This window comes from Pelophylax lessonae, assembly GCF_965119305.1.
Source record: "Pelophylax lessonae genome assembly, chromosome: 11".
NCBI lineage: Eukaryota > Metazoa > Chordata > Amphibia > Anura > Ranidae > Pelophylax > Pelophylax lessonae.
In genome coordinates, this window is record NC_138778.1 from 22,338,925 (window position 1) to 22,411,013 (window position 72,089).

Consider the following 72,089-nt stretch of genomic DNA (forward strand, 5'->3'; position numbering starts at 1 on the left):
AGCACTGACCTCACCCCTACTGAACACCTTTGGAATGAGTTGGAACAATGATTGTAAGCCAGGTCTTCTCATCTAACATATTTACCTGACCTCAAAAAGGGCACAAATTTCACACAGATACTGATATTAATGGCGGTGGATGGGGGGGACTCTATTTTAACTTTATTTTAATGGCTATGAGGGGAACAACTCTGTGTTCATTGCCATGGAAGTAGAATAGATGTCCAACAGGCTCATATAATGGAGCACCGCTACAATGTATTAAAGCAAAATTGACATTAACAAAGAAAAAATAACAATTTAAGTCACCGGCGCGCCGCTAAATGATATTTACGGCCCACTTTGTTCTGGTGGTAAACACAGAAACTGGGGATTCCCCTCAAGAATCAATATCTTACATGATAGTCTAGAATGGATTGAAAAGGAAGACTGTCACAGTAATTGGGCTGATTTTCTATGTTACTTCTTTTGTAAATATGTAACAATGGGTTTTATGTACTCCTTACTCATTTACATATTGGGAGGGGGGTGTATTGGATATTTGGGGCCATCCTATTATAGACAAAGAGAGAGCCGCTCAGGTGTTAGTTCAACGGGTGGTGCTGGTCAGATCCGCCGTCCAAGCTATGAAGAATCCAAAAAAGTAGACCGCACTCAGGAAAGTAAGATGAAAACAATCAAAACTCCTTTATTCTTCTTCGGTGTAGCAGACAGACAGTACAATGCACATAACAGACGTGCCCGGTTAACGCGTTTCACGAATTAAATCGCTTACTCATAACCATACTGTTATGTTATGGGTATGGTTATGGTTATGAGTAAGCGATTTAATTCGTGAAACGCGTTAACCGGGCACGTCTGTTATGTGCATTGTACTGTCTGTCTGCTACACCGAAGAAGAATAAAGGAGTTTTGATTGTTTTCATCTTACTTTCCTGAGTGCGGTCTACTTTTTTGGATTCGCCATCCTATTATAACCACTTGAAGACCAGGAATTTTTCTGGCACTTTTTGTATACATGTGAAAATCATTTTTGTTTTTATAGAAAATACTTAGAACCCCCAAACATTATTATTTTTTTTATTTTTTATTTTTTTAATAAATTGGTGGGTTTTTTAATTCTTTTATGCCACACAGTATTTGCCCAGCAGTTTTTAAAATGCAATTTTTGGGGGAAAATTACACTTTTTTAAATTTTAATGGAAAAAAAAAAAAAAAGATCTATCTATATATATATATATATATATATATATATATATATATTTGATAATTTTTTTACCTTAAAAATTCTTAAGGCACCAGATCACTTTAAAATTGAATTATATATATATATAAAACCTGTAAAATCTAAAAGTTGATGTAAAGCCCCGTACACACGTACCGATTGTCGGCCGAACGATCGGCCGTCTTTTGTCCGTTGCTGTCCTGTCTGCTGAAAACTGTAAAAGACTGCACATGAATTTTGTTGGCCAACAACAGCCGACTGCAGAAGTGATGTCATGTGATGGTTAACTTTCCGTGTGTTTTTTCTTTTCCTAGCATGCCCAGTCGTGCTAATCGGCTGTTTGTCAGCCGAATTCTGTACTGACTGGCGAACAATCGGCCGTTCTGTTGTCGGCGTACAAAAATTTTAATGCCTGCACGACAGATTCTGTTCGGCCGAAAATGCGCTGTCGGCTGTTGGAAGCATCATACTAACAAGCCGACAATCGGCCGATCGTTCGGCGGCCGAATATTTACGGCCGACAATCGGTACGTGTGTACGGGGCTATACGCCGAGTAAATAGATACCAAACATGTCAGGCTATAATTATGTACGCCTGCGCAGCCGCGACATACGGCCTAAATATTACTATTCATAGGCGACGCTTTAAAAGCCTTTACAGGTTACCATTTTATATCTACAGAGGAGGTCTAGTGCTGGAATTACTCCACACGATCTGACGTTTGGGGTAAAGTCTCACATGTGTGGGACAATCGCTGGTTGCGTACATGAGTGACTGACGCACGCATTTGTCTCTGTACGCTAGCACGGGGGGGGGGGGGAGCGGCAGCACTTTACTTTTTTTTTTTTTTTTAATTATTAATTAATTTATTTATTTTACACTGCTGCTTTCAATTTTTTTTTAATTATTAATTTATTTTTTTCACACTGTTGCTTTCAATTATTTTTTTTAATTATTAATTTATTTTTTTTTTTTAAACTGTTGCTTTCTCTTTTGTTTTTATTTTTTTATTTTTTTTTTTAATTATTATTATTTATTTTTTTTACACTTAATTTCAATTTATTTTTTAATCACTTTTATTGCTGTCATAAGGAATGTAAACATCCTTGTGACAGGTACTCTTTAATGAGGGATCAGGAGTCAAAAAGACCGCAAATCCCTCCCTTTGCACTTAAAAGCATTCAAAACGCCAAGATCGGCATTTTTGTATACTTTCGATTTTTAAAAAATGCCACGGATGACAGCCAGGTAACCTGGAAGTGTTATCATGTCGCTGCTTCCGGGTTACTATAGCAGAGACCCGATCAAAGCTGATCCCGAGGGTCTCCAACTAGCCAGCGGCTGGTAGCTCGGGTCTCCCAGTGGGACTGGAGAGCCCAAGAGAGCAGCGGAAGGTGGCGGGAGAGGGAAACGTCCCTTCCCACTGCTTGTAATAGCAATCCAGCTGCTAGTTAGCTGCTCTGGTTGCTATTACAAGAGAGCCAACAATCAGTTCTAAATATCGGTACCGGAGTGACGCCTGCAGCTGCATGTCATCCCGCTACAACCACATGAAGACCAATGACGAATCAGGTTACGTGATGTGGCGGCAAGTGGTTAACGGGGGCTTCCAGATTCTGATAAGACCCCAGGTGCACCATAACAACCAATAACTGTGCGGTTGCTGGAGTCCTAGCAACCCATGACATCATCAGTTCTAGCATGCAGGCAGCTGCTTCACAAAGTGACCGAGCATTTAATGGCAGTAGTGAAACTGTCAGTGAATGAATGCTTTCCGGCTGCAGCCACAAAATGCAAACATGTAAAGTTCATTTACTTCCTGGACTAAAATGCCGGCCTAAAGATGACACGAGTATATAAATCCTGGTGCCTGTGCAGTTCATGGCTGTGTGCGTACATCAGCGTCTGACACAGATCAGCCCCTGCTGCAGCCTCTCACCTTGCTAAAAAGTTACAATGTACAGTCTGATCACTGGGGGAGGGGAGACTGAGGAAATGCTTCCTGTTCCTTCTACAAAGTTACAATGTACAGTCTGATCACTGGGGGAGAGGAGACTGAGGAAATGCTTCCTCTTCCTTCTAAAAAGTTACAATGTACAGTTTGATCACTGGGGGAGGGGGAGGGGGAGACTATGGAAATGCTTCCTTATCTGTCTACAAAGTTACAATGTACAGTCTGATCACTGGGGGAGGGTAGACTGAGGAAATGCTTCCCCCTCCTTCTACAAAGTTACAATGTACAGTCTGATCACTGGGGAAGGGGGGACTGATGAAATGCTTCCTCCTCCTTCTACAAAGTTACAATGTACAGTCTAATCACTGGGGGAGGGGAGACTGAGGAAATGCTTCCTGTTCCTTCTACAAAGTTACAATGTACAGTCTGATCACTGGGGGAGGGGGGGGACTGAGGAAATGCTTCCTCCTCCTTCTACAAAGTTACAATGAACAGTCTGATCACTGGGGGGAGGGGAGACTGAGGAAATGCTTCCTCCTCCTTCCACAAAGTTACAATGTACAGTCTGATCACTGGGAGGGGGGGGGGGAGACTGAGGAAATGCTTCCTCCTCCTTCTACAAAGTTACAATGTACAGTCTGATCACTGGGGGAGGGGAGACTGAGGAAATGCTTCCTCCTCCTTCTACAAAGTTACAATGTACAGTCTGATCACTGGGGGAGGGGAGACTGAGGAAATGTTTCCACCTGCCTGCAGCAGAGGGGTGGCATCATCCCAGCCTAGGCACAGTCACTGAAGTGTGGAACTGTAATGATAAAAGGTGGATTTTGTTGGATTGATGATCCGGTTGGTGAAGTTTCGGGAAGGTATTTTCGCAGATTTGTGAAGCTCTTCATATTTATCTGCTTGACTAGCGTTGGCCTTCGGCTGGAATCCTTTGTAGGATTTTGACACCCCACATGTGAGATCTGCCAGAAACTTTCCATCCATCTTTATAAAAGTTCAATTTACCTAAAGCACCTGCTACCCCTCCCCCTCCTCCGGGGGAAATATCTCCTTTCCAGCATCTGGTAGTTTTATTGCGCACAGTGACGGTTCCTGCATTGAGGGGAGGTTCCCGCACTTCTCAAAACTCATTTGATTTGTATCACCCAGAAATCCATCAACGAGGGAAGACAAGAAAGACACGCAATTATTTCTGCCCTGTAAATCTTGTCTGAGGACGGAAAAAAAAAGCCAAAAACTCAAATAGTTTCCATCCCCCGGCTGCGTAGAAGTCATTATTCGCATCCGCGGCTGAACCGACACAGAATCCGGAGTAAGGTGCAATCGGAGTGTAGAACCCTCCTAGGTAGGTTCTAGTGAGAGAGAATAGTTTTTGGCTCTGTCTGCCTATCAAAGGGGCTGCAGGTAAATCGATAATAAATGATTAAACCATATGATCGATTGAACCGCCATCCAATAACACTAAGTACGGTCACCAATCCTCACAATCATAGGATGAAAGAGAGAAGAAGCTCCAATAGTGCATTAAAAGAGTAAACCATTTATTAAAAAAAGAAAGCAATTGCACTCACAATAAACTGGGCAAGAATCAGGCTTTCGAACAGAAAGTGGTGTTGCGGAGTTCCTGCGGGCTTCGTTTCACTTCGCCCGGCTTCTAGGAGGGATACCGGCCGCCCTCCAACCAGAACCGAGAAGCGTGATGTTGTCAACGCCATAGACCACGCCCTACATGTTTCGTCATACGTGACATAGTCCCAGACCAACCCCCAGACGACGTCTCATATGACGAAACATGTAGGGTCAACATCACGCTTCTAGCATGCACAGGAGTGACGTCACATGGCCCCCCGGCCAGTCACACAGCCAGAGTTGGCGGACCCGGAAGGAAGACAGATGAAGATATATGTGGCCTCCCGCGGTGACAACGAGTGCTTTGTTTGCAGGTCAGTTTCACATAACTGTGATGCATACTAGCACATTATGCCTTTACTTTGCAGGTAAGAAAAAAAAAATGCAGTGCTTTACCACTTCTGGACCAGAAGGTTTTACCCCCCTTAATGTCCAGGCAATTTTTTGCGATGCGGCACTGCGTTACTTTAACTGACAATTGGGCGGTCGTGCAACGCTGTACCTAAATAAAATTGATGTCCTTCTTTTTTTCCCACAAATAACGCTTTCTTTTGGTGGCATTTGATCACCTCCTGTGGGTTTTTATTTTTTGCACTAAAAAGGGCGACAATTTTGAAAAAAAAAAAAAACAATATTTTTTTTTCTGCTATAAAACACATCCAATAAAAAAAATAAAAAATAAAAATTAATTTTTTTCATCAGTTTAGGCCAATTTGTTTTCTGCTACATATTTTAGGTAAAAAAAAAATCCCAATAAGCGTATATTGATTGGTTTGTGCAAAAGTTATCGCGTCTACAAACTAGGGGGAAGATTTATGACATTTTTATTTATTTATTTTACTAGTAATTCCGGCGATCTGCGGCTTTTTAGCGGGACAGCAACATTGCGGTGGACAGATCGAACCCCTAACTGACATTTTTTACACTTTTGGGGGGACCAGTGTCATTACTACAGTAATCAGTGCTAAAAATATGCACTGTTACTGTACTGACACTTGCAGGGAAATGGTTAACACCAGGGGTGATCAAAGGGTTAAGTGTGTCTAGGGGGTACTTTCTAATTGTATGGTTGATGGGCTCAGTGATGGCGAACCTTGGCACCCCAGATGTTTTGGAACTACATTTCCCATGATGCTCATGCAGTATGCAGTGTAGTTGAGCGTCATGGGAAATGTAATTCCAAAACATCTGGGGTGCCAAGGTTCGCCATCACTGCCACTAGATAGACACAGAGATCCGTGTTCCTAAATAGTGTTCCTAAATAGCAGGAACACAAGATCGCTGTGTTCATCTGTGAGAGAACGGCGGTCTGCCTTGTTTACACCGGACCTGCTGATTGGCTTCCCCTCTAGCCAATCAGCGCACATGTGTGCCTCCGGTGGCGCATGTGCGCTCCCACTGGCTATTGCATGAAATGACGAACAGGTACGTTGTTTCGCACAATAGAGCCGACTTGCCACATCTTCCACTGTGTTCATCTGTGAGAGAATGGCGGTTTGCCTTGTTTACATCGGCAGACCGCTGTTCTGTCTCTCTGGGGAGCGATCGCGGGTGGCTGGCGGACATCGCGCCCGCCGGACTGATTGGCTTTCCCTCTAGTCAACCAGCGTGCATGCGCGCCTCCAGTGGCGCGTGTGCCCCCACTGGCTATAGCACAGAACGAGGTACAGGTACGTCGTTTCGCACAATAGAGTCGACTTGCCACAGTATAAATACTGCTGGTGGTCAGCAAGTGGTTAAAGCGGAGTTCCAGCCTAACCGCACACTCACCTGTCCCACGGTCCAGCGATGCGCTGTCTTCTCCCTCTCTGCTCCGCGGCGCCGGCATCACTGACAGTTTGCGGCTTCACAGCCGGGTACGCACTGCGCATGCGCGAGTTGCGCTACGCGTCGTGATTGGCCCGCAATCTTTTGGGACCTCTGACATGTCCCAGAAGATTGCAGGGAGGGAGGGAGAGAGGAGAACTTCCGCTCAGGGCGCCGCAGCGCTCCGAGCGGAAGTGGGAGCAGGTACCTGTCAAAACTAGGTACCCGCTCCCCCTCCCCCCAAAAATGACATGCCAAATGTGGCATGTCAGGGGGTTAGGACTATTTAAAGCGGAAGTTCCACTTTTGGGTGGAACTCCGCTTTAAGGTGAAAAACCTTGAGGCTTTACAACCACTTAAAGCTTTAGGCCCCTTTCACACTTGTGCGACTTGTCATGCGATTTGGGACTGCAAATCGCATGACAAGTCGTTCTCCATTATTTCCAAAGAGTACCAATTCATATCTGTGCGACTTGAAGTCGCACCGACTTCAAAGTAGTCCCTGCACTACTTTGGCACGATTTTGAAGCGTTTTAAGGCCAAAGACATTCCAGCCCAGTCAAACTCGCATCAAAATGGCGTCAAAGTCGCGGCAACAAAGTCGCGGCAAAATTGCGCGAATTTGAAGTCGCACAAGTGTGAAAGGGGCCTTACCTCATTTACTAAGTCCTGAAGCAACTGCTGACTTCTATCAGTGTCTGGTTAAAGCTTGTAAGAGGAGTTTTCATTCTGCTCTGACTGTCCTATGGGGCTGAAGGACCTCTGACCCTCTGTCTGGACAGTGCTGATTGGCCCTGTGCTGATCACATACACCCTCCCCCAAATAAAAAACAAAAAAACTCTCTAGTAATACCAAACTGAGCATGCACAGTCTATTTGCCTTTAACCACTCTCCAACCGCTCACGTTGCTGCTACTGCAGCAGAGTGGCTCGGCTGGGTCTGGCGACGTACGTCGCCAGATACCTCCCTCTCTCGGCGGCGCACGCGCGCTGCCGGAGGCTCACTCCCGCTGTGTTTAGACACAGCGGGAGTCGGGCCAGGTGAGGAGAGGCGGTGATCACCGTCTCTCCTCCCCGATCGTCTAGTTTACACAAGCGGGCGGATTTCCTCTGTGACAGGCAGGGACAGATCACAGGATTCAGCATAGCTGAACCTACGATCTGTGTCTGTGTCACACAACCCCCTCCCCACACACGTCAGTAAGCATGAGGCACACATTTAACCCCTTGATGACCAACAGTGTTAACCCCTTCCCTGCCAGTGTCATTGTTACAGTAACAGTGCATATTTTTAGCACTGATTACTGTAGTAATGTCACTGGTCCCCCCAAAAGTGTCAAAATGTCAGTTAGGGGTCCGATCTGTTTACCGCAATGTCGCAGTCCCACAAAAAAATCGCAGATCACCGCCATTACTAGTAAAAAAAATAAACAATAAAAATGACAAATCTTTCCCGTAGTTAGTAGACGCGATAACTTTTGGCGCAAACCAATCAAAATACGCTTATTGTGATTTTTTTTTACCAAAAATATGTAGCAGAAAACAAATTGGCCTAAAATGTTAATAAATTTTGATTTGTAATTTTTTTTTTTGGGGGGGGGGGGGGGATGTTATATCAGAATGGGAAAAATATTGTTGTTTTTTTTTTCAAAATTGTAAAATTTAAAAAAATGAAAAATCGCACAGGTGATCAAATACCACCAAAAAAAGCTCTATTTGTGGGGGGGAAAAAGGACATCAATTTAATTTGGGTACAGCGTCGCACGACCGTGCAATTGTCCGTTAAATTAACGCAGTGCCGAATCGCAAAATATGGCCTGGTCAGGAATGGGGTAAAATCTTCCGGTCTTAAAGTGGTTAAAAATACGCTCGTTGAGAATTTTTTTTGTCAAAGACATGTAGCTAAATACATTTTGACAAAAATGTAATATATTGGATATTTTTTAACTGTGAAAGTAGAAAATGTCAATTTTTCGCAACATTTTCGCTCTTTTTTTATTAATATCGCAAAAAGTGAAAAGCGCAGAGGTGATCAAATACCACCAAAAGAAAGCTCTGTTTGTGGGAAAAAAAGGACGTAAATTTCGTTTGGGTACAGCGTTGCATGACGGGGCAATTGTCAGTTAAAGTCGCGCAGTGCCAAGTTGAAAAAAGTGGCCTGGACGTTAAGCAGGAAAATCCTCCGGTCTTAAAGTGGTTAATAAATCAACCCGTTTTCTATACTGCGCTCAGCTGTGGCTGTGCAATGATATGCGGGGTTCCTCCTTAGGAATAACGTTCAATACTCAGAGATATAAGAATGGTCTTCCGTGGTGGGAGGTTGTGTCTTTGCTATTTTGGTTCTCAGACCTTTATGAATTATATATGGAATGTATTTATAGATGTCAGTAAGGGAACAGATCATTAGGGATCATTCTGTATCAGCTACTGTACAGGTGTCAAACACAAGGCCCACGAGCCGCATGCGGCCTGTCAGGCCATTTCATATGGCCCTCACGCCTCTCCTGCAGCTACGGCACCCTCCTAGTCTCACTCAATCCTGTCTCAGCAGTCGGCAGCAGAGAGGATGACAGAACTCCTCCACCAGATCCTGCTCTTGTCTGTGCAGCCGCGAAGGCGCTCGCCTCTTCCACCTTCCTCCCTATCTCATGAGTCGGCAGCAGAGGGGACAATACGTTCTACAGTTGCCCGGGGGCCCCACCTGTCCATCGACCCAGCCAAGCATTAGCCCCGATTCCAGTGTGCATCTTACCTCCGAACCTAGCAGGTGCCAAGCGCCTGTTGTCAGGCCACTTGGGCCATGGAGGGGGAGCCCACAACTGCAGGAATGCCTGTCCGCCTCCACAGGAACAGGCACACACAGGAGTCTCACTCTCGTCCGTGTGTGTGCTCACCGGACCCAGCTGCCGAACTTGGAAGCTGTCATTAGCCTGGCACTGCTGTACCAATAAATATCGCCTTATCGATAATTTGCATTTTTATTCTCATGGGTAATTGTGTAGGCAGGGCCCCAGCGCACTGCATTGCCCGGGGCCCTTTAATGCTCTTAAGATGGCATTGACTGCAAGCACAATCCCAAAATTCAGTGCGTTCTCCAAGTGAGTCACCGGGCTCTACTGAGAGACTAGACTTCTTCCTGGCTCTCTCCAGCAAGGGGCCTCCCCTGAGTCTCCCCCTTTGGCACAGCTTCCTTCAGACCAGGCAGGACAGCTTCAGAACCACTTCAGCACACATTAGGCCCCAAACTAAGCTATTGGACCTAACAGTAAAGCTCTGTCCAGCAAGACATCCCTAGGTCTCAACCCAGGGAAAGAGCACATTTCTTGTCCCACCTATTTATATCCTTACCCAGCATGCACCAGTGGCATAAACCTCCTATTGGATTGGCTGAAGAAAATATAAAAAAATCTTAACTTAGTTTTGTTTGTGAAATCCCTTACTATGACCAGTGATACCAGTGACATCTACTGACGATTGTGAGAAATCTCAAACTGGCTGAAGTTATTGTGAAGTCTCCTTTTGTTTTCTGTAAAAATAAAAAACATGTATATACCTGCTCTGTGCAGTTATTTTGCACAGAGGAGCCCAGATCCTTCTCTTCTCGGGTCCCTCTTCGGTGCTCCTTGGCCCTCCCTCCTGTTGAGTGCCCCCACAGCAAGTAGCTTGCTATGGGGGCATCCAGTCAGAGCCGCAGCAGCCTGTGTCCATTTAGACACATAGCTGCAGCCTGGTCCCACCCCCTTTCTCTGCTCATTGGCTCGCTTACTTTGATTGACAGCAACGTGAGCCAATGGCACGGTGCTACTGTCTCAGCCAATGAGGAGGGGAGTCCCAGACAGCCGAGACAACAATATTTCCATCATTTCCATATGAGGGACATTTCAGGGAAACAGTGCCCTGAAACCAGTGACCAGCAAAAAGATGGTGCATCTAAACCTAATAGTGGGAGGAGGAGGGTACATGGAAGGCAGTAAGGAGCACTATGGTACATGGAAGGCAGGAAGGATCACTATGGTACATCAAAGGCAGGAAGGAAGGATCAATGTGACACATGGAAGGCAGGAAGGATCACTATGGCACATCGAAGCCAGAAATAACAGCTGTGGTACATGGAAGGCAGAAAGGATCACTAGGGCACATGGAAGGCAGGAAGGATCACTATGACACATGGAAGGAAGAAAGGGAGGATCACTATATTATGTGAAAGGCAGGATTAGATGGAAGGAAGAGAGAGAGGGGAGAGTTCAGTGATTCACTCACCCAGAGGTTCGGGCAGCTACATTAGAAGCACTTGCCCACACAACCCCTTCACAGGCACAGCGTTGGCTACATGCCTGGGGGTGTGGGCGGGCAAAGGGAGACATGGGGAGGAGGTGGAGCAAACCTAGCCTGGTTGTACAGTGGGCTGATGAGCGAGTGAGTGGGTGGGGGCATGGGGTTTGGCGAGTCTCAGCCTTGACGGGCGTGCACCTGCCTGGTAGATTCGTGAAGTCAACTTTTTCTGGAACTTGAAATCCCGGGACGGTCCCGGCAAATCTGGGATGGTTGCAAGGTATGCTCTATGGCTGTCTTTTATAACACAATAGATTGTATTCAATCCCCATCGTTTTACTGTTTTGATTTAAATGGTGGAGTTCCTTGTCCACTATTTCCACAAATAATTGAATATTTGGATAACCTGCAAGAGATGGAGAACTTATGTTGTCTTTATGTTTCAGATTTGTGAAGGAGCCTTCTATGTCTCAGTTGTCTCATTTTCTTTCTGGTCAAACTTTCCTCTAATTTTAACTGAATTATAATTCTACCCTCATTCTTACCCCTACCATGTCCTTTTGTCAATGCCAGCTTTCTTGCAAATAAATTTAGATATTTAATCTAATAGAAATAAAATGAAGTTAGATGTTGGACCAAAAGTGAGTCCCTTTTCCAAAATATTTATTAAGACTCTTTGATGATAGATTACAGATTTTTATTTTATTTAAATCTTTGGAATTTATTTCTGGGTTAGATTATTATTTATTATTATACAGGATTTCTTTAGCACCAACAGTTTGCGCAGGACTTTACAACATGAGGGCAGACAGTACAGTTACAATACAATTCAATACAGGAGGAATCAGAGGGCCTGGCTCATTAGAGCTTACAATCTAAAAGATATTTCCTGAATTTCATAGGACAGAATTTTAATTGTTTTTTGGTCATCTCCCAACCCCCCTTATCATGTACCTGCGTATTTCATTGATCTCTTTTCTTAGGTCCCTCTTGTAGGGTTGCCCTACCCGGAAAGACAACAAAAAGTGGGTGCACCAGCCTGGCACATAACCTTTAACACTATTTAGAAATTCATAAAAGCAAATATTATATTCACAACCAAATCCGTATACAAACTCATTTAAAGGATTCAAAGTCACAAATGTCAAATCGGTAGCACTTGTTTCCCAACATGGGAAGGAGCCTTCCAGGTCCAAAATGGCTGACGCATTTCTAGTAGTGACCTCTCTTCTTCAGAACCCTTCCTCTGAGGATAAAAAAGGGTCACCCCTTGAAACTAATGAGTAGGGGCCACCCCTTGAAACTCACAAACAAATCACAAAACACAAGTGTATCAATAGATTCAAAGTCGCAAGTGTGACGGTGGCGGGTATCAGACCCCTGGCCTTCTCATCCAACTCGTGACCAAGGACCAGGTAATCTCACACCCTGCCATCACTTGCGTAACAATGCCACTCTCAGCTGCACACCACAATCTAGATGCCCGCAGGCTGAGAGTGATTGTCACCGGGTTAATTAAGCAATTAACCCTTTCTCTGCCACCACCGCTACGTTTGAGCCCAGCGGACGCTCGTAATTTTAGAAATACCAATTTTGACTTTAGAATAACCATCTGTAACACGCGCTGTCACCGCAGACAGGAATGTCCAGAGGGTTTATTCTAGACAGTAGCGCTCTTCAAGAGGCAGGTTCTTTGGTTAGCTTGCGTTAAGAGCTTAGAGACAAAATTAACACTTTCCAAAATAAGGTTTAATAATAAAAAGGTTAAAACCGGTGCAAATAAAAATATTTACAGACAAATGGGTTACAAAGAAACAGAGACACAATTCAGCAATTTAGAAAAATAAGATAAAGAATTAGAAATAAGAATACTTGCAGTCAACGTCCGTGTATTATCAGAGTTTCAGAAGCTGAGCATGTGTGATCGGTTCTCCAATTTAGTAGATGTTTCTTTCCTTGATGTTACATGAGAACTGAGAAACACATCAGCTTCTCTCTTTTTCTCTGACCCGCAGGGGGTGTCACCAGAGGTCCTTGACCAATAAACACTGGGGCCATGGGCGGCCCTGAGGCTCAGAAAATGCAGAGGAACCTCCCGCTTAGACAGATTTATAACAGAATTCATATCTTAAAATATGTAAGGGTTACATTCTTTAAATGGCGAGTTCCTCGCTCCGCATGTGATTTGCTTTCAAACGATATCAAACATGAATATTTTTATCATACAAAGGAATATCTTATCGCTCTTTTCTATTCCATGTGCGATAGGATGACCATGCATGGTCTCGTTTCGTTCAGTATTTTATTTGGCATTCAAATATATACTTTTTGTTAATGTGTCATGTTCCTGTCTGCATTTATGAATTGGGTATAAATTGTTAGATGTATGTGTTACATTTCTAATTAACAGTTTGGCTGTGGAATACAACACAGCCTGGTCAGCCGTAGTGGACATCTGCCAGGATGTGCTTGAGATAGGGTTTTCTTTGAAGCTCTGCATACTAACGTTAATTAGGGTGTGTGTATTAGTGGCCTTTTGGTCTCAAACTTTCATGGCTGAGCTCTGAAACCAAAATGGTTGCTTGCGACAGCTTTAGGATACCCAGTGCACGATACCATTACAACAAGCGCCAAATCTATAGCACTTGTTCCCTAACACGGGAAGAAGCCATCCAGGTCCAATATGGCTTTCAAGATGTGACCTGTCTTCATCAGAGCCCTTCATCAGAAAGGGCTCTAATGAAGAGGGGCCATCCCTTGAAAAGCTTTAACCATACGGGACCTGGATGGCCTCTTAGGACTGAGGGTGTACCAATATGCACAGCACTGAAAAGACAACAAAAAGAAGGCTCACCAGGCACCTGGTACATTACCTTTAACACTATTGATTAATTCATAAAAGAAAATATTATTCTCACAAACAAATCAGTTCACACACGCATGAATAGGTTCAAAGTCACAAGTGCCGAACCTGTAGCCATGATGTCAAGCGTGTGTGGCGGCAACCAGGTGAGGAGTACAAAGACAAGTGTGTCTTGCCTACAATCAAGCATGGTGGTGGGAGTGTCATGGTCTGGGGCTGCATGAGTGCTGCCCGCACTAGGGAGCTACAGTTTATTGAGGGAACCATGAATGCCAACATGTACTGTGACATACTGAAGCAGACAATGATCCCCTCCCTTCGGACACTGGGCTGCAGGGCAGTATTCAAACATGATAATGACCCCAAACACACCCTGAAGATGACCACTGCCTTGCTAAAGAAGCTGAGGGTAAAGGTAATGGATTGGCCAAGCATGTCTCCAGACCTGCTGGATTGGCCCATATCTGCCCATATCTTTTGGGAGTGCCCTCAGATTAGTAGCTACTCGCAGTAAGAGACCCAGTGTATATCTACCCTAACTACTATACAGGTCCCTGTAAAAGTTGGTGTTTGCCTCTTGGGGTTAGTTGACTCTCTGGCCGTTAGCAGGGCGATGTGTACTCTCTTGGGTCTCTTGTTATTTTATGCCAGGAAGGCGATATTGCTCAAGTGGAAATCAGACACAGCCCCTAATCTGCCCTTCTGGAAGCATTTAATCAATAAGATTGTACCCTATACAAAGCTACTTATTTGTCCCAGGGTTGCCATAGGAAATTTGAGAAGGTCTGGCACTTGTGGACAGATTCGGAGTGTACAACAGATGATCAGGAGTCCACAGACTTAATTCATTCCCCCTAATAAGGTTTAGTTTATGATATGAACTAATTTATTCCTCTGCAGGGACATTTGTTCGGGTAGGATTCTAAACACGGGTTAATATTCTTCTGATGCATTATCCTGATGGTTGAGAAGGAACTGGAATCTCCTTATAATTCATCAACCCTTTAAGTGAATTAATAAGAGAATGACAGAACGAGTTGTATGGAAGGTATGTTGTTTCTTTCCCCTTTCTTTTTTTTTTTTTTTGGGTTCTATAATAGGAGGTGTTATTAGTAGTTCTATGTTTTATGTTTTAGCCAGGGAATGCCTAAAAGGCTATGTTTTTTACCTATACAATCAATTTTTCAATAAAAATAAATAAAAAAAAAAAAAAAAAATGCAAAGTCCATCAAACTGGTGTTTACAGTGTCCTTCCCTCTGCAACACCGAGGCAACACATCTTCTCCTGGTGGCAGACTATTATTGCTGGAGCCTTAGCAAAGCTTGCCTACAGTGCCTGTAAGAACTCTTAAAGGGATCTTTCACACACCCCTCTCTCCGAAGAGACAATGAACCACTACCCTTTTCTCACAAGTTAGCAACTCACACAAACTTTCCTTCAGCGTTACTCTGGCCAACTGACCCAAAGGAATCTTCGCAAGTGTCCTTTAAATAAAGTATCTTCGCGAAGTGTCCTTTCTCGATACTTCCTTTAGCAACAGTGATGGCCCATGGCACTTCACAAAGTGTCCTTTTAGCAAGGTATCTCCTTGAACTAGGGGTTTAACAGGAGAAGTCCTCTGTGGCAGAAGTTCTTTTCTTCCAGGTGATGAAACTATAGCCATTTCGATGGTCCCCATCTTTTTTTTGCAAGGATAGAACGGAAAGGGGATTTGGAAGGAGGGCTCCCAGTCATAACAGCAACATGTCAACAAAGAACTCTTTGGGCTCACTAACCCCTTTGTAACTCAGACTCTTGAATTGGATCAAAAGCTTGGCATACCTCAGTAGTAGTAGTCAGGGTGAGGTATACAAACCATCTTGCCCTCCGGATTTAAAATAGTGATGGCCCAAGCTTGGTTTTTCTTATCTGGAACTTCCCCCCGATCAATGTATATTGACTGCACCAGATTCCAGTTTTCCTTGATGGACAGGAAGGTGTCCCACAACTGAGGCCTGGATGGATTCCGATATGGCTTGGGGACTTATAGGAAGTCCCAAACAGCTTCTTCTTACCAAGCCTCCCTCTTGCTCTCAATTTCCTCCATTATCTCCCAGGGAGCATATGTGGCATGTTAAGGATTCCAGTGACGGGCAAGAATACCATAAATACATATAAACCTTTAAATGCATGGATGTGGACTATATTATCATTAATTTGTACCACATATGTGGCTTGATTCACAATTTTATATTATGAAGTTACGCAAAGAGTGTTTTGTTAACATATTTGTAGCTGGCAATATTTTTCTTATATTCAAATGATATCACTTTGCATTTTCACTATTTTTATATGATTTTTTATTTTATTTTGATTATAGGGTTTTGGAAAAGCAGCACTTTTAATAATTGTTTAGACACACATACATCTGCCTCTTCTGTCTTGACTTGTGCTCCGGTTGCACTTTTACGTTCACAAGTCAACCAAACTCCCCCACTGCTGCTGGAAACCGTACGGCTGTTACCGAATGCATGGCATACGTTTTCTTCTACAGCACATGTACCGACAAAACCCCTGACGTGCCAATCCCCATGTCTTGGGTCACTGCTTTCTCGACCATAACTTGAAAGTACACTTGCACTGATTACTGTAAAGTAGACATTTTATTTTCTCTCACAGTGCAGCACATCCTTTCTCCACCAACACTCCAGCACTTTACTTGAGAAGACATAGCGTTTCTTGAGTAAATAATGTATCCAGTCATTGCAGGTAGCAACCACTGCTGTAAATTCCGGAGGACACCCCCAAATGTAGCACTGTCCCAGTAGGGCTTGCTGTGTCATGACTTCTTGGATCTCCTCTGATTACCTGCACACATTCACTAGGGAACAGTTCACTCATCCATTTCTTACTCCCAGTTGCTCATTACTCAAAAAAAAGTCCAGGGGAGTTGGGTTTTTGGCATTTATTGTGGAACTTGGATGGAAGAAGTGAATAGTGAGATACTTCAACTTGAACAATTCACAGTAGATAAGGAAAACTCACTTGGCTTCACCAGGTTTTTTGTGGAAGCAGACACACTGTTTTACCCATACTGCCACTTGTATGAAAGAATTAAGTCCTCCTGATCTTTCTAGCAGCAGACTTGATGCAACTACATTATCTTCAGGACACTCTCTAGCATCCCCTTGACTGACACCTATTCACTGACTCGTCTAGCAGAAGGGGTAGTGTAGGCAGAATCAGACCCTTTCCAGTGTCTCCCTTCCAGTCAGTTCTGCAGGACCTCTGGGTTCAGCTCCTCTCTGACTCTCAGGCCCTCAGGTCGACCACATGAGGCCGCATGGCAGCTTCTACAGAGGAGGGACAGCCAACCCCTCAATCCGGGACCCTGCTCTGTAGCTGAGAGACCCCAAGTACATGTGCCCTTGGCATTTATACAGTATCCCAGAATGCACCAAGGCACTTTTCTCTGTCAATCAACAGGGCTGTACTAAATGCCTATGTACTCATTTGTCAGGTTTCCCCCTACTGTCCAATATGCCTCCCTATTGAACCAGTGTGAAACACTTCAGACAAGCTGAGCTGTACCTGAGCACCATGAGCTGACCTCATTAGCAGATCCTGCTCTCTGGTAGGCAGAGAGCAATATAAATTTACCTGGCAATCTCTCTGGTAAGCAGAAAATCCCAAAACTATACTCTGTCTTCTAGCACCTACCTAGGAGGGTGCTACAAAATAATCCAGAAAATGTGGTATAACATGGGAGTTGCATGATTACATCATTAGACGATGCACGCAATAATGCAAACATGCACAGTGACATCATTGGATGGCACCAGTAGCTGGTCAATCAGAGGTTATAGAGGGCCAGCATCCCTACACACCAGTGTCCACCACTATTATTATATTTTGTGAGATCTGTCCCACAGAGCCCTAATGAGCACAGTTGACCTCTGATAAAGTCATAACACCTGGTTAAATATGTTAGGTTATGGGAAAAAAAGAAGAAATATTATGGTTAGGACGGGATACTAAGGAGAGTAATATATTCAGGTGAGTAGTAGTAATAGAATAGTAAAAAGACATGAGTTATGAAGACTTGAATGTAAATGTAATCCCAAACAGAGAGGAGGGTGAAGATTAAGAGTGCATAAAGAGAAAACACATAAATTCAACATTAATTATAAAATGATTTTAATATTTGTTTTATTTAAGAAATTAAAGTTCAAATAGCTCTACAAGCATAGGCAGTTTTCTGTCAAAGAGCAAGCTTCTTTTGCCTTTAGAGCTATTAGAACTTGGAAAATGAAGGAGTGCTCCATTCAGCAGGGACATAGTTCCAACCAAACCTGGTTTTCTGTTTTATTCCCAAATGTTGTACACATTGTAATCCCTCTACAGCTGCAGCTGCATCCCTCTACAGCTGCCTACACGACTTCCAGCTGTACATAAGCTTCTCACCCACCAGCTAGACACATAGATACTGTCTGAGACTTTAACGCCGGACAATCCGACCTGCATCCGGAAACTAAAGAACCCATGATCCCGAGACTTTGGATAATTCTTAGTTCATTGTAATCTCTCACATAAAACACAATAGTCTGTCATCCTTTTGTCGCCAGTGAGCCATAAGAGGTCTCCCTAGAGAAGAGCGAAGCGTCTGTATGGCCTGGGGACAACCAGCTACCAAGTTGTAAAAGATGAGAACTGCAGTCTTTTGGCATTTCTCAGTCGGTCCTTTTAAAGTAAATGCTTTTAATGTCCTTTTAATTTCATGTTAAATGGAAACTATAGTCTTCATAAAATAACCCTTCCCTTTGCCAGTATTTAAGAAACTGAGCATTAGATCACTAGACAACAGCTTTGACAGCAGGCCCATTTCCCCCCACATGGTGCTTCATTATAAGAATCACAGCAATGATCCTATGACAACCAGGTAAGTCAAATCCTCCAGCCAAACTGAACAGATCCATCACTAGGCCACCAGTTGGATATGTCCCTTGAGTCCATCTCCAAACTGCCAGTTGGATATGTTCCTTGAGTCCATCACCAAGCCGCCAGTTGGATGTGAACCTTGAATCCAACACCATGCCACCAGTTGGTTGTGTCCCTTAAATCTATCACCAAGCTACCAGTTGGTCGTGTTCCTTGAGTCCATTCCCAAGCCACCGGTTGGTTGTGGTCAGTGCTTTAAGTGGCCCAAAAGAGGTGCCGGTACTCTATTATAGACTATAAATTTTGTCCCCCACCCCACATCAGGGTCCCCACAGAGCACCCCCCCCCCCCTGGCCTGGGCTGGGACTCCGGAGCAGGGGTACTCACTGGTGGTGACTGGTCTAGCTCTGGAGTGGGAAATATTCTTGGGGGGGGGGGGCAATTGAGGGTGCAGATGTCCAAAATGAGCGTACTGGTACGCTAAGGCGCATGGAGAGGTGGCGATATGCTCAAGAGCCATATTTGGAAGTGGCGGTACTGAGTACCAGTGCATACCGGACCACTTAAAGCACTGGTTGTGGTTCTAGAGCTCATCCCCAAGCCACCAGCTGAATGTGTTACTTGAGTCCATGCCCAAGCTGCCATTTGGATGTCCCCCTAAGTCCACCACCAAGCCTCCAGTTGGATGTGTCCCTTGAGTGCTTCACTGAGCCGCTAGTTGAATTTGTCTCTTGAGTCCATCTCCAAGCCAAAAGTTGGATTTATCCTTTGTGGCTGACACTAACACAGCATGTGCACATTCCAGTGACCACCGATCTACTGTATGTAGCCCTTAGGAGACGGATGCTCACCATGCACAGAGTACAGTGTCATCCAATAGATGCCTTTCCCTCTTGGCTGCATGTTGTTAATCATTATGGGAACCTGTAATGCACCCCCTTACAGACACAAGGTAACCAATTCACTGCCGCATTCTCTTCCATTGTAAAACAAAATGGTGAACCATTTAGGTATATTCAAAGATTTTGAAAGTTTTCAATTGTAAACGGATCCCCTGCTCTTTAAACTGAGCAGAGTCCCGCTTTAAAAAAAACATGTTAGAAAGACAGTCTTGCCATGAAGTGAAGGTTTTCGCTCCAAGATTGTGGACGTTTCATGTTACTTTTTATACCAGGAGATTCATTTCAGATTCAGTTGTTACACGGATCTTAAATTTTGAAAGGAGTATCTCGCTAAGTGACTGGGCCTTTAACAAGTCTATATATTTTAAATGGTGCTAGTAAAGCCTTTATAGAGGAACACCATAAAGAAGGAGTTTTTCTGCCCCTTCTGCAGAGGGATGATGACATTCTCTGACTTATATCGGTACGCGGGCTTCCACAAAGGAGACAGTTTCATCTCGCGCAAACAAGCCGCAGAGCCTCTGAGTGATTGCACCTCGTATTATGGAGATCCCAGGCTTGATTCCCACCTCTCACTACATGGAGTTTGAATGTTCCCCCTATTACTCCCACATAGAGTATGTACTCGTAAGGAAATCTGCCAACCTTCTCTAAGATTATTAAGGCTCAACGGAAGACTCTTTCTTTAGAGGAAATGTACAGTGTTTATTTTATTTTTTTATTATGTTCAGCACTAAGCCCCCGTTCCCACTAAGGCGACCTGTGAGGCGACCTGGTCGCCTCACAGGTCGCCGTAGGTCGCCTTCCATAGGGAAGCTGCGGACCCGTTCTAATAGGAGTGACACAAGTCGCTCCGACTTAGAAAAAGGGTCCGGAGCTTCTTTGGGGCGACCCCGAGGCGACCGCCATAGACTTCAATGTTATGAAGTCCGTGGCGGCCGCTCCGAGGTCGCGGCGCGCTGCTCGCACCGCGACCTCGGAGGTCGCCCCACGAAGTCGGATCGCCCCTATGTGAACGGGGCCTAAGAGAATGTTTTTTTCGTTCTTATTTTTATTTACTTCAGTATTACATAAATATTTCATATCTACCAAGACCATTGGACAAACCCAAGACAAGGTCAACAATTTTCTAATTATTTTACAGCTGTGCTGTAAAATGGGGAGAAGCCTAATGAGGCAGAGGTAGCTGTGCAAGTTATCTGCAGCCAGGTGGGATGCCCTCCCCTATCAGAATGGGCATTCGGGCAGCCAGAGAGAAGTCTAAGTGCCGGTTCACACTAATACGACTTGTCAGGCGACTTGGTCAGCCTGGAAAGTCGTGCACCGTCGCAGTCATTGAGTAGTACAGGACCGATTCTTATAGGAGTGACACAAGTCGCTCCGACTTAGAAAAAGGGTCCTGTACTACTTCGGGGCGACCTGGAGGCAACTTGCATTGACATTCATTTTATGAAGTCCGTGCAAGTCACGCCGAAGTCGCACTGCACGCGACTTTACAGGTTGCCCCCTAAGTCGGAGCGACCTAGTGTGAACCGGCACTTAGAGCACACAGCTTCTCTAGAAGAACCAGCTAATGTAGGGAGCACCTTACCTCATTGCTACCAATATACTGCTATTCTAGTGGAGTCCCCCTTTGCCTTTGGGCCTGGGGTCCCTCCAGCTGTCCACCTGTGTTATCAGAGCTACCCCGGACTTTGCTGTGAGGAATGTGCTTCAATCACAAGTAGCTGTTTGTGTTCTGTTCTACTGATGTGGTTTTTCTCAGCTAGACTCTTTATTGTTATAGAGCAGTGGTCTCCAAACTGTGGCCAGGGGGCCAGGAGCAGCCCTTTGCTTGCTTTTATCCAGCCATTGGCGCACTATTTTCATCCACCGATACCAACCATGTGGCATAATTTCCTTCACCCACACAAAGGAAAGGACAGAATTCCTCCCAATAACAGAAAATTTACCGTGAAAATAGGCCGTAAAAATAAAATTGAATTAATTTATTGAAAGTATTAAAACAAAATTAGTGTACATACAGGGATGTATGCAGACACATATAAAACATCCCTTATATGCAAAACATAAGTTAAAAACCACAGCACAGAAATATTTCCCTATGGGAACAATACATGCTTCAAGCTGATGTTGGTGCGAGAAGTCTTAGATGGTATTCGGTTTGTGGGTCCCAATGAGCCAACGCGTTTCGCATCAGGCTTCGTCAGGGCCAGAGAGACCGAGCAATACCGATATTTCTCGCTGTAGACGAAGATTAGATGACAGGTAGAGAGAATCACAATCCCTAAAGTTAGATAATGATTATGAGTGTCGAATTTGGTCTATATTAATCTCTCATGTAGGAAGTAGAGAACCCCCATATATCGTGGCAATTATTCCATCTTGTCCTTAGTGAAAGTTTATTTCCTCTTCCTGGTTCATAGATCCAGGGGAAACAAGATAGTCAGGCTCATGTGCTATAGTTATTTTAAATCCCCTAGGGACCCACTTGTCCAACTCAACCATAGAGTCCACCTTAGTAGGAATGGGGAGTATACCACACGATGACGGGTATTGTGCTTTCAAGCAATCCACTGTGGAAATATGGAGGCAGGCCTGTGAATAGTTTAGGCCGTATACCATTCAGAAGTCATGATGCCCATTCATGACCCTCTAAATAGCCTTAGTAGCGATGGTTCTCCGCATATGCCTCCTCCCAATAACACCAATGATGGGGCACAATTCCTCCCAATAATGCCAACAATGAGGCCCAATGAAACCAATGGTGGGGTGCTATTCCTCCCAGTTATACCAAAGATGGGGCACAATTCCTCTTACTGACACCAAGAATAAGGGGCTATTCCTCCCATTGATACCAAAGATGGGGCTTTGTTTATTCCCACTGATGTTGGGACCTTTTCTACTGCAAATGGCCACAGTCCAGCCCCCCTTAAGTCCAAAGGACAGTAAATTGGCCTCTTGTTTAGAAAGTTTGTTATAGAAAGACTTAGGGCTCATTCAGCTGGTAGATTAGAGCCTTTGTGTTCAGACCCACGCACCTGCTCCTACTCACATGTCAAACTTTGACATAGATTGAGCCCATGCCAGCGCTGCATGTACAGCCACTTCTAAGGGCTCCCTGCACAAAGCTCGGAGGTGGATGCACATGTGTTTGCCAGCAGCTTTGCACACAGGACTGCACTAATCTGCCATCTGAATGAGCCCTTATCGAGACCAAGCTGAGGAATCAAATGATACCCGGATTGAATCATAGAGGCAATGCTGTGAAGAGCCCATGTTTGTGAAGCTCTCATATATTTGTGCAGCTTTCATTACTCTGCAGTGTATGCCTATTTACTATACGGAACCTGTTTTGCATTATTATTTCTAACTCTGCACCTTTTTAATAAACTGCAAGTTAGTCTCTGATCATTTGGACATTTACCAAGTCTATTCATCTAGCACCTGTAATCCAAATACCTAATTAGCTTTCATTGTGGCTTTTTGTTTCAGGAAAATTAAAAAAAACATAAAAGAAAAACATATATTTATGGCACCTAACAGCATTCAAATGAATTCCTAGATGATAATTTTACTATAAAAAAAACAGAAGCCATTGACTTTCTGATGTCATCAATGGCTGCCATGCACTGAAAGCCACTGGCATCATCAATATTCAGGAAACTCTGAAGACTACTCAAAAAAATAAATAAATAAACTTTATCTCCTCAATAAACATTGAATTTGAAAAAAAATAATAAATAAAAAAAGATGGGGGGGGGGGGCATTCTCCCTAGCCATTAATTATAATATAATGCATGGAAATGGAAAAGTTGGATTGCAGAATATCTGGTGCCTTACAAAGTTGGTCAAGTTTAGGTAGTGGAGGTCAACATATTAGATACAGGGAGCCTCAGCTATGGCCCCTGACATCCCCAGAGGGTCACACATAATATTTAGAATATATAATGATTGCAGACCTCGGAGATTGCAGACCTATTCTAGAAAGGGGTCACAGATTGGGGACATACTTTCTGGAAGTGGTCAGATTTGGGACATCTTGAAGGGATAGGAGGTTTGGGACATACTTCTGGAAGTGGTCAGGGATTGGAGACATACTTCTGGAAATGGTCAGAGATTGGGGACACACTTTTAGAAATGGTCAGATTGGGGACATACTTCTGGAAATGGTCCTAAATTGGGGACAAATTTCTAGAAATAGTCAAAGAATGGGGACATACAGTGCCTTGCGAAAGTATTCAGCCCCCTTGAACTTTGCGACCTTTTGCCACATTTCAGGCTTCAAACATAAAGATATAAAACTGTAATTTTTTGTGAAGAATCAACAACAAGTGGGACACAATCATGAAGTGGAACGAAATTTATTGGATATTTCAAACTTTGTTAACAAATAAAAAACTGAAAAATTGGGCGTGCAAAATTATTTAGCCCCTTTACTTTCAGTGCAGCAAACTCTCTCCAGAAGTTCAGTGAGGATCTCTGAATGATCCAATGTTGACCTAAATGACTAATGATGATAAATAGAATCCACCTGTGTGTAATCAAGTCTCCGTATAAATGCACCTGCACTGTGATAGTCTCAGAGGTCCGTTTAAAGCGCAGAGAGCATCATGAAGAACAAGGAACACACCAGGCAGGTCCGAGATACTGTTGTGGAGAAGTTTAAAGCCGGATTTGGATACAAAAAGATTTCCCAAGCTTTAAACATCTCAAGGAGCACTGTGCAAGCGATAATATTGAAATGGAAGGAGTATCAGACCACTGCAAATCTACGAAGACCTGGCCGTCCCTCTAAACTTTCAGCTCATACAAGGAGAAGACTGATCAGAGATGCAGCCAAGAGGCCCATGATCACTCTGGATGAACTGCAGAGATCTACAGCTGAGGTGGGAGACTCTGTCCATAGGACAACAATCAGTCGTATACTGCACAAATCTGGCCTTTATGGAAGAGTGGCAAGAAGAAAGCCATTTCTTAAAGATATCCATAAAAAGTGTCGTTTAAAGTTTCCCACAAGCCACCAAACATGTGGAAGAAGGGGCTCTGGTCAGATGAAACCAAAATCAAACTTTTTGGCAACAATGCAAAACGTTGCACATACGTGTTTGGAGTAAGTGGTCAGAGATTGGGGACATACTTCTGGAAGCGGTCAGAGATTAAAAACATACTTCTTGAAATTGTCAGAGGTTAGGGACAAACTTCTGGAAATGGTCAGAGATTGGGGACACACTTCTGGAAGTGGTCAGAGATTGGGGACATACATCTTGAAATTGTCAGCGGTTAAGGACAAACTTCTGCAAACGGTCCTAGATTGGGAACATACTTATGGAAGTGGTCATAGATTGGGGACATACTTCAGGAAATGGTTAGATATTTTGGACATGCTTCTGAAAGTGGTCAGAGATTGGGGACATACTTTTGGAAATGTTCCTAAATTGGGGACATACTTCTGGAAATAGTCAAAGATTGGGGACGTACTTCTGGAAGTGGTCAGTGATTAGGGACATACTTCTGGAAATGGTCCAAGATTGGGGACATAACTCTGGAAGAGGTCAGAGATTGGAGACATACTATTGGAAATGGTCATAGATTGGGTACATACTTCCGAAACTGACCAGAGATTGGGGAGATACTTCTGGAAGTGGTCGGAGTTTGGAGACATACTTCTGGGAATGGTTAGAGATTGGGGATATACTTCTGGAAATGGTCAGAGATTAGGGACACACTTTTGGAAATGGTCCTAAATTGGGGACATATTTCTGGAAATAGTCAAAAAATGGGGACATACTTCTGGAAATGGTTAGAAATTGTGGACACGCTTCTGGAAGTGGTCAGAGATTTGGGACATACTTTTGGAAATGGTCCTAAATTGGGGACATACTTCTGGAAGTGGTCAGAGATTAGGGACATACTTCTGGAAGTGGTCCAACTTTGGGGACATAACTCTGCAAATGGTCCTAGATTGGGGACATATATCTGTAAGAGGTCAGAGATTGGAGACATACTATTGGAAATGGTCAGAGATTGGGGGCATACTACTAAATGTATTCAGAGATTGAGTACATATTTCTGGAAGTGGTCAGAGATTGGGAATGTATTTCTCGAAGTGGTCCTAGATTGGGGATATACCTCTGCAAATGGTCCTAAATTGGGGACATATTTCTGGAGGAGGTCAGAGATTAGAGACATTCTATTGGAACAGGTCAGAAATGATGTGCATACTCCTGAAAGTGGCCAGAGATTGGGGACATACTTAGTGGTCATAGATTGGGGACATACTTCTGGAAGAGGTCAGACATTGAACATACTTCTGAAAATGGTCATAGATTGTGGACGTGCTGCTGGAAGTGGTCAGAGATGGGGGACATACTTCTGGAAGGGGTCAGAGATTAGGGACATACTTCTTGAAGGGATCAGAGGTTGGGGACATACTTCTGGAAGGGGTCAGAGATTAGGGACATACTTCTTGAAGGGATCAGAGGTTGGGGACATACATCTAGAAGTGGTCAGAGATTGGGGACATACTTCTGGAAGGGATCAGAGGTTGGGGACATACTTCTGGAAGAGGTCAGTCATTGAACATAGTTCTGAAAATGGTCAGAGATTGTGGACGTGCTGCTGGAAGTGGCCAGAGATTGGGGACATACTTCTGGAAGGGGTCAGAGATTAGGGACATACTTCTGAAAATGGTCAGAGCTTGGGGACATACTTCTAGAAGTTGTCAGATATTGGGGACATACTTCTGGAAGGGATCAGAGGTTGGGGACAAACTTCTGGAAGTGGTCAGAGATTGGAGACATACTTCCGGAAATGGTCAGAGATTGGGGACATACTTTTGGAAATGGTCAGAGATTGGGGACATAATTCTGGAAATGGTCCTAAAGTGGGGACATACTTTTGGAAATGGTCATAGATTGGGACATGTTATGATTTTTGGGACAGGTAATGATTAAGCACAAGATGTATGTGTGAAACGCGTCTAGGAGACTTCATGTTGGTGTCTTTGGTGTCATCACTTGCAACATTTTGGATTTAAAGGTATTTGAAACTTATTGGAATCCCTGGATGTGCGGCTATTTCTTTTTCTACATAGATTGGGGACATGCTTCCGGAAATGGTCAGAGATTGGGGACATACTTTTGGAAATGGTCCTAAATTGGGAACATATTTCTATAAATAGTCAAAGATCAGGAACATAATTCTGTAAGTGGTCAGAGATTCGGGGCATACATCTGGAAATGGTCAGAAATTGGGTACATACTTCTGAAAGTTGTCAGAGATTGGGGGCATATGTCTGGAAGTGGTCAGAGATTGGGGACATATTTTAAAAAATTATCAGAATTTGGGGACAAACTTCTGGAAGTGGTCAGATTGGAAATTGTTTTCTGGAAATAGTCCTCGATAGGGAACAAACTTCTGCAAATGGTCCTAGATTGGGGACATACTTGTGTAAATGGTTCTAGATTGGGGGCATACTTCTCCAAATGGTCAGAGATTGGAGACATGCTATTGGAAACGGTCAGAGATTGAGGACCTACTTTTGAAAGTGACGAGGGATTGGGAACCTACTTCTGAAAGTGGTCTGAGATTGAGGACATGCTTCTGGAAATGGTCCTAGATTGGGGACATACTTCTGGAAATAGTCAGAGATTGGGCACATACTTTTGGAAATGGTCAGAGATTGGTGACAAACTTCTGGAAATGGTCAGAGATTGGGAACATATTTCTGAAAATGGTCTGGTCACTGGAAAGATACTTCTTGAAATGTTCAGAGATTGGGGACATACAGTAAATCTGGGTATTTTCCGAGATTGGGGGCATACTTCTAAAAGTGGTCAAGGATTGAGAACGTATTTTTGGAAGTGGTCCTAGATTGGGAACATACTTTTGCAAATGGTCCTAGATTGGGAACATACTTCTGAAAGTGGTCAGAGATTGTGGACCAACTTCTGGAAATGGTCAGAAATTGGGGACATACTTCTTGAAGTGGTCAGAGATTAGGTACATACTTCTGGAAATGGTCAGAGATTGGGTACATACTTCTGAAAGTTGTCAGAGATTGGGGGCATATGTCTGGAAGTGGTCAGAGATTGGGGACATATATTTAAAAAAATTATCAGAGTTTGGGGACAAACTTCTGGAAGTGGTCAGATTGGAAACATTTTTCTGGAAATAGTCCTCGATAGGGGACATACTTCTGCAAATGGCCTAGATTGGGAACATATTTCTGTAAATGGTTCTAGATTAGGGGCATACTTCTGCAAATGGTCAGGGATTGGAGACATGCTATTGGAAATGGTCAGAGATTGAGGACCTACTTTTGAAAGTGACGAGGGATTGGGAACCTACTTCTGAAAGTGAGATTGAGATTGAGGACATGCTTCCTAGATGGTCCTAGATCGGGGACATACTTCTGGAAATAGTCAGAGATTGGGGACATACTTTTGGAAGTGGTCAGAATTTGGGGATGTACTTCTGGAAGTGGTCAAAGATTTAAGACATACTTCTGGAAGTGGTCATAGACTGGGGACATGCTGGAGATACTGGAGATTGTTAGAGGCTCAGACATATAATATGAGACTGCTGGAGATCACTGTCATTACAGCCTCTTTGCAAATCAATGCTTCCCCCATTGGCTGCTGGCCCGAGGGTCACACAATAACAAAGGGCCACAGACTGAACATCAAAGTACTTAGAGGGTCTACTTGACAAAAAAAGTTAAACTGTTGAAGTTGGTGTCCCATGTATGGCTGAGGAGAGCACAATAAATGATATTTGGGGTCTGCAGCAGAAAAAACCTTCCCCAAGTCATCCTTCTCCCTCAGCCATGACATTTCCTAAAATGTTTATAAGACTAGAGAGAGGTCGTAAGGGTTTACAGCTAATTAGTCAATTAGTTCAACCTATTAGCAACCTTAGAAGAATTCCCAGTCTGGCCCCCGGATTGTCAGAGCCACATCTGCAGCCCATCACCGTCCCATTTACCCCATTAACAGCTTGCACATGTGCTAAGAAAACATCAGATTGTTTCTGCAATTATACTTCAGAGAAAAAGTCTTAACTTTTACTTCGGCACAAAAGGAATGGAGTGCAAGGAGGAACATTGGGGAAAAAAAAAAAAAAAAGAGGAAGATTGATGGAGGCGAACAGCACAGAGTGAAAATTTCCTGTGGAAAAATCTCTGCTATTAACAAGGGCAACTTATTACTTCACTTTTTTTTTTTTTTTTTCCAACACTATTTAACTTTTACAGATCCCTAAATACTTTAAAAAGATGTTTTTAGTAAATCTTAGCGTGACCATATATGGGCATATTCAGAATGCCGAGGGCTGTTTTATTAATTGGGTAAAGGGGGGCATTTACCCCGGGGTCAGCAGAAAAGGCACCCAACTTATATTTTCTTATATATCCTTATATTAAAGACAAATTCCAGGTATGGATATTTTTACATAGTTACATTGTTCCAGCTTGGACTGAGATAACTATCTATATAACATGCCTGTGGGATCCCTCAAGAAGCTGGAAATCACTGAAGTAGACACCACTACTACACCGCTACTACACCACAACTACATACTACTACCCTGCAACTTCATCCTACTGTAGGGTTGCCACATCATCTCTTTAACCACTTGCCACCCACCGACCGTCAAATGACAGCGGGACGGTGCGGCCATTGTTCCGGGCAGACGTCATATGACGTTGGCCCATTCAGGCAGGGCAGGCGCGCGATCGTGTGTGCGCCGCCCTGCACTGTCGGTGGCGGCGCGTCCCCGGGACACATCGCGTCACCGGCAGGGGGGAAACAGCCAATGGGCAAGGCTGTTTCTCACATGATCAGCTGTGTTTCAATCACACAGCCGATCACAATGGGAAAGCCCGGAAAAAGACCGCGCATGCGCGATCGGGAGCGCGCAGCGCGGTCATGTCGGTGGCTCTTTGTTCCCTAGGAACACAGCTAGTAACCGGCAGTAGTAAACAGTCACTGACAGTGGCTGTTTACTATGTGATCGCTGTGAATCCATTCACAACCGATCACATGGGTACAGTGTTGCATGACTGAGTAATTGTCATTCAAAGTGTGAGAGCGCTGAAAGCTGAAAATCGGTCTGGGCAGGAAGGGGGTGAAAGTGCACTGTAGGCAAGTGGTTAAACCAGGACACATAAGGACTGCTTGATATTCACTCTGTGGGTTCCCCCTGGTTACCAGCGAACGGCCATAATTAGAGATAAGTCATTAATTCTCCTTGGCTCACACTCCAATAATCAATCTAGGGGAATTTGGTTGTTTTTGTTGTTTATTGTAGAATGGGGATGGGAGAAGGAAATAGTGGAATACTCCAACTTTAACTATTCACAATGATTGAGGACTCATATCTTCTCTGCTTTACATTAGATTTGGAACAGCCAGGCTGTTGATTCATGCTGCCACTTTGGATGAATGTGGATTCAGTCTCTTAGCTTTAAGATGACTTGGTGAACAACTAGTTATCTTCAGGATTCTCTTCCTAGTATCCTCTCTATCTCTTCCTCTGATGACACCCATCCACTGACTGTCCTACTAACAGGGGTGGCCCCCCTCAGGTCAGGCCCCTTGGCACGAGTCCCTGTACTCACAATACTGTCATGTTGGAAAATGCAAGGACTTCCCTGAAAGAGACAATGTCTGGATGGGAGCATATGTTGTTCTAGAACTTGGATTTACCTTTCAGCATTGATGGTGCCTTTCCAGATGTGTAAGCTGCCCATGCCACACGCACTCATGCAACCCCATACCATCAGAGATGCAGGCTTCTGAACTGAGCGCTGATAACAACTTGGGTTGTCCTTGTCCTCTTTAGTCCGGATGACATGGCGTCCCAGTTTTCCTAAAAGAACTTTAAATTTTGATTCTTCAGACCACAGAACAGTTTCCCACTTTGTCACAGTCCATTATAAATGAGCCTTGACCCAGAGAAAAAGCCTTCGCTTCTGGATCATGTTTAGATATGGCTTCTTTTTTGGCCTGTAGAGTTTTAGCCGGCAACGGATGGAGCTCCAGCAACCTTTCGTATTTGATAATTTTGTACAAATCTGTCTACCCTGTTGATTTTTGTAGATGTATTGATGTGTATCTTTTTTACATTATATGTTTAAATAAAATTTATATCATTTTTTACAATTTCTGTGTGTGATACCTACAGGTATATGCATATATAGATATTTTCTAGAGGCACACTTAAATCCCCCTTTGAAGGGCACAGCTCTGCTGACTTTGGTGGGCTTATCTGTGCCTTTTTTATTTTTTGCACACTTTCTACATATGGGGGAAGGTGCCACTATATCCTTCGTATCAATAGGCCCATAACTCCCCTTCCACAATCTTTCCTGTTATCTATATTCTATTGTGAATAAAATATAAGTTTATGAGATTTGTGAATTAGTCCATTCCTTTTTTACTCACAATTTGTACAGTGTCCCAACTTTTTTGGAATTGAGTTTGTAGAATTAAAAAGAATAGATTAGAATAGAATATAAAAGATAAGAAAAAAAATAATAGAATAGAAAAAAATGGAAAGAATATAACAATCTAAATTTCAAATAGAATGAATTTTAATTTTAGTCAGAATCTCCCCTTCACATCAGAGGTCCCGTATAACATCAGAAACCCACCCTTCACATCAGAGGTCCCCCATCACATCAAAAACTCTCCTTTACATTAGAGGTTCCCTATCACATCAAAAACTCACCTTCACGTCAGAGATTCTTCATCACATCAGAAACTCCCCTTCATATCAGAGGTCCCCCATCACATCAAAAACTCCCCTTTACATCAGAGGTCCCCCTTAACATCAGAAACTCCCCTTTACATCAGAGGTCCCCCTTAACATCAGAAACTCCCATTTTCATCAGAGGCTCTCCATCACATCAGAGGTCCCCACATCTCATCCCTCCTCGAATTTACAGGCCCCCTTTATGTCAATGTCCCCTATCACCACAAAGTCTCCATTTCCCATCAGAGGTCCCTCATCACATCAGAAACTCCCATTCACATTAGAGGTTCTCCATCACATCAGAAACTCCCCTTCAAATCAGAGGTTCCCCATCACATCAGAAACTCCCCTTCATATCAGAGGTCCCCCCCCCCCCATCACATCAGAAGCTCCCCTTCACATCAGAGGTCCCCCATCATATCAAAAACTCCCCTTCATATCAGAGGTCCCCCCCATCACATCAGAAGCTCCCCTTCACATCAGAGGTCCCCCATCACATCAGAAACTCCCCTTCACATCAAAGGTTCTCCATTACATCAGAAACTCCCCTTCACATCAGAGGTCCCCCATCACATCAAAAACTCCCCTTTACATCAGAGGTCCCCCTTAACATCAGAAACTCCCCTTTACATCAGAGGTCCCCCTTAACATCAGAAACTCCCATTTTCATCAGAGGCTCTCCATCACATCAGAGGTCCCCCAGAGGACATCTCATCCCTCCTCGAATTTACAGGCCCCCTTTATGTCAATGTCCCCTATCACCACAAAGTCTCCATTTCCCATCAGAGGTTCCTCATCACATCAGAAACTCCCATTCACATCAGAGGTTCCCCATCACATCAGAAACTCCCCTTCATATCAGAGGTCCCCCCCCCCCATCACATCAGAAGCTCCCCTTCACATCAGAGGTCCCCCATCACATCAGAAACTCCCCTTCATATCAGAGGTCCCCCCCCCCCATCACATCAGAAACTCCCCTTCACATCAGAGGTCCCCTATCACATCAGAAACTCCCCTTCATATCAGAGGTCCCCCCCCCCCCCATCACATCAGAAGCTCCCCTTGACATCAGAGGTCCCCCATCACATCAGAAACTCCCCTTCACATCAAAGGTTCTCCATTACATCAGAAACTCCCCTTCACATCAGAGGTCCCCCTTAACATCAGAAACTCCCCTTTACATCAGAGGTTCCCCTTAACATCAGAAACTCCCCTTCACATCAGAGGTCCCCCTTAACATCAGAAACTCCCCTTTACATCAGAGGTCCCCCTTAACATCAGAAACTCCCATTTACATCAGATGTCCCCCTTAACATCAGAAATTCCCATTTACATCAGAGGTTATCCATCACATCAGAGGTCCCCACATCTCATCCCTCCTCTAAATTGCAGGCCCCCTTTATGTCAATGTCCCCTATCACCACAAAGTCTCCATTTCACATCAGAGGTCCCCCATCACATCAGAAGCTCCCATTCACATCAGAGTTTCTCCATCACATCAAAAACTCACCTTCACGTCAGAGATTCTCCATCACATCAAAAGCTCCCCTTCACATCGGAGGTCCTGCATTACATCAGAAATTCCCTGTACATCAGAGGTTCTCCATCACATCGGAAACTCTCCTTTACATCAGAGGTTCTTCATCACATCAGAGGTCCCCACATCTCATCCCTCCTCTAAATTACAGCCCCCTTTATATCAGAGTTCTCTATCACCACAAAGTCTCCATTTCACCTCAAAGCCCCCCATCACATCAGAAGCTCCCGTCTACATTAGAAGCCCCCTGTAAATGAGAGCCCCCCATCATATCAGAGTCTCCCCCATCACTGAACTTCCGAATCTTAAGGTTCCACCTTTACAAAGCCCTCCATTACAAGGTCCTCCAATCAAAACGTCTACCCCTACATCACATACCTCCCCAGCCAGACAGTCCTCCCATCACAGTGTCCCCTAATTCCATAGTCTCCCCTATCACAGAATCCCCCAATCGCAAAGCCTGCTATCACAGAGTGTGCCATTACACAGTCCCCCAGTCACAGTTCCCACTAATCACATAGTCCTTTCCCATCACAGTACCAGTACCCCTCCAGTCGCAAAGTCCTGCCATCACAGAGCCCCCCATTACACAGTCCCCCAATCACAGAGCCCTTTAATCACATAGTCCCATCACAGAACCCCCCAGTTGCAAAGTCACGCCATCAAAGAGCCCCCCATTACACAGACTCCCAGTGACCGAGCCACCCATTACACAATCCCCTAATTACAGAGTCCGAGTCCCCTAATCACATAGTACCCCCATCATGATCCCCCACCAATCAAATGGCCCTTTGTTGGCATCATAGCCCTACCTTTTGACTCCAGGTAGGGTAGAGGGTGGGAGATGGAGGAGGTCAGGAGTGGGTAGACTTCTGTCCTCTCCTGAATGCCTGGGACAGCCCTGCATACCACTTGCCCTCAGCTTCATTGGTTGTTATGGTGCTGGTCAGGGCCGGTGCTTCCACTTGACAAACTAGGCAGCCGCCTAGGGTGCATTGCCACCTAGGGGCGCATCCATGAGGAAGGGAAGGGAGCCCACCGGAGTGCTGCCTGCATGATGATCCTCTTTGTCTGGAGCTGAGTGGCATAATCCCTGGGCAGGATGTAACTCTCTACACTGAGCTGGTGGGCAGCCATTCATTTCCCTGGGTCGGTATTAAGCAGGGAGCGGAGGAGAGCTGAACCTGAGCTGGAGCTCGGCACTGGAGAGGGGCACCTTTACTGGAGCAGAAGAGACAAGGCGCTGGAATGGTCTAAGGAGGTTGGTGATGAAGGATGTGTGGAGCTCTCTGACTGCTGCTTCTCCCTCCACCAGGAGCCGGTTGGAGCTGTGGTGAGCACTGTGGTCCAGGAGAGGAGCATCCTGGAGGAAGGAATGAGCAGGATCATGGTCAAGGAGGGCATAGTGCGGGCCACTCTCTTCATACTGCCCAGTGAGTGTCCCCAGAACAGGGGATCAGGGTCCCTGGGTGTGACATGGAGGATTCCTGGTGTGAAAGAGAATCAGGGTCACCAGGTGTGCCATGGGGAATCGGAGTCACCAGGTATGACATGGGGGATAGGGGTCACGAGTGTAACAGGGGTTTGGGGTCACCAGGTGTGCAATGAGGAATTGGGATCCCTGGGTGTGTCATGGGGGATTGAGGTCCCAAGGTGTGACATGGAAGACTATCAGGGTCCCCAGGTGTGACATGGAGGAACATCAGGGGCTCCTGGTGTGACATAGAGGAACATTGGGGTCACTGAGTATGACAGCATGACATGGAGGAACACAGGGGTCCCTGGGTGTGACATGGTGGAACATCGGGGTCAGTGGGTATGACAGCATGACATGGAGGAATATTGGGGTCCCAGGATGTGACATGGAGGAATATTGGGGTCCCAGGATGTGACATGGAGGAATATGGGGGTCCCTGGGTATGACAGCATTACATGGAGGAACCATCAGATCAGGGTCACTGGATATGACATAGAGGAATTTTTAACCCCTTCCCTTTTTATTTATTTGGGGGGGGGGGTGCAAGTAGCTGGTCTTGCCTAGGGTGTAAAATAGTGTAGCACCGGCCCTGGTGCTGGTGGCCGGCATTCCCACACCATGGCAACTCATGAAGCTTATCCAGGTCAAACTAGGTCCCGTGCTCGTGGCACCTCAGTTTAGACACACTGCCTCAGGGTAATGTACCCACGAAAAATGTTCTAAAAAAAAAGGGCATTTAAAGTCAAATCTAATAAATGAAAAAAGAGTTCAGCAAATGTTTTATCCCGGCTCTATGGCCGCCTTCCATATGTTTGCCAGAACGTTCCTCCAAAACTGACATGAAACCAACTTTCATATACAACAACTATAAATAGCTCCGACTGTAACTCTAAATGTGCAGGGAGGCTTAGATCACGGCGTTTCCCTCTTTACGAACTTTGACTGGCGGTCCAGCTAACCCAAACACGCATTACGATAATCCGCGGGGGTCTCGTGTAACCGAAAAAGTGAGGAGCGGAACCGTCCCGTCACTTCTTCGCGCCCGGTGCTAAAAATAACCTGGCCTAATGAATTACCATAGTCAAGTTTTGACTTCTAATGGAGTTGTTACGCTCTGCGCTTCTGACAGGCGGCTCCCAAAGCAGGAGGAGAGCCAAAAAACGGCAAAAAAAGAAAAAGAAAAAAAAAAATTTAAAAGAAAGAAAAAAAATAAAAAAAGCACACGTTGGTGAAATCGAGTCCGCTTCCCAAAAACAAACGTCTCAATTCCCGTGGGCTGTGAAGTATGCTCTGAATGGGAATGGAAAACGGGCACCTGTCCTAATGTTTATTAAGATTGGGAAACGTCGGTTTTCATGATGAAGAGAAGTCCGTGCGTTTTGAAAGAGCACGACAGTCTGGCACGCAGCGAACTCCCCCTCCGTCTCCGATCCAGGATCTGGGTAATAAGATTCTTATGTCAGGTTGGAGAATGAAACGGATATCAGGCCTCTGACACTCATCGCAGCTGACATGTGAAGTCTGGCCTCGCCGCACAGCTTCGGACGCCTTGCCTGGGGCCGACCGTGGACAGTGGCGGCGTGAGGGATAATGCGTTCAGGCTGTAGGGAGGCTAAAGAGAACCTGTCACCACAATAAGCATAAAAGTGTGCACTATTGTTCTGAGGGCAGCCATGGCACTTCCTGTGGGATAAGTAGATACACTATATTGTCAAAAGTATTGGGACGCCTGCCTCCACACACACATGAACTTTAATGGCATCCCAGTCTTAGTCCGTAGGGTTCAATATTGAGTTGGCCCACCCTTTGCAGCTATAACAGCTTCAACTCTTCTGGGAAGGCTGTCCACAAGGTTTAGAAGTGTGTCTATGGGAATGTTTGACCAAAGTTCAAACTCGCTCATCCATGTCTTTGTGGACCAATGCACAAAGCAAGGTCCATAAAGACATGGATGAGCGAGTTTGAACTTTAATGGATTCCCAGTCTAAGTCTTTAGGGTTCAATATTGAGTTGGCCCACCGTTTGCAGCTATAACAGCTTCAACTCTTCTGGGAAGGCTGTCCACAAGGTTTAGGAGTGTGTCTATGGGAATGTTTGACCATTCTTCCAGATGCGCATTTGTGAGGTCAGGCACTGATGTGGATGAGAAGGCCTGGGTCGCAGTCTGCGCTTTTAATTCATCCCAAAGATGTTCTATCCGGTTTGGGTCAGGCTGTGTCTACCAAGCTGCATCTACCTGGCTCTATCAAACTGGCTGCATCTCCCTGACTGCATCTACCTGGCTGCATCTCCCAGAGTGCATCTACCTGGCTCTATTTCCTTGGTTGCATCTACCTGGCTCTATTTCCCTGGTTGCATCTACCTGGCTCTATCAACCTGGCTGCATCTCCCAGACTGCATCCACATGGCTCTATCTCCCTGGCTGCATCTACCAGACTGCATCTACCAGGCTCTATCTCCCTGGCTGCATCTCCCAGAGTGCATCTACCTGGCTCTATTTCCCTGGTTGCATCTACCTGGCTCTATCAACCTGGCTGCATCTCCCAGAGTGCATCTACCTGGCTCTATCTTCCTGGTTGCATCTACCTGGCTCTATTCCCTTGGTTGCATCTGCCTGGCTCTATTTCCCTGGTTGCATCTACCTGGCTCTATCAACCTGGCTGCATCTCCCAGAGTGCATCTACCTGGCTCTATTTCCCTGGTTGCATCTACCTGGCTCTATTTCCTTGGTTACATCTGCCTGGCTCTATTTCCCTGGTTGCATCTCCCTGGCTGCATCTCCCAGAGTGCATCTACCTGGCTCTATTTCCCTGGTTGCATCTACCTGGCTCTATCAACCTGGCTGCATCTCCCAGACTGCATACACCTGGCTCTATCTCCCTGGCTGCATCTCCCAGACTGCATCTACCTGGCTCGCTCTATCTTCCTGGTTGCATCTATCTGGCTGGAACTACTAGCTGCTAAAGGAGATCAGCATTTTTGACATAAAAATATCCTGATTTTATCTACAGCTCGAGTCTCCCAATAGCCGTTCTCTTATACCCTGATGAAGGGGGCGGAGTGAGGCCTCCGAAACGCGTTGGTTATTTCGTTTGCTACACATTTGGAATTATTCTTCTTGTTTTGATCTCAACATTTAGGTCTACCCATTATAATATGTACTTTTAAACCTGAAATGTTTCACGCGCACACAGCCTGGCATATCCAACTTTCTCCGCTAAGATTATTTATTGTTCCATATTTACCTATACAGAAGTGGGATATGTGGATGCTGACAGCCAATCAGGGTAACCCTTAGCACCCATGTGACCAACTGCTCTGGTGGTGTTTTGGTGCTGGCAGCTGGATAAATGCTGCAGCAGCTCATAGATAAGCAGGGGCGGGACATTGTATAATAACATGCTGCTCTCATAGTTATTTTAAAATGATCTAATCCCCTCTGTAATAGAACACTAAGTGCTCCCTTGTCTGTGTTATAGAAAAAATATGTGATCTGTACCTAAATCCGAGCGGTTTCGGGGATCATGTGACCGCTTGGCTCTCTCTCTCTTCTCTCTTCCCCTCCTCCCCGCCCACTGCAACTGTTAGCCGGGCAGAGGAGAGATCTGAGGAGTCAGCTGATCGCCGGGAGACGCTCAGATTTAGGTACAGATCTGCATATTTTTTCTATAACACAGGCACAGGGGCACTTACTGTTCTATCGGGGCTTAGATCATTTTATATAAGCGGCTTAACAACCACTTTAATGCTCATTTTCAGGATCAGGCGGGGTAATCCACCATGCTCTGGCTCCTGTAAATTAATTTAACGATCCACCCATTGATATAGAAGAAGAGGTTGGAACGTTAATTTATTTTTTGAGGGCCACGCCATGGAGGAATAGTCCGCCTGATCCCAAACACGAGTAAATATTCTCCTCTCTGTCTCTGGCCCTTACTGCTAAACTGATGGGGCCCAGGGAAATGTATTTAATCACTGGGAGCCATAGCCCCGGAGATTACTGAGATTACCAAAGATATTTAAAGAGTCCCCCCATCTGCCCCCAGGCCCCCTGCCAAACTGATGGGGCCCAGGCCTGGCACAGAAGGGCCAGCTCCACCTCCCTATTGGTGGCCCTGTCAATCTGTACTCAGCCGTATACTGTTATCTTGCATCAGCATGTAGATGTTGTGGTATTCAGTGTTGGTCATCTTACTTTAAAAAAGTAATTAGTTACAGTTACAAATTACTTCTCCCAAAAAGTAATTGAGTTAGTGACTCAGTTACCACATTGAAAAAGTAATTAGTTACTCAGCAAAGTAACTGCGACTTTTTTTTTACTATTCTATAATGCAATTACGTTCTATGAGATCTTTAATAGTGGTGGCGGTGTGGCACACTGTGGGGGTCTGAGTCCTGAGTCCTCCTGACTGTGAGTAATTGTATTTTGTTTTGTTTTTTGGTACCTGCTGCCTGGAGTGGCTGGCTGTTGGTGGTGTGGCACACGAGTGGTGGCAGTGTGGCACACTGGTTTTGGTGGCGGTGTGGCACACTGGTGGTGGCAGTGTGAAACACTGGTGGTGGTGGTGTGGAACACTGGTGGTGGTGGCGGTGGGGCACACTGGTGGTGGTGGCGGTGTGGCACAATGGTGGTGGCGGTGTGGAACACTGGTGGGGGTGTGGTGGGTGGTGGGTCCTGAGTCCTGACTCCTGACTGTCTGTGACTGACTGACTGACTGTGAGGTTTTTTTTTTTTTGGTACCTGCTGTGCTGGGCTTGCTGGTGGTGGTGGTGTGGCCTGGCAGGCACACTGTTGTCCGGGTCCCTCTGGCTCCGTCCTCCTGCAGGCCTCAGGCCTGCCTGTCTGGGCCTCTCTCCTCTTCTGGGCTAGCTGACCTTTGGTGGACTGGTGGTGGTGGACTTCCTGCTGCCCAGTGACCTGTGGTGGACTGGGGTGATTATACTCATGTAGTGGATGTTTTTTCCCCAATGAGGTCCAAACTGAATTTTAGGGCATAGCAGCTCACTTTTATTGAACAAAACGGCAAGTTTACATAAACATCACGTGTCCACGCAGGGGTTCTTCCACATCAACATGATTAGTCAACTGAAAATGCCGATCCACCTGGCTCCCTCGTCAGAAGCAATGCAGTTCTTCATACCAGTCCCTCTGACTGTGTTGCCCAGCTCTCCTGGTTCACTTGGCTCTCTTAGCCTTTAGTTGCAGTGCCCTGATACTCGACACACTCCTGGCCTCTGGATAGGGGTTCTCCTGACACCCTGAAAGGAGCCCACCTGACTCCTGGGACAAGACCACCTGTCTCCTTGCTGGTGCACCTCTGACCCCTAGGTGAGACCTCCTGGCTCTTGGCTTCTGGCTGGGCACCTCTGACCCCTGGTTGAGGCCACCTGTCTTTTGGCTCCTGGCTGGGTACCTCTAACCACTGGGTAAGACCTCCTGTCTGCAAACTGGGAGCTCTGAGCTATCCTCAGGCTTGAGTATTTAACAACCCTGCACACCTGAGTACTCACACAGGCTGCAGGCATGCAGTAAAGTCTGGACACAGGACTGAAGGTTCTGTCCCACCCAAGACACTTTGGAACCTTTAAGCTCCAGGCCCCGATCCGGGACTACAGAATCCAGGGCAAACCAAAAACACAGCTTTCCCCGTTCAAAAACAATAGGCCTAAATATGAATCCTGTGTAATTTTTTTCCTACATTTTCACTGTGGCAGGGCCTCACAGTGTAACAATGAATAGATGTAAGAAGAAATGCAAGATACCGCAACATCTACTTCAATTGGTCTTATTGAAGTAAGAAATAATGAAATGGTGAAATTCCCTGGCCCGTCTTACTAGTATTATAAGGGGGATTTGTTTTCATGATCACCTACCCATATGTACTATGTAGTGGAGGTCTCCGTAGATTGGCCCTATATGATTCACCTTGTCAATGTGCCCACAATGGAGCTCCATCCAGGAACGAGTCCATGTGATGAATGGATGTAAAACATATGGACTTGTTTAGAGAAGCAATCCTTTTATAATCGTCTTACACAATCTATACAAGATGGAAACTTGGAATTGGCGAAGGATGGAAAATGCTGGTGGATAACTCATCCACTTTTCATCATTTTATATCACAGAAATATAGAAAGTATCTGGAGATAAGACCTCCATGGCCCACCCGGTGCAGCCTTCATAACCAGACACACAATATTAGGAGAACATCCATATCCATCCTGTGTCTAGGATAATCCCTCACATATGAAATTGTAAAAATAACTTTGTAAGGACATGAGTTGGCATGGATCCACCCCTGGCCCCATGCCCAATCCACTTCCATATCCCCCCTATCTTATGACTTTCCTTAATTATTTCTGATTTATTCTCTTATCTTACTATGGGCTTGGTCTAAAACTCAGCCAGGACAGTATCTGCATGGAGATCGCATGTTCTCCTTGTGTTTGCATTGGAGTCCTTGATTTCCTCCAACAATCCAAAGGCATGCTGGTGGGTTAATTGGCTTCTGTCTAAATTGGTCCTAGTAAGTGTGTAGAAATTGGCTATTAAAAGGGTCTCCAAACTTTCCAAACAAAGGGCCAATTTACTGTCCCTCAGAATTGCGGGGGGGGGGGGGGGGGGGCGGACTGTGGCCATTGTGAGTCAAAAAGGTTCCAACTTCAGTGGGGAAAAAAACAATGGCCCATCTTTGGTGTCAGTGGGAGGAATTGTGCCCCATCTTTGGTGTCAGTGGAAGGAATTGTGCCCCATCTTTGGTGTCAGTGGGAGGAATTGTGCCCCATCTTTGGTGTCAGTGGAAGGAATTGTGCCCCATCATTGGTGTCAGTGGGAGGAATTGTGCCCCATCATTGGTGTCAGTGGGAGGAATAGTGCCCCATCATTGGTGTCAGTGGGAGGAATAGTGCCCCATCTTTGGTGTCAGTGGAAGGAATTGTGCCCCATCTTTGGTGTCAGTGGGAGGAATTGTGCGCCATCATTGGTGTCATTGGAAGGAATAGTGCCCCATCATTGGTGTCATTGGGAGGAATTGTGTCCCATCGCTGGTGTCATTGCGAGGAATTTTGTTCCTTTGTTGGTTTAAATGGGGGAAATTATGTCTCATTGTTGGTCTTATTGTTGGTATCAGGGCTAGATAAAAGCAAGCAAAGTGCTGCATCTGGAACCAGGTCTGCAGTTTGGAGACCATGGGACTATTACATCCTGCATGCCAGTCTCAAGCCTGAACAATTACAGAGGGTTGAGGAAAGGCCTGGTGATCTACCTTAAAGAAGAGACTTGCCAAGACATTTTTTAGAGAAAGGCTCTCAAACACATCATATGTGGTCTAGGGTTGCCACCTCATCCCTTTAAACCAGGACACACATTAATTACACAGGTTCTGTGGCTGATTAAGGTGGTAATTAAACTCATTCGGTGCCTTATCTGCATTATGATAGCCTCAGAACCTGTGTAAATAATATGTGTCCTGGTTTAAAGGGATGAGGTGGCATCCCTAATGTGGTCTGAGAGCTGTCTCATAGAATTGCTGAAGTATGAATATGACTAAACGGATACATACATCTTCACAGTATGTGCTGCCCATCTATAATTAGGTCACTTGCTTTTTCTCACTGACCTAGCAGTGATGTCATCAGAGCTACAAGGTACAAACCAACCGCATGCAATACCAATTATCTCTCTTATCATCTCATCATCTCCTGACCCCACCCCCTTAGCTCCAAAAAGAGCAATCAATGCCTATGACTAGATTCAGAGGTTTTCCCACACCTGTCTTACACATATTTGCCATTATTTGACCATTCAACATCTCTACCCTTGTGTTTTAACAAAAATTCACACCTCCAGCAAACATGAAATATATCCATCCTGCCTTTTATCAACTGTTTAGGACAGGCTGGTGGTGTAATGGTGTGGGGGATATTTTATTGGCACACTTTGGGCCCCTTAGTACCAATTGAGCATTGTTTAAATGCCACGGCAATCGGAGCCGCCTGCCGCATGCTTCGGAGTCCCCGTTGATAAGTGGGGGCGGGAGTGCGCTGGAAGGGGTGCACGCTCCCCCCCTAGCTGCAGTTGCACGACCGACATATACCTACATCAGTTTGCCCAGGAGGGGCTGCCTGCCGCAGTATAACTGCGGCGGGCGGTCCGGAAGCGGTTAAAAAATCAATTTAAATGATTTATTAGTGAATATAGAGCTGCATTAATTTGTTTCTATTATATCAGCCTGGAGTTCAGCTTTAGTAATGACCGCTCCCACTCTTTCTGCAGGGTGACTGTTCTTGTCTCCGCCCCCTCCTGTTATTTTCTGCAGGTGGGAGGAGCCTGTTGGGCCCCCTAACAGCTCCCCTCTCTGCACAGGCCCGGTGATGATGTCACTGCTTGCAAAGGCATTTGGTGAACACAAAGTAGGTTTAAATCTTCTGTGGCTAATGAGGAGTATATTTCAATTAAAATGTTTGTGCCTGGAGTTCAGCTTTAACTTTCACACGTCATCTTCCTAACCGTTTACAGATTGTTTTTGCGGGGTCACTCCACGGTGGTCATATCTCCTCTGCTCCAACCACAAGTCTTAGGAGTGATGCCATCAGTTGTGATGGTCTGCAGGGCATTTATTGATGAGATCTGCAGAGATCAGAAGCCTTTGCATCAGCACCGTCTGGCCTTCGATTTCCGCCTGCAGCTCTGCAATGCATGAAACGTGACGGTTATTTTCAGGCTGGATGCGGCACGATGGAACATTTCCTTCTAATATAACCGCAGACAAAACAGAGCAGCAGTTAATACGTCGCCTTCCGATTTACATACACTCACCATGCTGGACAGTTTGGTATTTAAAACTAAGGATGCACAGATAAATGATTTTTACTGAAAAGTGCGATTACTGATACTTATTAACGATTACCAATTACCGACACTTTTGTGGTGCGATTTGAGCCCATACAGTGCCTTGCAAAAGTATTTTCATACATAAATAGAAAAGCTGCGCTGATATGAACTAATAGGTATTATGCAAAAAAAATAATTATAAATAAATGAATAGCAGAAATAGTGTCTGTATGTCAAACATTCAGTGAGGCAACAGATTGAATTGTGTACATAAAAAAGTGACCACTATAAATCACAAAGGAATGTAAACAATACTAAATATTAATACATAAAAACCATGGCATAAATAATAAGTAAAAAGTGAAGTCCCAAAGTAGAATCCACAAGAAGGTGAAGTGATATAGATGTGAAGCTAATCTGCTGTCATCAGAAGTCTGTTGAGACGAGCGCGTAGGGCACGGCGTGCTGACGTCACTGCACTGCCCAGAGGACGGGCTACATGAGGGCCGGCCGGCTTCTATCCTGAGCGATTTTCATATGTTTACATGTGAGTTGTATTTCGAGCCCCTTTCTTTTTACAATTATGTGCCACTTTGTTGTTGGTCACAATGAAAATACATTTACGTTTTCTGGTTGTAACATGACAAAATGATAAATGGTTTTCTAAAGTTTTTACAAATAAATATGTGAAAAGTGTGGCGTGCATTTGTATTCACCCCCCTTTACTCTGATACTCCTAACTAAAATCTAGAGGAACCGATTGCCTTCAGAAGTCACCTAATTAGTAAATAGAGTCCACCTTTGTGTAATTTAATCTCGGTAAAAAAATAGCTGTTCTGTGAAGCCCTCAGTGGTTTGTTGGAGAAACTTAGTTATCAAACAGCATCATGAAGGCCAAGGAACACACCAGACAGGTTGTAGAGATGTTTAAAGCAGGGTTAGGTTATAAAAAAATATCCCGAACTTTGAACATCTCACAGAGCCCTGTTCAATCCATCATCGAAAAATGGAAAGAGTATGGCACAACTGCAACCCTACCAAGACATGGCCGTCCACCTAAACTGACTGGCCGGGCAAGGAGAGCGTTCATCAGAGAAGCAGCCAAGAGGCCCATGGGAACTCTGGAGGAGCTGCACAGATCACAGCTCAGGTGGGAGAATCTGTCCACAGGACAACTATTAGTCGTGCGCTCCACAAATCTGCCCTTTATGGAAGAGTGGTAAGAAGAAAGACATTGGTGAAAGAAAGCCATAAGAAGTCCAGTTTGCAGTTTGGGAGAAGCCATGTGGGGGACACAGCAAACATGTGGAAGAAGGTGCTCTGGTCAGATGAGACCAAAATTGAACTTTATGACCTAAAAGTAAGATGGAAAACTGTGGTGGAAAACTAACACTGCACATCACCCTAAACACACCACCCCCTGTGAACCATGGTGGTGGCAGCATCATGTTTTGGGGATGCTTTGATTCACCAGGGACAGGGAAGCTGGTCAGAGTTGATGGGAAGATGGATGGAGCCAAATACAGGGCAATCTTAGAAGAAAACCTGTTAGAGTCTGCAAAAGACTTGAGACTGGGGCGGAGGTTCACCTTCCGGCAGGACAACGACCCGAAGCATACAGCCAGAGCTACAATGGAATGGTTCACATCAAAGCATATTCATGTGTTAGAATGGCCCAGTCAAAGACCAGACCTAAATCCAATTGAGAATCTGTGGCAAGACTTGAAAATTGCTGTTCACAGACGCACTTCATCCAATCTGACAGAGCTTGAGATATTTTACAAAGAAGAATGGGCAGAAATGTCCCTCTCTAGATGTGCAAAGCTGGTAGAGACATCCCCAAAAAGACATGCAGCTGTAATTGCAGGGAAAGGAGGTTCTACAAAGTATTGACTCACTTGTCACATACTTATTTGTAAAACATTTCTGAAACCATTTATTAATTTCCTTCCACTTCACAATTATGTGCCACTTTGTGTCGGTCTATCACATAAAATCCCAATAAAATACATTTACATTTTTGATTGTAACATGGCAAAATGTGGAAAATTTCAATGCTTTTTCAAGGCACTGTACAAAATGAAGGGCTCAAATCACACTGCAAAGATTTGCATGCAATTTGAACAGGAATGCAGAGCTGTGCTCCTGTGTGAACCCAGGCTGGATAAGTTACATAGTTACAGTCAGTCTGATTGAAAAAAGACACAAGTCCATCCAGTTCAACCCATTTCCTGCTGTGCAGTGGACTTTGCATGTAGATCAGGGGTCTCCAAACTTTCTAAACAAAGGGCCAGTTTATTCCATGGTTCTCTCTTTAATTACACCAATGTCATGCTTGATAGAACATCACCCCTCTGATTACTCAGATTTGTCTTTTGCCTGCTCACCTCGTTGGCAATGTGAACAGAGATGAATATTACATCTGTCCATGCAGTGATAGAAATGTGAATTCTGACATTGTGAAAGGTCGAAGCCATTGATTGATGCTGATGTCAGCGATGAGAGTGGCACGTATCATCTCCAATACAACTCATTGTTTGACCTCTTAACCTTACTTGTGAATTCCGGGTTACTATATTTTATGTTCTATTTCCATCATAAACCCCAGGTAACTTCCCAGCTAGAAGGTCTGGTAGTTACAAAGGTATGGTGGTTGTCAAGGTCTGGTGGTATAAAAGGTCTTGAGGACTAAAAGGTGAAAGGTCTGGTGGTCTGGAGGTCTAAAGGGACTGGTAGTCTGGTGATATAAAATATGTGGGGGTTTGGAGGGTCTCATAGTGTGAAAGGTCTATTGGTCTAAAAGGTCTGGTGATCTGGAAGGTCTGGTGGTCAGAAAGGTTTGGCGATCTGAAAGGTCTGGTGTTCTGAAAGGTCTGGTGATCTGGAAGGTCTGGAAGGTGTCGAGGTTTGGAAGATCTGGTAATCTGGAAGTTCTGGTGATTTGAAAGGTCTGGTGGTCTGAAAGGTCTTAGGTCTGAATAGTCTGGTGGTCTTAAAGGTTGGTCTTCTGAAAGGTCTGGTGACCTGGTGATTTGAAAGGTCTGGTGGTCTAGGAAATCTGGTTGTTTGGTGGTTTGAAGGGTCTGGTGGTTGGAAAGGTCTGATGTTCTGAAAGGTCTGGTGATCTAGAAGGTCTGGAAGGTGTGGAGTTTTGGAAGATCTGATAATCTGGAAGGTCTGGTGATTTCAAAGGTCTGGTGGTCTGAAAGGTCTTAGGTCTGAATAGTCTGGTGGTCTGAAAGGTTGGTCTTCTGAAAGGTCTGGAAACCTGGTGATTTGAAAGGTCTGGTGGTCTAGGAAATCTGGTTGTTTGAAATGGGAGGTTTGGTGGTTTGAAGGGTCTGGTGGTTGGAAAGGTCTGATGTTCTGAAAGGTCTGATGTTCTGAAAGGTCTGGTGATCTGAAAGGTCTGCAAGGTGTGGAGGTTTGGAAGATCTGGTAATCTGGAAGGTCTGGTGATTTGAAAGGTCTGGTGGTCTGAAAGGTCTTAGGTCTGAATAGTGTTGTGGTCTGAAAGGTTGGTCTTCTGAAAGGTCTGGTGACCCCTGGTGATTTGAAAGGTCTGGTGGTCTAGGAAATCTGGTTGTTTGAAATGGGAGGTTTGGTGGTTTGAAGGGTCTGGTGGTTGGAAAGGTCTGGTGGTCTGAAAGGTCTGGTGATCTGGAAGGTCTGGAAGGTGTGGAGGTTTGGAAGATCTTGTAATCTGGAAGGTCTGGTGATTTGACAGGTCTGGTGGTCTGAAAGGTCTTAGGTCTGAATAGTCTGGTAGTCTGAAAGGTTGGTCTTCTGAAAGGTCTGATGACCTGGTGATCTGAAAGGTCTGGTGGTCTAGGAAATCTGGTTGTTTGAAATGGGAGGTTTGGTGGTTTGAAGGGTCTGGTGGTTGGAAAGGTCTGGTGGTCTGAAAGGTCTGGTGATCTGGAAGGTCTGGAAGGTGTGGGGGTCTGGAAGATCTGGTAATCTGGAAGGTCTGGTGATTTGAAAGGTCTGGTGGTCTAGGAAGTCTGGTGAATTGAAATAGTTGGTTTGGTGGTCTGGAAGGTTTGGTGGTTGGAAAAGTCTGGTGTTCTGAAAAAATTGGTGATCTGTAAAGTCTGGAAGGTGTGGGAGTTTGGAGGATCTGGTGATCTGGAAGGTCAAGTTGTCCTAAAGATCTGAAGGGCTGGAAGGTCTGTTGGTCTGAATGGTCTGCTCATCTGGAAGGTTTGGTTGCTTGAAAACTGTAGTGATCTAGTAGGTCAGGTGGTCTGAAAGGTCTGGAAGGTCTGGTAATCCGGAGGGTCTGGTGGTTTGAAAACATTTGGTTGTCTGGAAGACCTAGTGGTCTTGTGTTAGCTATGTGATGATACTTAGAGTAGTTCCTTAGATCATGTCTATTGAGTCTAACTTGAAGTAACTAACAGTAATGATTTGTGTTACTGTAATGCATTGAAACGCACAGTTATACAGTATAATGTGCTACTAGCCGCTAAGGTGGAACAAATAGGTATTCAGTCACAGAATTTCATCCTTGCTCTGACTTTTCTGATCTGCAAACTTATTCAAGGTCAGTGACACTAAACAGCAGCTACAACTAGTATTCGTAGAAAGGCAGCAACTGCTCTTATATTTTTAACCACTTCCATACCGGGCCTATTCTAGCACTCCTCAACTTCATGTAAAAAATCATAATTTTTTTTGCTAGAAATTTACTCAGAACTCCCAAACTTTATATATGTTTTTTTTTTAACAGAGACCCTAAGGAATAAAATGGTGATCGTTGCAACATTTTATGTCACACGATTTTTTTGTATAATGTGAAAGATGATGTTACAACAAATAAATAGATACCTAACATGTCATGCTTAAAAATTGCGCACACTCGTGGAATGGTGCCAAACTTTGGTACTTAAAAATCTCCATAGGTGGCGCTTTATCATTTTTTACAGGCTACCTGTTTAGAGTTACAGAAGAGGTCTTGCACTAGAATTATTGTACTCGCTCTAGCATTCAGGGGGAGACCTCACATGTGTGGTTCAAATACAGTTTACTTATGCGGGCGCGACATACGTATGCATTCTCTTCTGCGTGGGAGCATGCAGGGAAGGGGCGCTTTACATTTTTTTTTTAATTGTTTATTTTTCTTTAGTTTTTTTATTTTGACAATTTCCCTTAAAAATTTTTATTTATTTTTTTATCACTTTTATTCCTATTATGTTTATTTTACTTTTGTTTTTTTCTTATTTTGCCACTTTCCCTTAAAACTTTTTATTTTTTTTTAATCACTTTTATTCCTATTACAAGGAATGTAAACATCCCTTGTAATAGGAATAGGGCATGACAGGTCCTCTTTACTGCGAGACCTACCTGGGGTCTATAAGTCCCCACATCTCACCTCTAGGCTGAAGAGCCTGAGATTAAAAGAAAAAACAAAAAAAACAATCTCAGCCTTTCCAGCCACAAACACGGCAGTGTTTACAACTGCCGGGGCCAGACGTGACGTCATAATGTTGCGCCTGGCCGCCTAGAGTCATAGAGATGACTGGGGGCCATCTGGTCCTCAGTCAGCTCTATGGTAAACTTCATCCACATCCCCTCCCACTGCCTGTAAAAACAATCAAGCGGCTGAACAGCACCAATCAATTAGATATCACCACTTAAACTCCAGGACATCATATGACGTCCACCTAAGAAGAAGTGGTTAATGGCAGTTTCATTTTTAAAATGCCTTTACAAGAATTGAGGGCAACAATGGCCAACTTACAAGCCGTTTAGGTGGTTGTGAAGATCCAGAAAGGACTGAATGAGAGTTGGCGCTATTAGTCCACCATACCAAATGATTGATAGATGTTCAGAAAACATCAATAAAATATTTCTAAGTCTACATAAAACCTCTTCCTGTATTTAGTGTCATTAAACAGCGTCTTTCCATTTCTATTGTCTGCTAGCTATGACTTTTGAAAAACTGGTTTTGCTGTTGCTAGTTTGCTTTTTGTAACAATCAGAGTTGTATAAAGTACTCGAAACCCATACTTGAGTAAAAGTACAAGTGCTCGATCAAAAAGTGACTTGAGTACAAGTGGAAGTGCTCAATCAAAAAGTGACTTGAGTAGAAGTACTAAAGTATTCAACATTTTTTGTACTTAAGTATTGCAAGTAGTTTTTTAAAAAAATTTGCTACTCAAGTACTGAAAGTAAAAGTACCAGTAGTTTTGAAAAAAAAATTGCTACTCAAGTACTGAAAGTAAAAGTACAAGTACTGTGTTATGTAGTTATTAAAGAAAGAAGTCAAAAGTTTGAACATCATATTGTTTTTTATTATTTCAAATACAGCTTTTATTTATACATACAGTAGCATTTATTTCCGTATGCGCTGATAATACACATGTTTTGAGCTTCATGAAACCTGCCATCTACTGTTCTGGCAGTGGTAATTTTTATAATTGTAATGAGTAACTGTGCAGCACAAAAAAAAAAATATCAGAGTAGAAGTATTGAAATCATTGAAAAAATGTAGTGAAGTAAAAGTGGAAGTAGGAGAAAAAAATTCTACTCTAGGAAAGTACAGATACCGCCTTTCGGTACTTAAGTACAGTAGTGAAGTAGTTCTACTTAGTTACTATACATCTCTGGTAACAATGGATCTCATTTCCTGGTCCCATGTGTCAAAAAAATTCTACATGGAGCTTGAGTTGAAATTCAGCTGCATCATTTTGAGTTTGATAATGCACTGTGTATCATTTTATCCTTTGTTGCATTTTAGAGGTCCTCCTGATCTCCTGCAGACTCTGTCCACATAAACTCCAGTGATGGCTACATGGCATTTCTCAGATTTCCTGGTAGTGACAACAGTGGACATCCCTTTGTAAATGTGTGTTAAAACTGCCATCTCTAGTCCCCATTGGAATCTCTTGTGACTGGATGACTACACAGTAGCTTGTATGGGAGACAGGAAAAGAGCGTTGTCACCCTGTTAAAGCTCATGTGCGTGTAAAGGCAGGCGTCCCAATACTTTTGGTAATATAGTGTATCAATATCCATATGACAAAATAGGGTGAATTGAATTGTGATGTAAAAAATAAAAATAGTCTGTATATAATAATAGATGGTCCAACATCAAGTGAGAATTCTTGTAATATTCAGTGACAACTGAATGGGATGGGAATATAGCGCCCTCACTCCTCCAAAGCTCCAATGGCTCAGTGTCAGCATCCAACTCCAAGTAAGCCCATGTACATATAGAGATGGAAATCTATTCCCATCTCTATATGTACATGGGCTTACTTGGACGCTGACACTGAGCCATAGGAGCTTTGGAGGAGTGCGGATGCTATATTCCCATCACCTAAAGGGAACCCCTGCTTGGTATGACCTGACTGGTAAAACAGGGGTCATGACACTAAGGTGAGTGGCTAGTGGAGCACGAGTGGCGGTTGACACTGAATATTACAAGAATTCTCACTTGGTGGTGGGCCATCTATTAAAATATACCGACTATTTTTATTCTTTACATCACGATTTCCCCGTTTTATATCCACATTCTGGTGTGCAATCACTATTTATTCAATAAGAAAAATACTCACATGGGTAAAATATGTTAGCGCATATCTCCAAAAACATCCAGCTAGAAGACAATGGCATCCGCCAACACTTCCGGTAAGATGCAATGATGTGAACACGCTGCTCCGCCCTGCGTGTTTCGTCACAACAGGACTTCTCCAAGACTTATTTTACCCATGCAAGTGTATTTATTATTTCATAAATAATGATTTTAAAGTGTTTATGCTATTTGGCATTTTTCTGCTTATATATACCCTTGTGGGAGTTCTGGATGTCGAGTGGAGGTTGTCTTAACCTACCCCTACTTCAAGGCTGCACACCAGAATGTGGATATAAAAAGGGGAAATCCCCAAAGCTTGCCAGACCTGCCTTTAATTAGGGGGTCATGGCCGCATGGTAAGCGCATACCTTGTCCATATGTTGGTAGTCGGCCACTATGGTGAAAGGAACCTGTTGTGTTTCACCTGTGATTTACGATAAGAAGAATTACCGTACACTTCTACTTGTCAAAAGACTATTTATTTATGTGCACTTGGGACTATGCACTTTTTTTAACTTTTCAATTTGTCATATTGTTTAATGATGTTAATGATTTACAGCACACGTTTTATATAGCACCAGGCCCTGCTGGCTTACAATCTAAAACATGCCTTTTTATGTGTTTTTGATGCTTCTGTGATGCTTCTGTTAATGAAGCTTGGCAAACGCCCTGTGTGTTGATTTTTTTTATTTGTTTCAAAGGGTCCCAGCTTAGTAGTACCCCGATTCAGCAGATCCCAAGTTCATAAGTAACCCTGTTCAGCAGATCCCCACCTCATTACTATCCCTGTTTAGAAGATCTCCAGCTTATTGGTACCCTCATTTTGCAGATTCCCAAATTATTAGTACCATCATTCAGCAGATCCCCAGCTTATTAGTAGCCTTGTTTAGAAAATCCCCTGCTCGGTAGTACCTCCGGCTCAGCTAATGACCCACTCAGAAATACTCCCAGCTCTACTGATCCCCTGCTTAATAGTAACTCCCAGCTCTGCTGATCCCCTGCTCAGTAGTAACTCCCAGCTCTGCTGATCCCCCACTCAAAGCGGAGTTCCGGCCCCAAAATCTGAAAAGGAAATGGATAATTATGATATTTTTTTTTTTTTTTTTTTTTTACTTACCTTGTAATTGCAGAAAAATATACTCACCTTTCTTCCACTTCCTCCCTTGGCGGCCGTGGCCCGCGCCGTCACTTACGCTTTGCAATGATTCCTGGGAGCTGAACGCCATTGCTCCCAGGAATCAATGCGACTGTACCGGCCCCGACGTCAGTTCCGGTGCAGGCGCGTCATACCTTGCTAAACAGCTTCTGGGCATGCCCAGAAGCTGTGCAGGGATGACGCTGCACCCCCGGAAGTGACGATCGGGACCGGTGCAGTGTATCGTGGGACCGAAGAGGACACGGAAGAGGACACAGAAGAGGATCGCGCTGGCTTCAGCTGCCCACACCTGAGATGGCAGCGCTGGAGAAGAAATTTTCAAGGTAAGTATTTCTTCTAAAAGGTAAGTGCGAACCGGGACAGATCAGAGGCTATCCATTGTGGAATGTACTAGCCCTGACTGTCCCGGGGGGATTTTCATTGAAATTTTTTTTTGGTGGCCGGAACTCCGCTTTAATAGCAACCCCCAGCTCTGCTGATCCTCTGGTTTTCTGATCCTGTTCTCTCTCTGGTCCCCACTCACCTCCTGCTACCTTGTCCCCATGCTGCACACCACGTGTGACATCTGCTAGTTTCTCCTGCTCTGGGCCCCCAGCTCTGCTGATCCTCTGTCACTCAGTCAACTCTCTCCCTGCTCACCTTCTGCTATAGCTTTCCCAGGTTGCACACCATGTATGCCATCTGCTAGTTGCCCCGCTCCAGTCTGGACCTCGTTCATCTTCCTGCTACTCCACGCTGAACACCAGATGTGATGTCTGCACCAGACACTTCCAGAATATATACACATGAACCGGAAGTGACTGCTGATATCATCTTTCCTGTTCACTTGTTGGTTTCCCAGTGCATCCTGGGATATCCCATACCTGCAATACTTTCAAAACAAAGCGAAGCGAACGCTGAATAAAAGCCCATCAAAAGCATCAACAGCTTTGCTGTTAGTAAGCCTTGTGATAGACTTCTATGGAGGCTTTGGAGACACTTTGAAGCACCAAGAAGGCGACATGGGGGTAATTTTAAAGCAAATGCAACATGTGAACAAGACTGTAGGGGGGACCATTTTATTTAGTGACAGGAGCTTTGATTGGTATTCAGAGTGCTTTAAAAAAAAAACGTGTCCAAGTCCGCATTTTGAAGCAAGTGTAAACAAGCCCTAAGTGACCGCGTTTACATCTACTAACACGAAACACCTTCATCATCTGTGGAACCAGATAGAGCTTCCACACACCCACCCTGTATAACGGTTTCATCTATGTCACTGCAGCTCAGATGAACTTTAAAGTGGCTCAAAGCCAAGCAGGGCAGCGCGCCACCCCAGGCTGCCTCGGGATGTACCGCGTGTCCCCTCCGGCACATGAAGAGTCAACATGCGTGCTTACATCTGCTGAAAGGTCATGTAATGTTTCCAAGTAACACAGACTAAAAAATAACATTTGGATTAAAGGAAGCATCAGAGTCTGACAGTCTCCAGACTCCCCATCTGTCTCGTCATGTCAAAGTAATCAAAGAGATGATTCTCCGCATTTTATCATATTGGTTATTAAGTCATATCCACCAACGGCAGGAGATAAAAGGGCTCTGCACAGTGGTCGGAGATGAAGGTAGCGTGACATCCAAGGAAACATCTTCATAAATTTTCAGCGGCTACGGAACGTTACAGGATCCAAGGAACGCTGAAGATAAAAGGAAACTCCGATTTTTGTACCTCAAATGGCCGTGTGACCTAACCTCTTTATCATTTTAGAAAGTCTACAGATCTCCTTCGATTTTATGATGTCAGCTTTCCTCTAAAGGACTTCCTCTTGTATGGGGAGAGGGTCCTGGTAAGAGCATCTCATTAGGATGAGCAAGGAGGAAATGAACTCCGATAGTTCTGCTGACATTGATTCCTGTGACCTGATTGGTTCAGCCAGTGGGACAGGAGCTGGATGTAGCAATGATCTCCAGCCTATGAAGAGACCGCTATCGTTGTGCTGTCTCTTAGTGCCGGTTCACACTAGTACGACTTGTCAGGCGACTTGGTCAGCCTGACATGTCGTGCACCGTCGCGGTCCATAGTGTAGTACAGGAACGGTTCTAATAGGAGCGACACAAGTCGCTCCGACTTAGAAAAAGGGTCCTGTACTACTTTGGGGCAACCTGGAGTGACTTGCATAGACATTCATTTTATGTAGTCCATGTAGTCCGTGCAAGTCGTGCCGAAGTCGCGCGGTGCACACGACTTCACAGGTCGCCCCCGAAGTCGTGCCACTTCAGTGTGAACCGACACTTAAGGTAACCCATAGTACTCTGGGAAACCTTTTACTATGTTTATTTAACCACTTGCCGACCAGTCACGTTGACTGTACTGCGGCAAAGTGGTTCGTTATCGTCTGGCGACGTAGACCTACGTCACCAGACATTCCCCTCTCTCGGCGGCGCGCGCGCGCTGCCGGAGGCTCGCACCCGCTGTATTCAGTTACAGACGGAGGCGGGCCAGGGGAGGAGCGGCGGTGATCGCCGCTGCTCTTCCCCGATCGTCGGGGAATCGAGTGTGGGCGGATCTCTTAAGTGGCAGGCAGGGTCAGATTGCAGGGTTCAGCATAGCTGAACCTGCGATCTGTCCCTGTGTCACTCAGTCACCTCCCCCCACACACACGTCAGTAAGCACCAGGCATATATTAACCCCTTGATCACCAATAAAAATTAACCCCTTCCCTGCCATTGTCATTTTTACAGTAACAATGCATATGTATAGCACTGATTACTGTAGTAATGTCACTGGTACCCCCAAAAGTGTCAAAAATGTCAGTCAAGGGTCCGATCTGTCCGCCGCAATGTCGCAGTCCCGCAAAAAGAATCGCAGATCGCCGCCATTACTGGTTAAAAAAAAAAAAAACACCAAAAATGACAAAAATCTTTCCCTTAGTTAGTAAACGCAATAACTTTTGTGCAAACCAATCAAAATACGCTTAATGCGATTTTTTTTACCAAAAATATGTAGCAGAAAACAAATTGGCCTAAAATGATAAAAAATTTTGATTTTTAAATTTTTCATATAAAAAAATGTGAAAAATATTGTTATTTTTTCAAAATTTTTGCTGTTTTTTTGTTTATAGCGCAAAAAGTAAAAATCGCACAGGTGATCAAATACCACCAAAAGAAAGCTCTGTTTGTGGGAAAAAAAGGACGTAAATTTCGTTTGGGTACGGCATTGCATGACCGCGCAATTGTCAGTTAAAGTCGCACAGTGCAGAATCGCAAAAAGTGGCCCAGACGTAACACAGCAAAATCCTCCGGTGGTAAAGTGGTTAAAAACAATGATACACACCGGCCACTTCATTAGGTACACCAGTTCAATTCCTTGGTAACACAAATTGCTATTCAGCCAATTACATGGCAGCAACTCAATGCATTTAGACATCTAGACGTGGTGAAAACAACTTTCTGAAGTTCAAACCGAGCATTAAGCCCCGTACACACGATCAGATTATCGAACGATCTGTCGTCCGTTTTTTGTTGCATGCTAGTCTCATGTCGAAAGTGAAGAGGTTACTTCCATACGCAAATTCCCGTACGACAGAATTCTACTTCAGAAGTGATGTCATGTGTTGCATTCTTTCGTGCCTAGTCTTGCTCTTATGATTTTTTTCGGGCGAAAACTGTACTAATTAAATGAAAATCAGACATTGTGTTGACGTACGATAAAAATTTTATAGCCTGCACATCCAGTTTTTGTCGTCCGAAAATTCGTAATCGGCTGTCGAAAGCACCATACTAACAATCCGACAGATTGCTCGTCGGACGAATTTTCCCTTCAGATTTTCGTATCGTGTGTACGGGCCTTTAGAATGGGGAAGAAAGAGAATTTAAGTGACCTTGAAAGTGGCATGGTTGTTGGTGCCAGACGGGCTGAGTATTTCAAAAACTGCTGATCTACTGGGATTTACATGCACAACCATCTCTCCGGTTTACAGAGAATGATGGGAAAAAGAGAAAATATCCAGTGAGAGACAGTTGTGTGGAGGAAAATGTCTTGTTGATGTCAGAGGAGAATGGGCAGATTGGTTCCAGATTATAGAAATGTAACTCATTACAACCAAGGTCTGCAGTATACAATCTCTGAATGTGCACCACATCAAACTTTGAAGCAGCAGAAGACCACACCAGGTGCCACTCCTGTCAACTAAAGGCCCGTACACACGTGCAGATTGTCGGCCGAAAAGATTCGGCCGACGACCGATCGGCCGATTTTCGGCTTGTTAGTATGATGCTTCTGACAGCCGACAGCGCACTTTCGGCCGAACAGAATCTGTCGTGCAAGCATTAAAATTTTTGTATGCCGACACCAGAACAGCCGATTGTTCGCCAGTCAGTACAGAATTCGGCCGACAGACAACAGATTTGCAAGACTGGGCATGCTCAGAAAAGAAAAAAGACAAGGAAAGTTAACCATCACATGACATCACTTCTGCAGTCGGCTGTTGTTGGCCGACAAAATTCGTGTGCTGTCTTTTGCAGTTTTCAACAGACACGACCGCCCTGGACAAAAGACGGCCGATCGTTCGGCCGACGATCGGTACGTGTGTACGGGGCTTTAGAACAGGAAACTGAGGCTACAAATTTTGTACAATAGAAGATTGGAGAAACATTGCCTGGTCTGATGAGTCTCGATTTCAGCTGCGACATTCAGATGGTAAGGTCATCATTTGGTGAAAACAACATGAAAGCATGGATCCATCCTGCCTTGTATCACCGGTTCAGGCTGGTGGTGGTGTAATGGTGGGGGGGATATTTTCTTGGCACACTTTGGACCCCTTATTACCAACTGAGCATCATTTAAATGCCACAGACTACCTGAGTATTGTTGCTGACCATGTCCATCCCTTTATGACTACAGTGTCCCCATCTTCTGATGGCTCCTTCCAGCTGGATAATGCACCATGTCACAAAGCTCCAATCATCTCACCACTGGTTTCTTCACCATGACAATGAGGTCACTGTCCTCCAATGGCCTCCACACTCACCACATCTCATCCATACCTTTAGGATGTGGTGGAACGGGAGATTGGCATCATGGATGTACAGCCGGCAAATCTGCAGCAACTGCGTGATGCTATCATGTCACTATGGAGGAAAATCTCTGAGGAATATTTCCAACACCTTGTAGAATCTATTCCATGAAGAATGAAGGCAAAAGGGGGTCCAACCCGGTACTAGCAAGGTGTACCTAATAAAGTGGCTGGTGAGAGTATATACAGTATATACGCACAGTAAAAAGAATAAATGTTTTAAACTGTTTCTATACATTTAACATAAGGTGGGTAAACATGTGATATGATACGGTATCCATTTAGCTTCCAGCCTGTCCTCCACTTTTTGATCTCTTTCAGCACAATCTCACCTACAGTGTATATAAAACCCTATAGTAACGTCCGCAGTCATAGGAATTTATATGGACATATAAAAAAGCACTGAGTATCAAAAAACACAATTTTATTTTGCGCCATTTACCCACTTCAACCCCGGGCACTTTTACCCCCTTCCTGCCCAGGCCAATTTTCAGCTTTCAGCACTGTTGCATTTTGAATGACAATTGCGCGATCATGCAACACTGTATCCAAACAAAATTTTTATCAATTTGTCCGCTCAACTAGAGCTTTATTTTGGTGGTATTTAATCACCACTGGGGTTTTTCTTTTTTTTTTTGTTAAATAAATGAAAAAAAAATAATACTGAAAATGTTAAAAAAACTATTTTTTTCCACAAATTATGGTATATATACAGTATCTTGTCATTGATCAGTCCTGATGTCCCATCTCATTTCTTGAGGGCCGAAAACACCAGGACAGTACAAATACACTCCCCCCCAAATTACTCCTTTTTAGAAAGTAGACAGTCCAATGTATTTAGTAGGAGGCATAGCAAGTTTTTTGAAGTTGTACATTTTTTGTTATCATTTTTTGGAAAATTAGGAAATTGAAAAAAATAAATGTATATATCATCATATAACTGGTGTGGCAGTGATCAGAGACACTGACTGGTGACAGTGAGAAAAAAAAATATTTTTTTTCAATTTTATTACATTTTTTTATTTTTATTTTTATGATTTTCTTTTAACACTGTGACCAGAGAAATATATTGTTTATACAGTAACATTGTACTACTCTCGGGAAGTGATCAGGATTTTTTTTATATTATGATTGCTTATATTTCATTGCTATAAGCAAGCATTTTACTGAATGCAATCAATTCATTTAATTGTTTTGTTTTGATTAGCTGTGATTGGCCCTGTCTGTACCATGTGATCACTGTGACCAATCACAGCTAACAACACAATTGTAACAATGAATGACATGCATTAAAGCCATATATTGTTTACAACTGTCATGTGATCTGCTGTGATTGGTCACAGCAATCACAAGGTACTGGCAGCGAGACAATATGAGAAGGTGGCCATTGTAGACAGTGGTATTAAGTGTTTGTATATTCAAATAGCGGCAAGGGCACCCCAACAGTGTCCAAAAATCAGGTCCTGCAATATTCACATCCTTCCAGCATTAGCATCTAAAACTCTTTTCATATATGAACTAACCACTAATATCTTATCTAATTATTTCAAACTATGCACTGCAAATATACAGTGTTTGTTAAAATAATCCCCTGGTGATCCCACCATAAAGGTTCTTTTCCAGACACTTTGTTTTATAGGGACACTCTGTCCGTGTTTCCCAAAAGAGCTCCTGGGTTGTCACTCTGTCACCGTTTCATACCTGAGAGTAGCGTCTTTGAGCATTTTTCTGCATTGTTTCGCATTTTAAACAGCGTTTTTGCGCTTTGGCATTTTTTTTTTTTTTGTGCTGCTGAGGCTGCAGAGACGGAGATGTCCTCAAACTCCTTTTTCTTTCTCAAAGGTGAAACATCAGAGGTCTGTTTAGACCCCTGATATCACACCAAAGCCCCCCAACAGAAGTCTTACACCGCATTCACACTGCAGCGGCACGACTTCGGGGGCGACCTGTGAAGTCGCGTGCAGCGCGACTTCGGCGCGACTTGCACGGACTTCATAAAATTAATGTCTATGCAAGTCACTCCAGGTCGCCCCGAAGTAGTACAGGAACCTTTTTCTAAGTCGGAGCGACTTGTGTCACTCCTATTAGAACTGTTCCTGTACCACACAATGGACCGAGACGGTCCGCGACTTGTCAGGTTGACCAAGTCGTCTGACAAGTCGTATTAGGCCCCGTTCACATCGGGGCGACGCTACCTCGGAGGTCGCGGTGCGAGCAGCGCGCCGCGACCTCGGAGCGGCCGCCACGGACTTCATAACATTGAAGTCTATGGCGGTCGCCTCCTGGTCGCCCCAAAGAAGCTCCGGACCCTTTTTCTAAGTCGGAGCGACTTGTGTCGCTCCTATTAGAACGGGTCCGCAGCTTCCCTATGGGAGGCGACCTACGGCGACCTGTGAGGCGACCAGGTCGCCTCACAGGTCGCCTCAGTGTGAACCGGGACTAAGTGTGAATGGAGTCTTACATTTTTTTAAAAATAAATAAATAAAATGAATAAATAAATAAAATCAGAGTTCAATCTTTGTTTCATCAGACCAGAGAATTTTGTTTCTCATGGTCTGAGAGTCCTTCAGGTGCCTTTTGGTAAACTCCAGGCAGGCTGTCATGTGCCTTTTACTGAGGAGTGGCTTCCGTCTGGCCACTCTTCCATGCAGGCCTTATTGATGGAGTTTTATAGAAATGGTTGTTCTCCTGGAGAGTTCTCCTCTCTCCACAGAAATTCTGGAGTTTTGTCAGAGTGACCATTGGGTTCTTAGTCACCTCCCTTACTAAGGCCCTTCTCCCCCGATCGCTCAGTTTGGCTTGGCGGCCCGCTCTAGGAAGAGTCCTGGTGGTTCCAAACTTCTTCCTGGTGGTTCCAAATGGATGATGGAGGCCATTGTGCTCATTGGGACCTTCAATGCTGCAGAAACTTTTCTATACCCTTCCTCAGATCTGTGCCTCAATACAGACCTGTCTCAGGGGTCTACAGATAATTCCTTGGACATCATGGCTTGGTTTGTGCTCTGACATGCACTAGTAACTGTGGGACCTTATATAAACAGGTGTGTGCCTTTCCAAATCATGTCCAATCAACTGAATTTACTACAGATGGACTCATTTCAGGTTGAAGAAACATCTCAAGGATGATCAGTGGAAACAGGATGCAACTGAGCTCAATTTTTGAGTGTCATGGCAAAGGCTGTGAATACTGACTGGCTCTGCACCCATCCCAGTCTGCTCAATCTCAGTCCTCTCAGGTCTGACTGTGTGTCACTCACCAGCCCTCTTGGCTGTTCCTTGTTCCTCCTGGAGACTTGCCTGGCAGTGTTCTCCTGCTGTCCTCTCCTTGCACCCGTGCCTCCTATCCAGAACATGTCCTCCGTGTTACTTTAGAGGGTCCCATCCATACCTGAGCCCAGGCCCAAGGTCACCCCCCCCACCCCCCCCCAACTGGAGAGCTCCCTCCAAAGCCACGACAGCCTAACACTCCATCTTCCACCAGAACATACTCCTCCCTAGCTGGAACACAAGATCTCCATCTTCTCCTCTCACAGAATGGCAGTCTGCCTTGTTTACATAGGCAGACCGCCGTTCTGCCTCTTCTAATGCCTCGTACACACGCAACGATTATCGGCCGACCGATCGTCTGACTTTTGTCCAGTGTTGTTGTGTTGGTTGGAATGTGCCTAGACTGCACACGAATTTTCTCAGCCAACAAAAATCTACTTCAGAAGTGATGTCATGTGCTGGTTTACTTTCCGTGTGTTTTTTCTTCTCTGAGCATGCCCAGTCTTGCTCATCAGATTTTTGTCTGCCGAAATCTGTACTGACTGACGGAAAATCGGCCGTTGTGTTGACGGTCAACAAAAATTTTATAGCCTGCACACCAGATTTTTTTCGGCCGAAAAGTCGGAGTCGGTTGTCGAAAGCATCATACTAAGAAGCCGAAAATCGGCTGATCGGACGTTGGCTGAAAATCCCCGGCCAATAATCGATGTGTGTGTACGAGGCATTAGAATGATCGGCGTGTCCCAGCGGACATTGGGTCCGCCGAACCTGCTGATTGGCTCCAGGTGTGACCAATCACAGCAGGAGCGGGTCGGCACGTGCGCCCCAGACCCAGTGCATGAAGTCACGTACAGGTACGTGATTTTGCACAGGAGGGCCACCCTGCTAGAGTACATCTGCGTAGGGTGGTCCTTAACAGGTAAAATAAATAATAAAAAATAATAGTAATAACTGTTTGAACGCACTGAAATGCGAGAGTGCACATAGGCAGTGTTGGGGGTAACTAGTTACAAAGTAACTGATTACAGTAACTACATTACTTTTTTTGGTAACGAAGTAATGTAACTAGTTACAATACTAATATTGGTAACTACACTACTTTACTAGGCTATAGGAAGTAACTACACTACTTTACTAGGCTATAGGAAGTAACTACACTACTTTACTAGGCTATAGGAACGCGCTTTCCTGCGTTACCCAAGCCATGCAATACAATCGTTATTTGGAAGAATAGAGAGGGATGAAGTTTATGAATTTTTGTTGCACTTTATGTTTTATTCTGTTTTTTCAGGTTTTGTTCTCATGTTTCTCAAAGCCTGTGTTTATACAATAAACTCTATGCAGAAAGAGTGTCATGTATCTTCTTCTACACGGTCAATTCAGAAAGAGGAAAGTAAAGTAATAAGTAGTGAAGTTACTTTTCAAATGCAGTAACTAGTAAAGTAATCTTGTTACAATTTACAGAAATAACTAGTTACATTTTTTGAGTAACTACCCCAACACTGCACATAGATCACGCAATCACCCACCAACAACCAGTAACTGATCGAGTCTCCGCGGTCTCCAGCCCTAACAAGTTACCAGATGAGAAAAAAAAAAAAGGAAACAATGAAAACAAATGCAGCCGCCACATCTCAGCTACAATGTATCACATTTTTCTTCTTGGGTTTGGATACTGGCAGTCATTGATGCGTAAATATCAGATTTATTTAGTACATGGCTTCCTATGAGTGAATTTGAGTTTTCATTTTCCATGTTTGACGGGACAGGACTCAGGATAAGGTAGATTTTTGGACACCTTCTAACTGATGTCTGATGCGGAAAAGCCGGCGAGATTTTTGCCGTCTTGAAAATCCATCTCGGGCGCCGTGTAGAGCCCGGCACAGCAGGGGATGTTCTGGTTGTAGAAGACATCTCCCCTGAGTCCCGTTACCTCTCCCCTGTAGCACTTTTATTACCAACACATCATGTCGATGGAAAATAGGAGTCTTCACATTTCCACTGATAACTAATCTTCTTGAAAATGACTCTCGCGTCTCTAATAACCTGGATATTGACTGGATTCCAGATGTGCCATTTTATTTTTAGCCGGCACTAGCCAAGTCCTTCTTCTCCTTCCCATAAAGAATATTTTCCATGTTATTCCCTCCACCCCATTTTCCATTGACACATGTAAAGTTTAACCGTCTCTCCCGTGTGATATTCCATCCATATGATACCAGTACAAGCCGTAGAGAGAATTTGCGCCTCGTATGCCGTGACGATCGAATTTCCGCCGCCATCCATTCGCCCTGTGTTTAAATGGAATTAGCATGCCTACCCCTCTTTCAAAGGCTGCCACCCCCAATTACATTAAAAGACGCATTTCTTCCACGCTGAAAATTAGATAGGGATGTTTGAAGTAAAAAAAAAAATAATAATAATCAGTTCAGCTTTCTCAAACAGAAAGAATTTGAAAAAAGATCGAAAATAAAAGATTAGAAGAAAAAAATGGGAACTGTATGCGGCTGTTCGGTGCTCCAGCCAAACCGCTAAACGCACAGATGGATCGGTATAGAATTGGCCAAATGTATGAAATGCTGTTTGGCCACTCTTGCGATTCACCTAACCTATGGCATATTCGGCAGTGTGCCCCAGCTTTTTGCAGTTGCAGTTTTGCTGCACCCTGAGTCACCGGCCTGTTCACTGGATGGCTGGATAGCGCTGGCAACTGGACAAAGCACAAGAGCTTGCACTCAGAGAAGTGAGTTGGACCAAGCTCTGTATTAAAGACTAACACAGAAATGGTGCTTTCTTAAAGGGAAGGTAAAGAAACAATGAAGTTGAGGCTGGCCCTTTAGAAGATAAAGGGGTTGATTTACTAAAGGCAAATAGTCTGTGCACTTTGCAAGAGCAGTTGCTCTAAAACTTAGTAAATGAGCAGAAGCTCTGCTGACTTCTATTATCCAATCATGTTATCTCATTTACTAAGCTCTGGAGCAACTACACTTTGCAAAGTGCACAGTCTGTTTGCCTTTAGTAAATCAACCCCAAAGTGTTAGAGGGGAAGGAGAGCTGTAATAAATGGTTAAACGTTTTTTAAGTGTGAAGAATCCATTTCTTTATTGGTAAAACAAACAGGAAAACATCCAACGCAGTTCAGGGGCTCTGGGAACTTCTTTTTTTTGGGCTCTGGGGAACCCCTTTTCCAGGGTTTTGGGACTCCCTTCTTTGGGGGGCTTTGGGGCTCCCTTTTTCTGGGCTCTGGGGACTCCCGTCTTTGGGGCTCTGGGGACTCTTTACTTTGGGGGCTCAGGGGACTCCCTTCTTTGGGGCTCTGGGAATTTCCTCCTTTAGCACGGCACGGCAGGGACCTAATGCTTCAGGGCTCTGGGACTCCCTTCTTCAGGGCTCTGGGACTCCCTTCTTCAGGGCTTTGGGACTCCCTTCTTCAGGGCTTTGGGACTCCCTTCTTCGGGGCTTTGGGACTCCCTCCTTCGGGGCTTTGGGACTCCCCTCCTTGGGGGTCTGGGGAATGCCTTCTTTGGGGCTCTGGGGACTGCCTTCTTCGGGGCCCTGGGAACTCCCTTCTTAAGGGCTCTGGGGACTCCCCTCTTTGGGGCTTTGGGGACTCCCTTCTTCGGGGCTTTGGGACTCCCTTCTTCAGGGCTCTGGGACCCCCTTCTTCAGGGCTCTGGGACCCCCTTCTTCAGGGCTCTGGGACTCCCTTCTTCAGGGCTTTGGGACTCCCTTTTCAGGGCTTTGGGACTCCCTTCTTCAGGGGTTTGGGACTCCCTTCTTCGGGGCTTTGGGACTCCCCTCTTCAGGGCTATGGGGACTGCCTTCTTTGGGGCTCTGGGGACTGCCTTCTTGGGGCCCTGGGGACTCCCTTCTTAAGGGCTCTGGGGACTCCCCTCTTTGGGGCTTTGGGACTCCCTTCTTCAGGGCTCTGGGGACTCCCTTTTTTGACGCTCTGGGAACACCCTTCTTCTGGGGACTTAAGTTTAAGGTCTGTAGATGCTGAATTTTTTTTAAAAAAGTCCCTAATTATAAAGCTGCAAAATCAGTCAGAGCACCTCAAAGGGTTCATAAAGCAGAAATCCAAGTTTTACAAAAATGTACATAAAGTTTTAACCTCCGCAAACATTTGCGAAATATTAAAGTTGCCTCTCGATCAATATTATCATATGTTATTTTAGCATGCCTTAAAAGCACAGTCCACCATAGCAAAAAATTATTAAATGCACCTACACTAACCCCCTTCCCACCTGCCATGACGTCGCTTTAAAAAAAGTTATGAATGCCTTGGGGACAGGAAAGATAGGCAATCATGTGACCACTGTGATTGACTGTCACAGTCCTCACATGATCAGGAGCCATTCTCTGTTAGTCCAGACTGAGAACTGTCTTTGACAGCTCGGTTTTCATGCTTAGAGAAGTCTTAGATGAAAATGTGCAAGGAAGGAAAATAGGGGGAGGACATTAGAAACCTGAAGGGTCACTCCACCCAAAAACTGATCTTTCAGTGTTTGATGGATGCTGGAGAGTTAAAACAAATGACACTTACTTCTCTCTTGGGGACTCCATCTTTTCACATCTTTTGTGCCCATAATGAGGGGTTCCCACCCTCCCTGTGTTAAGTTCCCAGGTCTGTACTTCTGCTGTTCCCATAATAAGGGGTTCCCACCATCCTTGTGCTAAGTTCCCGGGTCTGTACACCTGCTGTGCCCATTATGAGGGGTTAATTTTGTTTATTGAAAAATCTTACAAACAACAACTTATATACAATAAAACCATAATAAATAAATTAATAAATAACATATTTACAAAATAATTAAATATAACTATACAAAACCAAAAACCAAACAAGAACATAATAAATAAACCAAATTGCGCACAGCATAAACCCTACGAGAGAGCCAGACTAAGGAACATCACCGTCACCATGCATGTAGCCTTTTATCAAAAATATATTTTATCTGAAAATCTAGGGGAGTGAAGCAAGGACAGAAAGAAAAGCCGCACACCCCGAGATCAACAGGCAGCAGCTACAGAGTCCTGATATTCCTCCACGCCTTTATCCAGGCCTCCTGCTGCCACCTGTCTTTCTCAAGACCCCGAATCTTCCCAACCTCACCCAGAATGTTCTGCACCACCACCTCAACAGGGAGGATTTTACTCCGTAAGGATACCTGGCACCGTGCACTCCACGTGAAATAACGGACTACTACACTAACTAAAAAAAGTGTTTCCAAATCATAATCCCGGCGAGTCTGGAATGCCCCATACACCCACTCTGCATAACTCATATGGGGGAGGAAGGGTACACTCAGAGCCCTCCCTACCCTCTTGTACACCTCTATATTAAAAGGGCACTGAAGCAAAAAATGATCCATGGACTCCACCGCACCTCCACACTCTACTCTCGGGCAGCCACGATCACTCACAGAGAGAAACTTCAGGTTGCCCTTCACATATAGTTTTCCATGGAAAGCGAGCCAAGCCTGATCCCTAAACTTCATTGGGATTCTCTCCAAATTAATCAAACGCAAACCCTCCCCCAAAACTAGGCTTGGGCAATCCCTTAAAGCCAGTGGTTCGCAAAAAACAGAGCTCATGATCCGCTTCTCAAGAAGTTTCCTTGGAAGAGATCTGATCTCCCCTGCCGTTACTTGCCACTGCCGAAGTATTTTCAAACACGGGGCAACATAAGTCGGGAGCTTATCATGCTTGACCCTCAGGCTTTTCACTGGCCCACCATTTTCCCAGTTTCGCAGAAAGGGCCTAAACCAGGACTGGAAAATACCAACCCACCCAGGCGGTCTCTCTGCCAACATGTTACCAAGGTTGTACTTTACAAACATCAGAGAGAAAAAGACTACAGGGTTGATCATTCCTAGACCACCCTCCCGCCTAGGAAGATAAGTCACACTCCTTTTGACAAGGTTTATTCTGTTTCCCCATAACAGCTGGAAGAAACAACTATAGATCCTGGTATAGAGAGACACTGGCAAAATGCAGACAAAACTGACATACAGAAAAATTGGAATCAGGTAACCTTTGATCAGATCAACCTTTTCCCTTAAGGAAAACCGCCAACTTTTCCAGCTCGCCACCTTGGCATTGGCATTCTCCAGCCTGCTCACCCAATTTGCATGACCATAGTCACCTGGGCCAAATTCAATGCCTAGAACTCTAATTTTTTGTTGGGGCTCCGGGAAGTCATCCGGGAGAACAAAGCTCTCACCTTCCACGCCCATCCAGAAAGCTTCACACTTGTCCTGGTTGACCTTTGAACCTGATGCTTCCGCATACTGCCTTGTCACTGAGACCACCTCCTGCGCTTCCCCAGTCCCAGAGACAAAAACAGAAACGTCATCAGCATAAGCCACAACCTTCAAAGGAGGCTCACCAGCGATGCCCAAAGGTACCCCACACAATGGTCCACTCTCTAGCCTTCTAATGAAGGGGTCGATTGCAAACGCATATAGCAGAGGACTCAAAGGACACCCCTGACGCACACCTGAGCCAACCACAAAGGGCTGCCCAACCCAACCATTAACCAGAGGAAAGCTTTCAGCCCCTTTGTACAAAATCTTGAGCCAATCAATGAAACCCCCCTCCAGGCCATACTTGCCAAGAAGGAGCCATAGGTACTCATGATTAACCCTATCAAAGGCCTTAGCCTGATCCAATGTCAGCAGATATTTACCCCAACCAGCAGCCCTACAACGCTCCAAGGCCTCCCGGACAGCTAACACAGCTGAGAAAGTGCTTCTACCCTGGATTGCGCAGTGCTGGTGATGGGATAACAAATCGCCTGCCACTGATGATAATCGCCAGAAAAAAAATCTTTGCCAGTATCTTTCTATCGACATTAAGAAGGCTAATGGGGCGCCAATTCTCAATCATCGAAGGATCTTTGCCCTTTGACAGAAGAACCACTGCAGATTGCCTCATGGAAGGAGGGAGAGAACCCTCATGCAAACAGCCATTAAAAACCTCCGCAAGGTGTGAAGCCAGGATCTTCTTAAAACATTTATAAAATTCGGCTGTCAAACCATCTGGCCCTGGCGTTTTCCTGATGGCTAGTTTATCAATAGCCTGGATCACCTCATCTGCAGTGATTTCATCTGTCAAATTCATCAAAGGAACAATATTTTCCAGACCTGGCGTAGAGTCCAAAAAACTCAACATCCCTGTCCGATCAAGGTTCTTTCCTCCCAGGAGATCAGCATAGTATGACCTGACGACCTCCAGGATCCCTGACCTAGACTTCGTCAGAGAGCCCGTACTGTCCTTCAGGCCATTGACCGTCTTAACTGCTACGCTCTGTTTACAATTCTGGTAAGGGTCAGGCGAATGGTATTTCCCATAGTCCCTTTCCTGAACCAAAGAGGCGTGCCGGTCATATTGATGGGTCCTCAGGAGGAGCTTCACCTCAGAGATCGCCCCAGAATCTCCTCCATTCGATACAAGGCGGTCAAGTTTCCTCCGCAAACGCTGGTAGGTGATATACTTATCTTGCTGTCTCTTTCTCCCTATGGCCTTGAAAAGCCTAACAGTCCGCTGTTTTATAAGCTCCCACCATTCTGACTTACTGTTGCAAAAGTCTAGGATAGTTACCTGTGCCTGAAAAAATTCCTCAAAGGATTGTCTTACTTCCTCGTCATCCAGGAGGGCCGAATTCAATCTCCAGATACCCCTCCCCCTAGGTGGCACGCCTGAGGCATTCAGAGTCAAATATAGAATACAGTGATCAGAAAACTCCACTGCCCGACAAACAGGTGCCGAAAAAGCAGAGTCCTCCTTTAAAAAAAACCTATCTATCCTACTCTGACTATTACCTCGCTGAAAAGTGAACCCCGTGCTGTCTGGGCAGCGCTTAATGTGCACATCTACCAGACCTGCTTCCCTAACCATTGCATTCAGGAAAAGGCTGTCATAGCCCAGCTTATCTCTGAAACCTCTCCTGTCTTTAGGCCTAGTAATGGTGTTGAAGTCACCTCCAAAGATAACCTGCTGAGCCGTAAAAAGAAAAGGCTTAATCTTTGTAAAGAGGCATTTCCTGTCCCATTTTGTCTGGGGACCATAGATGTTAATCAGGCGCAGGTCCTGCCCCCTCACAGAGACATCCAAAATCATGCATCTCCCAATCTCTACCTCAATTACCCGTCGGCATGTTACCATACCAGAAAAAAGGACCGCAACCCCGCTGTAAGGCTCGGCCGCAAGAGACCAAAAGGAGGGACCACGCTTCCACTCCTTCTTTGCCAGATGTATATCAGCCAGATTACTGAGATGGGTCTCTTGCAAAAACAAAATGTCAGCATCAAACTCGCTGAGCAAAAATAAGGCCATATGACGAGCACTCACTGATTTTAAGCTGGCAACATTAATGGTTGCCACTTTTAACGGAGTGGGAACTGCCATTAGGATAATTGAGGCAGCCGTTTCTTAGCCTGACTACTCTCTCTTCCTGGAGAACCAGTGCGCTTCAATGCACCCTGGGACTCATCATCCATAGAAGACGCCGTACTCAACGAGTCCCATTCATCGTCATCATCTGACAGGACCCCAAACTTATTTTTCAAGGGCAAAACCTTAGGACTTTGGGCAACTGAACACCTTTTTTTTTTTCTTTTGCCCTTCTTCCTTTTCTCCTCCAACCATTCCACATCATCCTTGGACAAACTGCAAATTACAGTCTCCCCACTCTTAGCCTCCCCTTCACCCCCACTCTCCCTTACCTTATCTGCCACCAGGCCAGCCTCTTCACCATTTTCCCCACTCCTCTGCATCCCCTGGTCCCCAATAGAAGCCCTGAAATGTCGAGGGGGTGGGACTGGCACTGCACTTGATGCCCCTGCATCAGCACCTCTTGCGGCCTCTGCAATTTTGGAGGACATAGACACAGAAGGATTGGACACATTCTCGGTAACTGATACATGCAAACGCACAGACTGGGGCACCACAGATTTGGAAGACACTGACACACTGGGAATTGGCACAGACTGGGAAATCACAGACTGGGAAGACACAGGCACACTAGGCAAACGCACAGACTGGGAAGACACAGGCACACTAGGCAAACGCACAGACTGGGAAGACACATGCACACTGGGCATTGGCACAGACTCAGAGGGAATCGCAGGCACCCTAGCTGCTGAGCTCTGAGCATCCTCCATGTCCAGGCGGAAGAACTCTCTCATGAGCTCAGGCTGGTTATGCATTGCCTCGGGACACTGGCTATAAGGATGCCCAACCGAATTGCACAAGTTGCACCTTATAATGTTGCAATCCTTTGCCAAATGCCCTAAATCCTGACACAGAGAGCATTTCATCACTGGACAGGAGGATGCAAAGTGCCCTTTATCCCCACATTTATTACACAGTTTTGGCTGGCCTGGATAAAAGATGGTCAGCCTGTCCCTTCCCAGGAAAGCTGAGGATGGCAGATGCTGGATGACATTATCAATAACCCTCAGTTTTAGCTGCACAGACCATCCCCCCGTCCATATTCCTCGGTCATCCATAATTTTGTGTAAGGGGCTCAGGATGTCTCCATATCTCCTCAGCCATACAGATAAATCCCCTTGTGGTATGGACTCATTGCGCACAAGAATCGTCACCATTTTAATAAGTGGCTGACGTGACACAACTTTGGGGATGAGCCCTCTCCAGTCCGGCAGGCTCCTACACACATGCTCATATTTCTCCCAAAAAATGTCCAAAGACTCCGGACGGATAAAGGACAAATCATACTCATAGGAGCCGGTCGGACTGATCAGGGCGAAGATATCTTCGGGTCTAAACCCCATCTGCAGAATCTTATCAACCACAGCTCTCCTATATGGGGGAATACCTTCGCCTTCCCATCTGAGCTGAACCACATTCCTCCTTTTAAATAGTGAGGAAGATAAACCATTTCCATGCTCCCCCCTACCAGATCCTGTAGCAGCACCAGCATAGGTTTTCCTCCCAGACATACCAGTAATTACAGCATTGTCCTTAGACACAGCCACACCTGCTGACAAGGAGCCTGAAACATCCCTTGCAGTCTTTGGAGCAGCAGAGACAAGACCCACCCCCTCCCCCTTCTCTAAGCACTCAGCTGCTTTCCTGGGTTCAATCACAGTTTTTTTTACTGCAGAATCCCCAACAGTTGTAGCACTACTGCTCCCAGCATCTCCTGCACCATTTTCAGGAACAACAGCTTTATCTGGGTCAGGAAAAGCCTTTGCAATGTCCGTGGTGCTCCTCTCTGCAGACACTTCAACCAAAAGCTCAAAGTTATTTTCAGTTTTCCCACCAATCGCATTTAAAGTTTTTTTAGCAGGTGCATCAGGTTGCACTGCATGCTGCACATTGTCTATGGGTGTGGGCTGACAGCCCATAGCACTACAACCCTCAGCAAGCACATTGTCATTAAAGTTCACATCACCACCTTGCACACACACTGTACCTGCTTGCTGTGTTGTTACCTCTGCAGTGTCATGGCTGATGGTGGGATCAAACTTCCTCCTGGTTGTTGCAGGCTTCATGGTGAATGTTCCTCTCTCCACAGGTCTCTCTTTCATAGGGCGAGGAACGGTATCCATATCCTCATCTGAGGAATCCGCAGAAAAATGTAACTTTCTTCCATCCAGAGGGGTTTCCAGCTCAGCGATGAACTCCAACATGCCAGTACCCCCCTCAACCTCCTGCTCAGATGTTCCACATTGCTGCTGCAGAGGGAGGGAGACAGAGGCCTCCGCCATTGGGGGCTCAGCAGATGTCTGAGGTGTTGAAGAGCTGGGCTCATCCTCCGGGCCCACTTTCTCACTCTCTGCTGACTCTGTCGGTACCTGCATCTCTTCACTGGCTGGGTCACTCTCCATGCTGGAAACGGTTCCTCTCCTCATACGGCTGAAACGTTCCTCATTCCTGTATTTTTCCTTAAAAGCTCCGCTACTTTCCTTCAGAGAGCTCACCAACTCTTTCTGCTTCCTCAAAGCTTGCTCCAAGTCCTTTAATTCAGGCCTCAGAGCCGGTCTCTTCTTACTGTACAGTTTGGCACAATACAACTTTTTCTTTTTAAATTCAGTTTTTAAAGCTGCCAATTTCTCCTCCTCTTTCTCAATCCTTGTCAGCTTGTCCACAATCCTCCGTCTAAAGGTAGATAGGGATTCACCCCTCCTTGGGCCGAGCTCCATGTCTTCCATAGGCTGAGGCCTAGTCTCAGGCCTATCCAGGGGGCCCCCGCCGGGGTCCTCCCCAGGATCCAGCATCCCTCCTGGGGCAGAGAAACAACTCTAGCCCCTGGCTTCTGGAAGCACACGAGCTAAGGAACCAGCAACCTCACACCTCGCTGTCAGGGAGTGGAATGGCAGTTTCCCACCATCCCTGTCCTGAGTTCCCGAGTCTGTACACCTGCTGTGCCTATTATGAGGGGTTCTCACCATCCCTGTGCTGAGTTTCCGGGTCTGTACACCTGCTGTGCCCATTACGAGGGTTTTCCCATCATCCCTGTACTAAGTTCCCGGGTCTGTACACCTGCTGTGCCCATTAAGAGGGGCTCCCACCATCGCTGGTGGATTTTATATCTTTTTTATATTGTTGAGAATGTAATAAAAGAAGCTGAGAACACACAAAGATGGACAGAAATAGAGACCGTGGCAGGGAGGATTGGTGGCATTTTGGTAAATTGGACCTTTGTGCCCCCAGAATAATTTGAAGCTTATCTGGAGATATAACTGTACAGACTTTAGGAAGTAAAGAACTTTCTCTAACATGCAAATTTCCTTTCCATTTGGTTGTCAATTTGAAAAATTTGAAGCACTTTGCCATGTGACCAAACTGCACACACGACGTACAACGCCCGGATCTTTCCGCGTCACA